The following is a 71,053-nucleotide window of genomic DNA, read 5'->3' as shown; positions in this document are numbered from 1 at the left end:
CAGAAACATTCATTTGTTGCTGACTAATTATTTAAAAAATTAAAATCCCAGATTTTCTAAGAGATATACCATTTTGCAAGTTCTCCTTGAAAAGTTGTGCCTAAGCAATATCAAGTGCAAACTAAATCTACACGGAGGTAAAATTTCCTCAAAACCCACATGAAAAATCCAGGTGTGTTGGGGCATGCTTGTAATCCCAGTGCTGGGAAGGCAGAGACAGGCAGATCCCTGTTTGCTCTGGCACCAGCCTGGCCTCACCAGAGAGTTCAGTCCAGTGAGGTGTTATGTTTCAAAAATGGTATTTTTCAAATGTGTTGATAGCACCTGAGGGACACCTAAGATTGACCCCTCTGGGCTTCACACATGCATGCTTGTGCGTGCGTACACACGCGCGCGCGCATGCACACACACAGAAACTACACAAGATACCGGTAGGCCCCACCCACCCACATGCCACGGCAGAGGCCTGCAGCCTCGAGGCCGGACAGGCACTCACACCAGTCCTCTAGCTCCTCTCTTCCCCACCTCAGGATGTCTGGACAGATGGGGGAAGGTGGTACACACATCTTCTCCTAGACATTTGCTTGGGGTGATAAATATCTCCCATTTTTATTGCGAATGAGATCTTTCTTTTCCATTATTTTTTCCTAAGTGGTTACTGTTGGACATAGGAAAGGTATTGATTTTTGCACATTTATTTTGTAGCTGGCTGCCTTACTGAACTCCCGTTATTTCTAATAGTTTCTCAGTTTGAATTTCCCAAAGGGAGGGGGAGATTTAAGCAATGTGACAAGCTTGACAGAGCTACACAAAACCAGCCTCACTATTGTCTGTGTTCTACGAGAGGATGGGAAGTTGTTGTATGCATGTGAAACCTGTTTCCATCCACACCAGCATCTCAGCAGCCGGCTGGACTGCTCACTGCACCCCAGATGACTGTTCACTGCACCCCCTAGGACATGGCTGCTCACTGCACCCCAGATGACTGCTCACTGCACCCCAGGACATGGCTGCTCACTGCACCCCAGGACATGGCTTCTCATTGCACTCCAGGAGATAGTGTCTTGTTGCACCCAGGAGATAGCTTCTCACTACACCCCCTCAGGACATGGCTTCTCACTGTGCCTCTGGGAGATGGTTTCTCACTGTGCCCCTGGGAAATAACTGCTCACCACACCCCCAAGAGATGGTTTCTTCCAATGCAGCAAAGACAGTTCTAGAAACCAGACTCAAAGGAGTCCTCTGCAGGGAACCGATAGTCTCAATGCCCAGCCTTGTTGGACGCCAGGATGCCTACCTAGGAGAGGCCAGCAACACCTGACTCTCCCTGCTGCCCCATCCGGGCATCTTGGTGGCCTACTCTCCAAGTACCCCCCAGCCTGAGCATCTACGTCTGCTGCTGTAGGGATGGAAGAAAATACAGAGGTACCGCACACTCTACATCTACGTCTGCTGCTGTAGGGATGGAAGAAAATACAGAGGTACCGCACACTCTCAGCTACTCAGTGACGCTCCCTTTGCGGTCGTTATTGCAGAGGTTCACGGCTGGTCAAAGAGGAAGCAGAAAGAAAGTGAGCCAGGGGATGGGGAGGAGAACTGGAGTTTGTCTTCTGGCCATGATACGGCCATGGTACACATGAACTCATGGCAGCAATGGTTACCTGCACACGAACACGCCAACTGAAATGCTGGCATGGACAAAGGAGGAACTCATGAGGACCCGCCCCTCGCTGAGGGGTTGGTGGGGGCTGACAGCATCCCAGGGAGGGAGAATCATTCTTAGAGAGGCTGACCAATGGCAGACTCCCCATGGAGTAGATGGTCCAGCATCCCACACATACAGGCAGCACTAACTGTACACAGTGAGGAAGAAGAGGAGGGGGAATGAAATTGAGAGGGAGCTAGCAGGGGAAAGTGGGGGTGTGCATGATCATATTGATTTATGCAGATATGAAATTATCAGAGAACAACCACCACAAAACACAAAGCGTCTAGTGCCCTTCTCAGATGACCTCCGAGAGCAGAATATTCTCGCACGTGGGCCTGATTCTGTCAGCCTTGAGCGTAGGCAGCGTCAGATGTACACTTTGCTACTGGCTCAGACTTTAACATTCAGGGCTCTGCCCATACACCTCTGTGACAGTTCCTAGTGTCAACTCGACAGGATGGAGGATCACCTCAGAGGATGCCTGTGGCTGTCAGGCTAGTCAAGGTAGTGAGACCCACTCCAGATACCCACACCACATTCTGTAGACCAGATGATGTCCTGCGCTGAATACAGAGAAGAAGTGAGCTGGGTCCCAGTGTGCATCTCTCTGCTCCCTGGCATGGATGTTACAGTCACCTCTCTCCTGCCACCGTGGCAAGCTGTGTCCCCTCCTCCAGCAAGCTGCTTCTTGCCGGGTATTCTGTCACAACAACTAGACAAAGAGATGATTCTTCTCACCCCGTGTGCAGGTACAATGCCACCTCCTGGCCTCTGCCCTCTGCATCTGCTTCTCTTTCAGGGGGACAGCCCTTGGGCTCCTGCAGCAGCCCCCACACCTGTGGAGGCTGGAGATGTGTCCCCTCATGACCACCCTTAGCCAGATGTGGTGCATGAGCCTTTCAGCTGCAGCTGACACTGCAGCGTCTATGAAGGGTCAGGGCAAAGCTATCGCCTGCAGATCTGTGGCCAGGCTCTCATCATGGCCTGCCCAACATCCATGTCAACGCTCTAGGGAGCAGCTCTCAGCCCCACATCTACACCAAGGTCTCTTGGGGGCTGGGGAGATAGTTCAGCAAGCATATGAATGCAATCCCCAGAAAACATATTTAAAAAAAAAAAAAAGTTACTGGGAAGGCAAAACAGGCAAGTCCTGGTCTCCATGGCTTGGCAGGCTAACCTAATGGTAAACCCTGAGTCCTGGGCTCCATGGCTTGGCAGGCTAACCTAATGGTAAACCCTGAGTCCCAGTGAGAGACCCAGTCTTAAATAAACAAGGTGAACCATCTTGAGGAAAGATACTTGGGTTTCTCCTCTGATCATATGCATGGGGGGAGGGAGGGAAGGAAGGAGGAAAGGAGGGGGATTCTCCTTCCAGCATTTGCCTGAGACCCAGAGAGAGCACCTGCCCTCCTACTGCCCTCCATCATTGTTTCCTCATCTAAGGGAACAACTAGAAAGTCCTCTGAAAAGAGGAGGGTGTGGATGATATTATGGACTGGACTATGTCCACCAAATTCCACATGCTGGTGTCTTCAACTGAGACAGGATCTACAGGGGGGTAATTAAAACTAAGGTGCTGTGGGACAAGGGTCTGTACCCTGTCACTTGTATCTTAAATAAACTCTGATTGGCCAGTAGCCAGGCAGGAACTATAGGTGGGGTGACGAGAATTCTGAAAATTCTGGGAATTCTGGGACCTGGTGGGACAGAAACCTTGGTCAACACTAAGTGAAGTCAGAAGGATAGGGCCCTGGCTGAGGGTATTAATGCCCTATAGGGAAAGACACTGAAAACTTATATTCCTCTTTCCTCATCCACAAGACACAGGAAAATGGTGGCCAAACTATAAATTGAGAGACGGGGCTTCAGGATAAGGCCAACCTGACCAGGTCTGTGCTCACAGGTTTTAGCTTCCCTTGAGCACCGGATCACACTGGATCGTACTGGATCGCACCGGACCTCACACAGTCTTACACCTGCTCACAGGCCAGGATCTTGGAACATCCTCCTCTACATTTCTCAAAGCCGGTCATCAGGATCGTGTTCCAGAAAACAGAGTATCTGCGGCTCTGGGGAACTCTCAGTCTACAGCAGACAAGACATGAATGAAGCCATAGACTGGAGCTTGGCAGCGTGGCCAAGAGCCAGGGAGGACATGCTGTGAGCTCTGCTGGCCTTGTGCACACTGTGTCACAACTACTCATTCTGTCAAGGTGACAACAGGTGACGACAGGATGAGTGTGGCTGGGGTCCAACACAACTGTGTTTGAAAAACAAGTGTGATCAGAGTGGGGGTGTGGAAAACAAGTGTGGATTTGGGGTGTGTGTGCTCAGTTGACATAGAGCTCACCTATTGTGAGTAAAACCCTAGGTTTGATTCCCAGCACCACATATGACCGCATGCCAGTGCACACCTGTAATCCCAGCACCACATATGACCGCATGATGGTGCAAACCTGTAATCCCAGCACCACATATGACCACAATTCAGTGCACACTTATAATCCCAGCACTACATATTACCACATGCCAGTGCACACCTGTAATCCCAGAACCACATAAGGCCACATGCTGGTACACACCTGTAATCACAATAGTACATATGACAGCATGCTGCACACCTATAATCCCAGGACCACATATGATCACACATCAGTGCAGGCATACCTATAATCCCAGGACCACATATTATCACATGCCAGCACAGACCTGTAATCCCAATGCCACATATGACAACATGCTGCACACCTGTAATCCCAGCACTCAGGAGGCAAAGGCAGGAAGATCAGGAGTTCATGATCCTTCTCAGCTCTATAGTAAGTTCAAGGCCAGCCTGACCTACTTAAGACTATGCCTCAAAACAAAGAGGGGCAGCAAGATGGCTCAGCAGGTAAAGGAGTCAGTTGCCAAGGCAGATGACCTGACTTTGACATTCAGAACCTACAGGGTGGTTCCAACCACTGTAAATTGACCTCTGACCTCTACAGGTAGGCTGTGGCGTGCGTATATCCATCTTTAAATAAAAATAAATGAATGTAATTTCTTTTTCCCTTTAAAAAACCTCCAGCAGCCAGGAGTCTCCTGAGCCTGGCTACAGATCCTCCACACTAGAAAGGAGTTCAGCAAAGCTCAGATCACTTGCGATCACCAAGGCAAAAACAAACGCACAGGAAGGAAGGGACTTGCCCGGTGTCTGGTGGGACCTGAAATTAGACCACACTCTGCTCCCAGCTTTTATTCCACTGTTCAGAACTGAAGCCCAAATTGGGGGGGGGGGGGGGATGCTGGATCCCAAAGGCTGCTATGGAAAAGAGAGTGACATGCTATCCCAGGATGGGAAGGGAAGGACAAAAGCCAGGGGAGAAGTCATGTGTTGAGACAGTCACCCAAGGCCCAGACTCTGAGGACTGACACCCCCCCACACACAAGTTCTAAGGACCTGGGTGCTTTCAGGCAAAGCAGTGAGACCTCAGCTGCCCAAGATGAAGTGAGAGGCCCAGAGAGAAGCAACTGGCATCCGGGGAGCTCCAGGGTATCAGGTGAGCAGCCCCTTCCGCCATCAGCTCTGCCTCACCTGCACAGGTGGGACCCTGCGAGTCCTCACAGGCCTGTGCCTTAGGCAGGGAACTTCCAGTCTATTTGGGGTCACCAGCTGCTCAAAGCAGTGGTTTCCCACCCACAGGCAGGGTAGAGCTTCCAGCCTGACTTCAGGAGAGGAGAAAGGAGACTTGTTGGGACCCATGCGCGCGCGCACACACACACACACACACATCCTGGATCAGCATGTCACTTCTCCCAGAAGCTTTGGCCAGGTGCAGCTGTTACAGGTGGTGACCCTCCTGAGGGTCTCCCTCCTCACAGCCCCAGGGTTCCCTCAGAGGCCTAGGCCCACCCAGCAATACAATCTTCTAAATCACAGCTTCACCTTTCAAAGAAAGATATTTAAAGATGCGGGAAGATGAGGGGCCAGGGGCCACTTGGGCTTTGGCAGATGGCTGATTTTTTTCTGGGGGTGGGATGGGAAGGGAGTGGGGAGGAGAGTGTTGGGCAGGGGCTCCCCCTGTTTCACCACCTAAGGCACACCAGCAACTGAAAACTGGTTTGCGGTTTTGGATTTTTCTAATTTCAGATCAACGAGATTGTGGGTTTGCAGTCATCTCAAATCAAATCAAATCTAAACATTGGAGTTACTGTAGACTCGTGGGGTGAAGGCGTGGGGGGAGGGGAGCCTCGAGTCACGTGACTTCTCTGCGGCAGAAACTTTAATGAGAAACACAGCACATTCCCAGAACCTTCTTTCTAGTCTGGGCTCCCGCAGAGATAAAAGGTCACGAGAAGAGAAGGACGCGGGTGCGGGCAGCAGCCTGTGGAGCTGGGAGCAGGCGCTGCTGGACTGGAAAGTAGGCCCAATTTCATCTGAGCCCCTATCTGGCCTGATAGTCTAAACTGATTGTTTTCTTTGAATGCCCCTCCCTAAAGGAACTGCAAACATCCCGCTAAAGAACAAATCGACCCAGGCCTCATGCACTGTGGCACAAAAGGGAACTTGGCAGTTCCAGACTGGAAGGAAAACCCAGCAGTCTGGCTGGAGAGAGGCCTGGCTGGGGCTAAGCAGCCCATTGCTTCCCCTGCAGGCCGAGAGCCACAGGGCAACCGAGGGGAAAGGAAGGCAAGCCCCGGGCCGGCAGCAGGTCCTCTGCAGATGGCTGGAGCCTTCCGGTCTGCGTCTCTGAAGACGCACGGCCTCGGCCTCGGCCTCGTACAATCACTAACTCTGCGCCCCCGGGGACCTCAGTCGCTCTCACAGAAGAGAAGTCACGTCCTCTTCCACACGTCCGTGTCTCTTCCGTGGGCCTGTGTCCAGACTAGGGCCAGTCCCCAGCAGAAGCCGGGCCTGCCGCCCAGGCTGAGCACGCACCTGGACTAAGGAGACCAACCCCTCCCCACACACAGTACTTCCATCCACACATTCCCCCCGCCCCCGAAATAGGGTTTCTTTGTAGTTTTGAAGCCTGTCCCGGAACTCACTTGGTAGACCAGGCTGGTCTCGAGTTCACGGTTCCACCTGTCTCTGCCTTCCAAGTACTGGGATTAAAGGCATGCGCCACCACCACCCGGCTCATCCACACATCTTAAACCGCCAAGCCAGAGTTCAAAAAGATTCGCAGAGCTGAGACCGTCTGGACTACCTCTGGCCCCCAGCCGCCTGGGGGCCCACATCCCTCCCCCTGCCTCAGCTGTTCATGTCTGCACCCAAGGACAGACTGCAGACACTGTGGCCTTCTGGCGCCAGGGTACACAAGTCACTATCCGTCACGGTGGCCCAATGACCTCTAGAAGGGCTGGGTCTGGCAAAATCCTTCCAAGTAGAGGACAGTGAACTCCATGTGAAGGACCTACCCTCCAGATCCCTGGCAGCCAGGCCGGCTCTGTGCTCCCAATCCTGCTTCCGGAGAGCTGCCAATGACCTAAGGCTAGTCATGAGCTTAAAAATTTCTTCCTGTGCTGATCCCTTGTAAGCAGCCCACTTGGCTCCCCCCCAGCCGCCTCTCATCGGGACTCCTAGTTCCGTGAACTGGGAGTGGCCTGGTGGCCTGCTCCCTCCCACCTCAGGGCCTTTGCACATGTTCCTCATGGGTCACGTGTGCTTCCTCTGTGGCTGTCCAGGTCACAAGTAAGTCCCTTCACATAGCTCTCCTCACGTCCTCCATGCCTACCCCTTCATTCCCCCAGCACCCACCTCTCCTAGTATTCACCGCTGGCCACCTTCCTGTCCTCGGTGCTCCTGGGAAGCATTTGGCAAGTATTTGGCCGGCTCCGGCGATGAAGTAATTCCCAGTGGTCAGGGGCTGTATTTGAGACCCCACTCGTGTGACTGACCCAGAAGTTTCCTTCAGGAGGCTCACCTTCCCCAGGGCGCCTAGAGACAGAAGGCTATTTTAGTACAAGGTTAATTTGCCATAATGACCTGTGGCCCATCCAAGGGGGTGTCACCTGGCCTTGCAAGCATGCAAGGCGCTGGGCTCCACTAGTTTTCCTGGGTGAAGCCAAATGCTCCTGTTACTTGCCTGTGCCGGCATCTGAGCACCATCTAGTGGCAGCTGTTGGTCATGGCATCCACGGGCACAGTTCCTTCCACAGCCTTTTTAGGATAAAATGGGCACTTTGGGGGAAAAAAGTGCCTCATCTGTGCCCCCCGACCCTTTGCCATCTGATGTAAAGACCCTTCCCTGAGCATGTCCCTTGACTGCACCTATACAGCCTTCAGGCACCAATCTTGCTAACCGTAAACCTGGCCAGGTTGGTCTGGGGTGTCTCTCCTGTCTCCCTTTAAAGCCAGAGGACTCTATGATGAGCCAAAGACAAAGTGGAAAGAAAGTGAGCATAGGTATGCCAGGCTTTGAGCTCTAATTCGAGCTTTGCCCGAGAATGAGGTGGACTTGGGCAAGTCATGGGGCACCCTACCTATCCTGTCTGGAGGATGACAGCCTCCATCCCCGATGCCGCATCGGGGTGTAGTGAATTTGCTAAGCAAACACATGACGCTTCTGATCAAGAAACCAGGAGAGCTGCAACACGCTCAGAGACCAGCGGAGAGCTGAGAGCAATAACACACTCAGAGGCTCTCCAAGGTCCAGGGAGAGCTGAGAAAGCAGCAACGTGATCAGAGGCCAGGGGAGAGCGGAGAGCTGCCATGCGGTCAGAGGCACGTGCTGCTCTTCCTTGCCTTGGCATAAGCTGAGTGTTCACCACCCTGCTGTGCCTTGCTCCCCACCTCCTGAACTGCCCCTCGTTGGGGCAGAAGCCTCCCTCAATCTGCCATCAGGTTGAAGAGGGAGCCCCTGCCCCCGTCCCCGAAGCTTGTCTGTACACTCTAGCCTCTCATGTCCAGCCCAGGGTCCCCTATGCAGTGGGCAGCCAAGCCCACTCCGTATTGACTGAAACGCAAACTGAGGAAATTGCCCTCCTATGTTTTCTCCCACAGCCTGACCTGCTTCAGCTCTGCCGCCCTCCCCTCCGGTGAGGCAGAAACAGACTGCGCATCTCTGGGTTGCGCTGTGTGGCCTGCTACTGCCGCACCTGACTCTCAGGCACACTGGCAGCTGACACTCCCTTCCTGGCAGCTCAGAGACAGAGCAGGCTTTGGCAGCTGGAGTTGAAAGCACGGAAGGAAGAGGGGGATGCTGGGAAACTCAGGAGCAACAACTGCCTTAGCAGTCCAGCTGCCAGAACCTGCCCTGTGCTCTCCTAGAGGGACAGCTGCACCAGCCAACTCTGCCACATGGGAACCAGACCGGAGCTGCCCGGAGAAGCTGCGAACACAAATGACTACACAAGAATTTTAATCATTGACTAACAACCTTCCAAAATTGTGAACAGGGCGGACAAGATGGCTCAGCAGGTCAAGGCACTGCCAAGCCTGATGACCTGAGTTCAACGCCTGGAACCACATACTGGAAGGAAATAACTCACTTCCAAAAGCTGTCCGCTGGCCTCCACACATGCAATACAACACACACACACACACACAATAAGTAGACAAATAAAAATTGTGAGCCACACAGAACACCTCTACACACATCCATGTCTGATTTCCCTCTGACTGGCATCTTTAGAATCAATACAAGACACAAAGTCTCTAGTCTTGGGCTGGGGAGGCTGTTGGAGCTGAAGAAAAGGCTGCGGGAAAGGCTGAGGAAAGTGGGCGGTCCCCCTCTGCCTCCCTATCCTCACCCCCAGCAGAACTGCGTTTGAATGAATTGGGGTGGGTCCTGAGGGTTATAACTGGCTCTCACTTTGGGTTTTGGTTGATTACTTAGGAAAATGTGCTGAGACTATTTCATTTTCTGATCTTGTACCACTTTAATGAGAATTTATTACCAGCAGCTTTCTGGACCGGAAAGGAAGAAATTGAAAATACACATCTGTGTATAAGTAAACAGACGTGTGGAAGGGATGCATTTTTTTTAGATGAGATGCCTGAGTTATGCTTATGAAAAAATGAATAAGGGGGCCTTCAGCCTTGCACATGAAAAGCCCCAGCGGGGACAGTGTCGTGGCAATGTGGTGTTAAGGCTGTGTCTGGGATGACCATGGGACGGTACCGAAAGCCTTAGGACCAGAGTCAAAAGACCTGGGGCCAAGAGATGACTCAGCAGATAAAACAGTAGATGGGTGGGTCTGAACATCTAAGTTCCATCCTGAGGACCCACATTAAAAAATAAAGAATCAGGCCAGGTGTGGTAGTGTATAGCTCTAATCCAGCACTCCTCCTGTGGTGGGATAGAGGCCGAGCAGGAAAATTGCCAGAGCTCACGGGATAGCTGGCTTATAGGAAACAAGTCAGCAGCAGAAACAGTACCAGTAACTCCTGCTCCAGGGTTCAGAGGCCCTGCAGGTCCCTGCACACATGCACACGCGCGCCCGCACACACATACATGTGCACACTCACACACATGCACACGCACACACGTGCACACACATGCACTCATGCACACACATGCATGTATGCACACACACATACAACCTCAACCCAAAGGTATGACTTAAGTCCAAATGCATGAAGGTGTATCCAACCTTTCAACATCACCACATGAGTCTGTCATCTACAAAGTTCACGCTATGTGCAAGGAACACACCATCCAGTTCGAAGAAAAATTCCATTTTAAATAAGTTTACTATTTCGTGTTGGGCTGAATCCATGGCTGTTCTAGTCACTTAACCTTCTGAGATAGTCCCTGCCTCACCCCTTGGAGTCACTGACCAGTGACAGTGAGCAGAGGGGAGGAAGACACTCACGGGGAGGCTTCCAGGGTGATGCAGGCTGCCCTGAGCTAGTCTCTGCCTTCCCCCTATGACCAAGGCCAGAGATTCACGCGGAACTCAGCAAGCACACAGCACACAGTTCTGGCCAACTCACAACACACATGCAGATGAACAAGAAATAAACACCTGTTATCCTAAGCCATGAAAATATGGACTGTTGTTAAAACAGCATTGCCCAAGCCACCATGACGACCAACAGCCTGTGACTCCAATGCCAGATCTGACACCCTCTGCTGGCCTGCCTAGGCACTGCCACACCCATGAATAAAAAGCACACACAGGCGTGTAATTTAATAAATAAAATTTAAAAGGATGAAATCTATGCACACCTATTTTATACCCCAGCACTCCCTGTGGCTGTGTGTAGCTGTGAAGGCACCAAATTGCCCCCTACCCACCCTATCCTCTACCCCCTTTTGTATTCACACTATGTTGGCATGTTGATCATTCTGTAACTTTCCCTCAAGACAAAAATCCTGTCTTTTCATCTACATTTCTCAAATAACAAGGGTAACAAGGACACACAATTAAACCAACAAACAAGACGTAATTCTCTTGGAAACAAAACAAGAATCTGAACAGGTTGTACAACTGGTTCAAACAGGTTTATCCCTCATTAGTCATCAAGTGAATGCAAATTAAAGACCATGGTGGGATACAGTTCCAGCAGTCAGAAGGGAAAGTCAGAAACACTGGGGACAGTGTAGCCAGCCGCCTTCTGATCGGATCTGAGGCGGCCCCACAGGAAGGGATTCAGGTCTGCTATTGCAGCCTGGTCAGCAACCAGTGGCTCTGGTGGTCACAAACTACGCAGGGGAACTAACTGTGGTTGTTTTTACTAAACAGAGTATCAGATTATCTTCTAATAACTAAACAATGTATCAGATTATCTTCTAAGTGTTTTTCTACCCCGATCAGTGTTTCCCTCAACCTTGGCTGGAGAAGTTTCTGCTTGCAGTGGTTGTCAATTAATGCAGAGACTCCAACTGTGCTGAGGGTAGCCGCTCCTGAGAGCTACCGAAGTGGTGCTCTAGGCAACCCCCTGAAGAGGAAGCAGAGAGAACGAAGGAGCCGTCAGATGTGGGGGTGCACCGTTGAGGCGGAGGTAAACCTGTCTCAGATCAGTCTGGTCTACACAGCAGTTTCTGGGCCAGCAAGACCACACAGTAAGGCCCTGTCTCAAAATAAAATAACATTGAAATTGAATAAGACAAAATCAAATGAAATGTGAGAGCCGGAGGATTGGGAAGAAGGGCTGGCCTCTGGAGGATTGGGAAGGAGGGCTGGCCTCTGGAGGATTGGGAAGGAGGGCTGGCCTCTGGAGGATTGGGAAGGAGGGCTGGCCTCTGGAGGATTGGGAAGGGGGGCTGGCCTCTGGAGGATTGGGAAGGGGGGCTGGCCTCTGAACTTGAACTCGTTCCAGCTGTGTTTACCTGCAGAGGAGTGAGCCAACAAAATTAGTCAACATTCCATTGGGCAGCACCGATTAGTCTCAGTAGGTTGGGGTTGGGTGAGACAGAGAGAGAGAGTCAGAAAGACAGAGAAGATGGGAGAGAGAAGGTAGGAGGAGAATACATTGGGGTGCCCGGGGGGAGTGGAGAAATGGAGAGGAAACTTGGAGTGTATAGATCAAGATACATTGTTTACAAGTATAAAATTATCAAAGAATAAGTAAAAGATATTCTATTTTTAAAAAAGATTAAGAACGCAGGCTGGTGGAGTAGGGCGACCCTCGCACCCCCAGAGGGAGTGTGAACGTCTCCAGTCCCTGAGCCGCGTGGTAAAGGTATCCTCACCATGCCATCCCACCATTCCTCCTTAGATCTTCATCCAAGAGGAATGGAATCCTGTGCCCTGTATCCACACGGGACCACCGTGCCCCATCCTGTGCCCCATCACCACACTGCACAGCTGAGCTAAGCACCTGTCCTTTTACAGGTCCCTTAGGGCAGGGCCTGTGTGCAGCCCAGCTGGAGCCTCTGCTTTGGAATGCCTCAGAAGACCGCTGTGGTGGCCAGCCTAGAATCACCCGAGGAGAGCATCCGTAGGGACCGTCTCCAGGAGGTTGGTCTGTGAGCATGCCTGTGGGGGACCTGTGACTGAGTTAAGTGACATGCAAAGACCAGCTCTCTATGGGTGACACAATTCCCTAGGCAGGAGATCCTGGACTGTGAGAGCGGAAACCTGAGCTGAGCACAAGCCAGCGAGCACGTGACTGTGTGCGCATTCCTTTCTCTCTGCTCTCAGGTGTGGGTGATTTGTGATTAGCTGGATTGGAGTGCCTGCCTTGACTTCCCCACAACGATGGACTGTAACCTGGAATTGTACACAGAAATCAAACCTCTTCTCCGCCGAGGTGAGAGACTCTCTGAAGATTCCAAACTCACATGATGTTGCTGGGATCCAGTTTCTCTCTAGCTGTCGACTGAAGGCCGCCCATTCCACGCCATGTGGGCCTCTCTGGAGGGTGGCTTGTTTCATCCACGTCTGTAAGAGTCTGTGATGTTTGCTAAAGACACAGGAGATGCAATCAGGATAGCAAACTTGCTCTGTACAACACATGCATGCCGTACCCACGGAGGCCAGAAGAGGGTGTTGAGTCCCCTGGAACTAGAGTTACACATGGTTCCTGAGCTGTGCGGGTGTTGGGAATCAAACCCTGGTCTTCTGCGAGGGCAGTCACTCAGACATCTCTCCAGCCCCCGTAGAGGACTTGATTGTTTGGGGTTTGGGTTGGTTCCTTTGCTCTGCGAGGGCAGTCACTCAGACATATCTCCAGCCCCCGTAGAGGACTTAATTGTTTGGGGTTTGGGTTGGTTCCTTTGCTCTGCTTGGGGATATTAGTGCAGGCATCAGACAGAATTCTGATTGCAGTCTTCACTTCTGTTGAGACAGAACAATAATGCAGGGGGGACATCAGGGGAGCAGAACATTTGGGGTGACGCTGTGCAATGAGATTCACAGTACTTTCTGAACACTATTCAAAGGTGATGGCCCAGGAGGAGGACTCTGCCCAAAGACGGCTTTGAAACCGTGAGGTGTGGGCCAGAGAGATGGCTCAGCAGAAAACGGGGCTTGCCTCTAAGCCCGACAGCCTGAGTTCAATCCCCTGGGCCCCACAAGCTGCCCCCTACCTCCACATGTGCAGCAGAATATGTACAGGTGCACATGCATGGATAAATAAACACGTAAATGTGATTAGAAAGTAGGAGGCTCTCCTGATTATTATCCTTATTAAACAGTGTGGGAAGCATCTCAAGTTAGTATCATCTTTTGTGCACGCCCCCCAGCAGGCACATCATTCAGACCGCCCTACAGAATTACCCAGAGCTCCTCTTCCTGCCACAGAAAAGGAAAGCATTCGGTGGAGGCTGGAGAGAGGCAAACCTCCGAAGGGCTCAGGCTCTTCAGCCCAGCTACAAAGTTGCAGATGCAAAGGAGAGACCAGAACAAAAGCTGTCACAGAGTCAAAGAGCCAGAGCTGGAGAACAGCGTGCAGGCTGCAGAAATGGAGGCTGGTGCTGAGAATACAGACAACGCACACGCATGCACTAGCTCACGCGCGCACACACACACACACACACATGCATACACACACGTGGGGGGGGGCTATTTCTGTTTCCCTATCTATACATACTGGTAAATTGTTTGTGTGTATGTGTATATGGTGTGTGTGCATGTGTACACATGGGCGTGTAAAGGCCAGAGGTCAACTTGGGTGTCTTTATCACTCTCCACCTTAATTTCTTTTTCTTAATGTACATTCGTGTTTAGCCTGATTGAGGGTGTCAGGTACCCTGGACATGGAGTTATGGACAGCTTTGAGCTGTCATGAGGATGCTGGGAATTGAACCCGGGTCCTCTGAAAGAACAACAGTGCTCTTAGCGGCTGAGTCATCTCTCCAGCCCCTCCACCTTACTTTTCAAAAACACGTTTTTATTATTTTTAATTCTCTCTCTCTCTCTCTGTGTGTGTGTGTGTGTGTGTGTGCGTAGAGGGGTGTGTGTGCACGCGTGCGTGTGAGTGCAGGCGCCCATGTGAGTCGGAGGCTTTGGATCCTCTCAGGTTGGAGTTAGAGACAGTTATAAGCTATCTAATGGGGGCTGGAGAGACGGCTCAGTGGCTAAGAGCATGGGCTGATCTTCCAGAGGTCCTGAGTTCAAATTCCAGCAAACTACATTGGTGATGCACAGCCATCTGTCATGAGATCTGGTGCCCTCTTCTGGCCTGAAGGCATACATGCAGGCAGAACACTGTTATACATAATCTTATTTATTTCTCAAAGAAGCCACCCAATGTGGGTGCTAGATCCCAGCCTGGGTCTTCTCAAGAGCAGCACTGCTCTTAAGCACCGAGCCATCTCTCCAGTCCCCCCACCACCCCAGCTTCATTTTGGATAGGCTTTTCTATTGACCCTGGAGGTTAGACATTCAGCTGGCTAGTAAGTTTTCAGAGGTCAGGCCTGCCTGTCTCTGCCCTTCCTCTGCCCAACACTGGTTCAGAGACCTCAGTCCCCAGATCAAATTGCCGGAAGGGATGTGAGCCACTGGTTTTCCATCCACAGTTCAGATGCTGTCCTCTTCCACTCCACATGCATTTATCAATCCCTGGCTGAGCGCTGTGCGGTTCAGTTCTTCATGGTTCCAGTACCTCTGCGTCTCAGCTGCTCTCCTCCCTCCCAACTCCCGGCACCCTGAGTCCCGGTGGCCAGTGGCCATGATTCACATCTGGCCTCAGTCTTCTACCTCCCCCACACTAAGCTTCAGATTTCAGAACAGTCCACAGTGGTCCCTCCCGGATGTCAGACTTGAGAACAATCTACAGGGATCCTTCTGGGTGTCAGACTTGAGAACAATCTACAGGGGTCCTCCTGGGTGTCAGACTTCGGAACAGTCCACAGTAGTCCTCCTGGCTGTAGTGATGTAGGCTCTGGAGATGCCAGTAGGTTTTGTGTGCTGTTTTCATCTGGAGTTGGTAGATTTCTGGTTTTGTCTCAATTTTGGTTTGTTGGTACTATGTAGCTTAGAACAGCCTGGAGCGCAGGTTTAGCTCCAAATTATGATCCCCCTGCCTCAACCTCCAGAATGATGATATTATAAACGTGTTTTAGGTTTCACTGCCTGGGGGACCAGCAGCACAAGGCTCAAAGGGAAATCCATGGAGTCGGCATATTGTGACCTTTTTATCTCAAGGGGTTCAGGGAAAAACCACACACTCTCTTGTTTTCCTTCTTTATTTTTCTGTATTCTCCATTCTGTGTTCCACATTCTCTTTTCTTATCTCTATCCGGAAATATCCCTTCTGTCTCTAGATGTTTTCCTTCTAACTCTATCTTTATTCTTTATTATTCTCTCATTCTTGATGTTTTTCTTCTAATCCTGTCTCTATTTTTCCTCTACAGCTTATATACCCCAGCAAAATCTTTCAGGTGATATAGAAATTATAGTGTGTAAGCCAGACCCAAAAAAGAGGAACAGGGGATGTACTCACTCATATTTGGTTTCTAACCATAAATAAAGGACATTGAGCCTATAATTCGTGATCCTAGAGAAGATAAATAAGAAGGTGAACCCAAAGAAAAACATATAAGCATCCTTCTGGATATTAACCTTCATCAGGAGATGAAAGGAGACAGAGACAGAGACCCACATTGGAGCACCGGACTGAAATCTCAAGGTCCAAATCAGGAGCAGAAGGAGAAAGAGCACGAGCAAGGAACTCAGGACCGCGAGGGGTGCACCCACACGCTGAGACAATGGGGATGATCTATCGGGAACTCACCAAGGCCAGCTGGCCCAGGTCTGAAAGCATGAGATAAAACCGGACTCGCAGAACATAACGGACAATGAGGACTGATGAGAACTCAAGAACAATGGCAATGGGTTTTTGATCCTACTGCACGTACTGGCTTTGTGGGAGCCTAGGCAGTTCGGATGCTCACCTTACTAGACCTGGATGGAGGTGGGTGGTCCTTGGACTTCGCACAGGGCAGGGAACCCTGACTGCTCTTTTGACTGGAGAGGGAGGGGGACTTGGTCGGGGGAGGGGGAGGGAAATGGGAGGCGGTGGCGGTGAGGAGGCAGAAATCTTTAATAAATAAATTAATTAATTAAAAATAAAAAATTAAAAAAATTAAAAGATTTTTAAAAAAAGAAATTATAGTGTGATTCCATTCTTTTTCAAGTGAGTAATTACAATAACTACAAGTAAAAAAAAACAGCATATTTTCCATCTCCCTTACATGGTTAAACAGTGCATGTATTACAGGTGTAAAATAAATTATCCCAAGAACCCATGTACATTCATCCCAAGCAACTTGTCACAGATTAACAAAGTATAAGTGAGCAAGGTGTTCTTTTACTGGCAGACCGTGTTTTGCAGTTGCAAAAGAACCAATCACTTTATTATTTATCTCAAAAGGTAATCTGATAATAAATCTTAAAGGAATCACAAACCTAAACTTTTATAGATGAAAACAATCAGTCAGCTCTACTTTAAATCTTTAGGGTGCATACCCACTCATCAAGAGTTTTTATACCAGGAGTCTGAGGATAGAAATGGGTATGAGGGATTGATCATCAGCTTTGGTCATCAACCAATCCTAGCAAAAAAAAGTACATCAGCTAATGAAAATGGGGCTGCTCTCTTCTTGTTCCCTGACCTTAAAGAGTTCCACACTCAACTATGTGCCTTCCTAAAACTTTAGATTGTCTTCTCAGGTTTTTCACTTCAAAGCTGTTTGATAAAAACATCTTTGTCTAACTTTGTTATTTTCAAAACTTTGTTTCAGTTGTGATGCACTCCGAAACCTGTGAACACAGCTCCCAGCACTAAGGTTAAAGGAACTGAAGTTAGCAAGGCTCCTGGAGTGATCCAGTTTTCTTTAACCCTTTGTAGTGATATTTTGTTTGTGTTTTTAACAAATAGAGCTTTCCTGAAGATAAGAGTGCAGAGCTAAGCCATGAGAGGCCAAGCAGTGGTGGCACACATGTTTATTTATTCATTCATTTATTCATTCATTCATTCATTCATTCATTTATTTATTTATTTTTGGTTTTTCGAGACAGGGTTTCTCTGTGGCTTTGGAGCCTGTACTGGAACTTGCTCTGTAGACCAGGCTGGTCTCGAACTAACAGAGATCCGCCTGCCTCTGCCTCCCGAGTGCTGGGATTAAAGGCGTGCGCCACCATCGCCCGGCTGGCACACATGTTTAATCCCAGGACTCAGGAGACTGAGGCTGATGGATCTCTGTGAGTTCAAGGCCACCCTGGGCTACAAGAGATTGGCAGTCTAAAGGAGAAACAGAGCTCACACAGAGGTGATCCCAGCACTTGCAATCACACGCCTTTAATCCCAGCACTAGGGAGATGGAAGCAGGAGTGATATAGCTGGGCGGACCAAGGAATATAAGGTGAGAAGAGGCAGGAGCTCAGTGCAATCTGAGACAGCAGTCTGAAGCGGTCAGGTCTGAGCAAGCAGTCTGGAGATGCAGTCTGAGGATTTGTAGAGATAGGATCACCCCTTCAGTCTGGGGATTCGGTAGAGGTAAAAAGAACTCTCTAGTGGCTGGCTGCTCTGCTTCTCTGATCTCTCAGCTTTCACCTCCTAATAACTGACTCTGGGTTCTTATTATTAAGAACAATTAGAATTCACGCTACAACCATTAACCTAAGCCACAGTCTACACTGCTCCTCGATAGAAACTCCTGTGTTCTAGCTGTGTGATTCTTCCTTGTTTTATTTTTAATCCTCTGCAGCCTCTGCTTTATCAGAGGCAGGGCAACATTTTATCCTATATATTAATTTTCCCACTGCACTAACCTCTATCATTCATAACCCCTTACTATATTTAAAGTCCTCAATCACAAAGTCCTATTTAAACTAACACTGTTATTGTATAAAATCATTGCTTCAGTTAAACAGCACAGTTTAGGAGGAAATCATCTTCACAATAATCCACAGGTAAAAATGCCCAGTAGAAAGGGATATTTCCAAGATACAGTTATACTGCATTAAGGGCAATGGGGATCTCCCCACACCCGTTCACACCACTGCAGAGATACCAGAGAAAGACGGTGGTAGCAAACTTGTGAAGGCAGAGCAGAAGCAAGAGACATTCTGGGGTCTGGGGTCTCGGGGGGGGGGGGGGCTTGCCTATCTGAAATGTGCCCATCAGAGTTTTATTCCCTGCAGCCAATTGCCGTCTGCTGCTCCTCTGGCACCAACATTAATGTAGGCCCTATTGAGACTCCTTTTCTTATGGTTACCTACTTATTTATTTAGGACAGGGTCTCACTGTATAGCTAGCCCTGGCTGACCTGGAACTCACTCTGTGGACCAGGCTAGCCTTGAACTCACAGACATCTACCGACTTATGCCTCCCAAGTGCTGAGATTAAAGGTGTGCACAACACCATGTCTGGCCTACAGACATATTAATAAATAAAATTATATGCTTTCTGAGAATTGCATCAAAATAACATCCAGGATTACTACACAGCAATAAGAACATACATGACTCCATGCAGGATTACTACACAGCAGTAAGAACATACATGACTCCATGCAGGATTACTACACAGCAGTAAGAACATACATGACTCCATGCAGGATTACTACACAGCAGTAAGAACATACATGACTCCATGGAAGGTTATTATCTACACAGATGACTTAAAGAAACAGGACTGGGGATGTGGCTCAGTCAGGTCAGAGCTCACATAGAAGTCATGAAGCCCTGGGTTCAACCCTTAGCAACACAGAAACACAAATCCAGCACCTGAGGTGGAGGCAGGAGGGTCAGGAGTTCAAGGTCACCTTCTGCTAAGCAATGAGTTTGAGGGTAGCCTGAACTATGTGAGACCTCGTGTCAAAACAAAATAAAACCAAAAAGCTGATTGATATTTGTAAGTAGCTAGACGCAGGCCTGTCATGCCGGCACCCGAGAGACTGAGACAGGAAGGTCGCCCCAAGTTTGAGATCAACTCAGGCTACATGGGAAGATCCCTCCTCAAACAAGCAGAGAAACAAAAGCTACGCGCTAACTGGGTGGTGGTACATGCCTGTAATCTCAGTATTGGATGATGGAGGCAGGAGGATCAGGAGTTCAAGGTCACATATCAAGTTCAAGGGCAGCCTAAACCACAGGAGACCCTGTCCCAAGGCTAAGAGCAAACAAATCAGCCTTTTGAGATACAAGTCAGCAGACTGTCCACCTCACAGGGCAGGCCGCCAGAGCCCACGAATGGCCCTCCCTGGGTCTTGTTGCAAGGGGCTGTGTGTGAACTGCCCGCACTGGTGGAAATGATGCCTGTCTCATCTTCACACAACTTCTGTTAAAACTCTTCAGACGCTCCCTATGCAGGGACTGGCGGGGTGGCTCAGAGGTTAGGAACAATCGCTATTCCCAGACGGCCGCTCATGACACCTGTCACTCCAGCTCCAGGGGATCCAACACCCTCTTCTGGTCTCCAATGGGCATGCATGCACTTGGGCATACATGCACTCGAGTGTGTGTGCACATACACACATGCACATGCACACACACTGGTAAAATTTTAAATTTTTAAATGAGCTTTAAGCGACACCCAGAGAAAGGGAGGGTTTTCTGATCTTGGGAAGAGAGGAGGGCTGAAGAATGACCCCAGCCAAGGTCACTGGAGTCTCAGCAGGACCTGGTGCTTGAGAACTTGCCAGGCTCCAGACTTTTCTTGGACGTTGTCTGTAGCTCAGCTTATAAACACCAGGCAGTGTTCGCCTGGTGCTTTGTCAATCAGTCCACTAGATAAACAGTGTGAGGTTGGCTGGCTCTCTGCCACTATCTGCTTGTCAAGAATAACTTAGTAGAACTATAAAACTGATTCAGCTTCAATCTCATGCTTCAACTTGTGCACAGATAGACATGAATCATCTTTATCCACACGCCAGGGTGGGGTTCCAGGGGGAGAAGAGGCTATAACCAGACCGTCTCCCATAAAATCACTTACTGGCACCAGCAAGCTGGCTTGGCATAGAAAAGCACTGGCCACGCAAACTGGATGAGTGGAATCCGGTCCCCAGCACCCACGTGAAAATTCAGAAGAGCGCGTGCGTCTGTAATGCCAACATTCCTACCACAAAAAGCAAGGCGAGAGAACCATGCATCTCATGCAAACAGCCCAGGGGTGGAAACACCGTGACAGACCCTACCTCAAAGGAGTGAGAAGGGAAATGGCTCCCTAATGCTGTCCTTTTGACTTCCATATATGCACCATGGCATGTGTGTGCCATAGTCACACACACACACACACACACGCACACATGCATTCACACACGCGCATGGAGACACCTTGTGGAAGCTGGGGTCCTCTTTCCCCCACATGGATCCCAGGGTAAACCTTAGTTCCTCAGACTTGACAGCAGGCTCCTTTACCACTGAGCCACCTCTCTGGCCCCGCGGTCACTACCTTACTTGTGCTACGTGTCTGAAAAGTTCCATTCTGGGGACATTGTCCATCCAGTTCCTCAGGGAAGCCCGTACCCCAGGGACTTTGGCAAAAACAGTCAGTGGCAAAGCTCAACCCCACTGCCCTGGGCACAACACCAGCAGAGGCAAGGAGGAGGTCAGCCGAAGATTTACAGAAAGACAAATAACAAACAACAGAAAGGCTGACTGCTTCTGCCGGCCAGTAAGGCTGCGTGCAGACTGCACATGCCCGGAGAAGGTCAGCTGCGCTCCAAGAAGGACCTGGGAGAGCTGCAGGCTCCAAAGGAGGGCGACAGAAGCAGAAGACAGACTTGGAAACTACAAGTCATCAGGCCCATGTCCCTTACCAAGACGGCTTTCTAGGAGCCCACAGGCACATCTCCCCAAATGGGTCCCTGGAGCAGCAGGCACCCTAAACCGGATTTAACCGAATTGAGTCAGGAAACTACTTTTTTTTTCTTTTTACAAGCACACCAGACTCCTAAAGTTTACATATGAACATAAAGGTTTCTGCACCGCATAAAGAAGGAGTGGGCGGGCCCACCAATGTCCAGGAAGGTCACTGCCATGAAAGATGACAAACTTGGAGCCATTCTGTTTCCAGTCCCCTTCCTTGGGCCCTGTCCACGGCAGTACAGGTTTCTCTAAAGACCAACACCAAGAAAAACTTAAATGCACTTCATTAATATTCCACGCAAGCATTAGGGTTCCTTCCAGGGGGCTCTGTATCGTCGCCTGCACTCCTCCAGTTCTCCCCCAAACTCCTGCTCCCTGGAGGCTACATCTGGTGGAGGCTAGTACTTTCAAAACAAAACCAGGGCGGGGGGGGGGGCGCGGGGGAGCTCCGTTGGTAAAGCGCTTGCCTTACATGAGGACCAACGCGAGTTTTATTCCCAGAGCCCAGCAAAATAAAAAAGCGAGGCAAGCCCTGGTGTGGCGGCCTATGAGCCAGACACGGCAGCCTGTGCTTGAATCCCAGAGCTGAAGAGGCAGAGACAGGAACCTGGGCATGAGAGCCGTCCAGTCAAGCAGAATGGCGAGTACCAGGCCAGGGAGACCTCGACTCAAAGGTGGGCAAGGGCAGCTGAGGCTGGTAGTCCTCTGGTGTCCACACGCATGTGCAACATGTCCACACACACCCACACAGGTGCCCATATACATACGAACACACACAAACACACATAATCTTTATAAAATGATTTTTCTCCAAGAAAAGTTCACACAACAGATACAATAAAAATTAAGACATTTCTGCATATTTGTTTATGAAAACAAAAGCGGAAGAGAAACGGCTAGACATGAGGAGCAAAACCAAAGGAAAACTGTACGTGTAAAGACAGGACTGCACACACTGGCGTCACAGGTATTAGTGCACTGCTGTCTGCACTGCAGGGGCTCCTCTGACTACCAGGGGCACCAGCACCCCCACAGTCTGTGGTTCCGACTCCCCTCCTAATCACGGCAGCACTAAGAGTCCACATTAAGGGGCTGGAGAGATGGCTCAGCAATAAAGGCACTTGCTGTTCTTACTGGGTCCCCAAGCTCAGGGGTCAGCACACACATCAGGCTGTTTACAACTACCTGTAACGGGACTTGAACCCCACTTCTGACCTCTGAGAGCACCTACACACATGTGGTACCTGTACGCACACACACAGGCATGCACACACATTAAAAACAAAACTGAGAAAACTTGAAAAAAAGAATCTGCATTGAATTCTAAAATGCATTATTAGAAGCTCACTCTAATTCTCTACTCCCGGGTGTTATATTTCTCCCAGCCTGCCTCTTCCTGTTTAATTATTTTCTGTGTATGTGTGTGCATGGCTGTAGGGGTGCCCTTGTGCCAGGGTACCCATGTGGAGGTTAGAGGACAATTTGGGAGTCAGTTCTCTCCTTCTACTGTGTGGATCTCAAGGAAAAGAACTCAGGTTGTTTGGCTTGGTTGCAAGAGCCATCTCACTGGCCCCCAAGTGGCTTCTAATTACAGCAGGCCAGTGCAGGGGCTTCCCAATCTGACCGGCCAGTTCTCCAAGCCCAACAGACTTATGGTGTGGACACAGCCCTTGTTGTGAGTCTGCAGGGGCCCAGTGTTCTGTTCTCTGCCCACACACAGTCTTTAAGTGAATTCACTGAGTTTATGTGGCACCAGCTGCTGGTGGAAGAGCCAACTGAAGTGCTAAGACAAAGCCGGAGTGGGCCAAGAAGGAACTACCACACCGGGAAGCCTTCACTGCGGACGGCAGGCCCTGGAAGACAGGCACCATCTGTGCAGACTGGGAGGGTACTCCAAATGTGGGCAGCATCGTGAGCTAAGGGCTGGAAGCAGGAACCACTACCGTGCGAGCAAAGGCGAGCAGAGGCAAAAGCTGCAGGAGCACAAGAACCAGAGCTAAGGCTGGAGGTAGGTCCTGGGGACTCACCGAGTCGCCTTGGTCTCCACAAAACTCCTGCGCCTCTTGAAAGCCTTCCCACACGCCTTGCACTCATACGGTTTCTCCCCCGTCTGCTCTCTCTCCAGTGCTGGAGGGATGCCACTTGAGAGAGAAGGCCTCGCCACACTGTGGACACTGATAAGGTTTCTCCCCCATGTGGATCCGCTGTGACCTGCAGTTAAAGGCAATGTGGCACATCTGACACTGGAAGGGCCTCTCCCCACGCAGCCTGTGATGCTGGAAGAAGGATGAGCTCCTCCTGAAGGCCCTGCCGCACTCCCGGCAGACACAGAGCTTCTCTCCCCTGTGGACCATCTGGGGCTGGGTTAAGACACTTCCCACACCGCTTGCACTCATGGGCCCTTCTCCAAGGTGACTCTTCTCGTGGACGATACACTCGCAGCTGAACTTGAACATTTGAAGGGCTTTGCCCCCGTGTGACGCCTCTGGTGACGAAGCAGTGTGGAGTTGAATCTGAAGATTTTCCCAGTCTTTACATTCACAGAACTTCACGCCTCCTCGAACGATCAGGTTTGGACTGAAGCTGAATATCTGCCCACCATCACAGTGCTGGTTCTGTGCCCCTCTCCCCTGGGCACGCTGCAGGCTGCTCTCTCTCCAGAGGCTTCCTGCTGCAAAGACGGCTCTTCGCCCTTGGTCCAGGATTCGGCATCTAACCAATTCAAGCATAAAAACAGCAGTCCTTAGCTAGTGCCCAGGAAGAGAGCAGGGAGCAGTTCAAGGGCTGCCAGAATGGCGGTCCTGCTTATGACGGTGGTGGCGCAAGCCTTTAATCTCAGCGCTCAGGCAGAGGCAAGCGATTTCTATGAGTTCAAGGCCAGCCTAAACAGAATGCGTTCCAGGACCGGCTCTACAACTACTGAGAAACCCTGTCTCAAAACAAAAACAAAAACAAAACAAAAAAACAGGGGCTGGAGAGATGGCTCAGAGGTTAAGAGCATTGCCTGCTCTTCCAAAGGTCCTGAGTTCAATTCCCAGCAACCACATGGTGGCTCACAATCATCTGTAATGAGGTCTGGTGCTTTCTTCTGGCCTGCAGGTATACACACAGACAGAATATTGTATACATAATAAATAAATAAATATTAAAAAAACAAACAACAAAAAGGAACAGCAGTTCTTAGCTGGTGTCCAAGAGGAAAACAGGTATAGTAGTAAATAATGTCTCCCGCAGGGTGGTTTCGAGAGACACCTTTGAAACGGCTACAAAATCTGACAAAAGAGAACGAGAGGGGCTGAGAGATGGCTCAATGGTTAAACGCACCTGCAGTTCCTCCAAAGGACCTAAGTTCAGTTCCCAGCACCCACGTCAGATAGCTCATAACTGCCTATAACTACAGCTCTGGGGATCTGGACTCGCCATCACCCCAACATATGGATGTACTTAAAACACACACACTAAAATGAAAATAAATTTTTAAAAATTAAGAGGGGGGGATGAGAGGCAAGGTGGGTAACCCTACACAATGGAGAAAACACTAGAAGCAACCAGGATGGGATGACCAGGACGAGATGACCAGGACAGGATGGTCAGGATGGGATGACCCAGGACGGGATGACCAGGATGGGATGACCAGGACAGGATGGTCAGGACGGGATGACCCAGGACGGGATTGCCCAGGATGTACCCCACAGAAGGAGAGTGAGCTATGGCAGGCAAAATGGGAAGGAAAGCAGGCAACAATGGTAGGGGAGGGAGGGTGACAGGGATAAGAGGGGTAGCACAGAAACCACCTGCACAGACAGAGAGCTGGATGGAGACCAAGGCCCAGAAGAGCAGAATAAAATAAGGGCCTGGGAAAAGCAGAGGAAGAGGCAGGTCATCGTTCCAGGAGGCCTGGGGTGCAGAACTACAACTCCCAGCACCAATGGAACAAGCACTCTCCCACTATGAAAGAAAATGTCCCAAATTCTATGTGATGCCAAATAATCTTGTCTTCAATATCCTACATACTGCCTTAGGAGAAAAGCAATTTCTTTTGGCAAGGCAGCCCATCAGAAGTTGACCAGACAGCAGTGAGCCTCTGTGGAGTCCCTGATAAAGAAGCCAAGGAGCTCAAAAATCTCAGCATAAACTCCAGTCTTCCAGCAGGGAAATCTAGGCTGGGAGCGATCTAGGAGGGATGGCAAATGAGCAGGCTGTGTGGCTGGATACAGTGAGAAGAAATCCCCAGCTTGTCCTCTGCTGTCCCTTCTGTGGGAGGACATTCCCAGCCCTTCCTCTATGTCCTGTCTCTGACAAAGACAACATAGTTCTAAAGAGGACAGCAAGGGAAAGTTTTAAGACAAAGCCACTCTCTCCACTGACAGCTTGAATGTGAAACCCTTACCTGTGACAAAAATCAGTTTGGCTCACCAAGTGGCACCTTCCTTAACACTGCTGGAATCCACATCTTTGCCATGCTTGAGGAAGGCACAAGGACCTGCAAGTGGGGGGTGAAAACAAAACTGACTTGGGGCTCCCAGGCTGCCTGTGGACTCTGCACCCGGGAAGGACTACGGGAACGGCACACAGCTGGGGCTACTCCTCCACGCTCAGGGCAGACCTGGAGCCGCCAGGCACTTCCCTCCCTGGAGCAAGAGACACTTTTCTATAGAGCATCTAGGACTTACCAAGACTGCAGATGCTCAGATACTCTGAGGCCCAGGGCGCTTCTCCTCTCTCCTGCTGGGAGACGAGAATGGGTTTGAGGTAGACATTCAACTACAGAAGAAAAGGAAGAAAGACGAGTGGGGTCAGACTGCCAAGGGGTTCCTGAGACTCTGTCAGCCCATGTCCCTTCAGGCTTGGTCCAGATGACAGAGCAGCACAGAGCGGTCTAACCTGGGCTCTATAATACAGTATGACTTGTCTCAGGAAGGAACAAGGACCTGGGCCTGGGCCTCAAGAGAGAAAGCTCGCTCAGGAAGGATGCTGGTTCTGCTTCCCCGGGAGAGCCCTTCCACAATGGGGGACAGCAATTTTCTACCCCAGGTGAAAGGCTAGACAGGGAACTCCTTGGGGTGCCAAGAAGGCTGCCAGCTCTCAGGTAACTGAGCCACACCCTCTCCTGGAGTAAGAGGATGTCCAGGTAGAAAATCAAGGTTACCAGGGATGCCCATTGCCCTAACTTCCTCACCAGGCTGGGATCTAAGTCCTTACTAAGGTGCTCCTGAGAGTTCCTAGAATCCCCGAGGAGGCACCTGGGCTCTGACAAGGTCGTAACCAGAGAAGCCACATGGGCATAGTTCTCCAGCATCACATCCCTGTACAAGGTCCTTGCACCGGCTGCCCCACTGACTCTGTGTTAAGTGCACGGCCACATCCTCAAAGGTCACGGGCTCCTGGAACAGTGAACTCCTGGTCAAGCTCGAGTGAGGGCAAGAGGGGCCCTGAGGTCTCATGGAAGAGCAGCCAGCACCACAGCCAGGGGCCAATGCACCAATGTTCCCACTTTTTTTCTTTCTCTTTCTTAAGATTTATTTATATATTATGAATACAGTGTTCTGTGCCTGCATGTACACCTACAGGCCAGAAGAGGGCACCAGATCTCATTACAGATGGCTGTGAAACACCATGCGGTTGCTGGGAACTGAACTTAAGACCTCTGGAGGAGCAGCCAGTGCTCAGAACCTTTGGAAGAGCAGACAGGGCTCTTAACTGCTGAGTCATCTCTCCAGCCTGAGGTTCATCCCCTAAGTCCTAAAAATAGGAGGTCTGTGGCCAGGTGCGTAGTACCAGGCATGTGTTCCCTCCTGTTCGGCAACCCTTAAAGCCAATCAGAAGGCAGCTGGCTACACCCGTCCCCAATAGCACCATGCTTCTATTGCCTCCATGGGCCATCTTGCCATGCTGGTCATTGCTGTAGCTCAGTGTCCACAGCTGGATGAGACTGTTGAAGACAACACCCCACCTGGTCATTGCTGTAGCTCAGTGTCCACAGCCAGGTAAGATTGTTGATGATGACACCCCCAGGCCAAGCACCCTGCATATCCCTCCTGGCCCCATAAAAACCAGCAGGAAGGAAGCGAACTGGTCAGCAGCACCGTGAGCTGTTTGTGTCCTGTGACCAAAGGTGCTGCCTGTTCTTCTATGGGATTTATTACAGTTGGCTATTGCTTACCCTGATTCTACCCATCTACAGTGTAGGCAGTCAGCCTCATTTGCTCCTCCCCTAGTTCCTCAGACTCCCCAGCACCCACCATGGTAGAGGACCTCAAGAAAGTTAGTGTTTTGCAAATGCACTTTCCTATCTTGCAAGAAAACTGGCTCTCTTAAAAAAAAAAAAAAGTATGTGTGTTCTGCTTCCTTGGAACAGCTCTGGGACTGGTCTGACCCCAGTGGGGTCACACAACTAAATTTGAGTCCCATACACAGCAACAGCAAACGTTTCCTAAATTTAGTGACCAAAAAAATTAACACTAAATCACACACGTAACAGGTCCAAGCTTCTCCCACCCGTGTTGCAATGCATGAAACTCGTGGCAGCCTCAGCTGTGAGAACGATGTGTGCACTCTTCATGACAAAGATCCAAAGAGTAGCCTCAACATTCCAAGTGTGGAGAGCACCCACCGGTCACAGCAAACCTCACTCCCGCCAGGTGCATCCTCCTGAGCCCCTCCCCTCCCCCAGAGAGCTCAGAGGGTAAGGGTACTTGCTGCCAAGCCTGACTACCTGGATTCGATACCGTGAACCCACATGGTAGAAGAGTCGACTCGTGGAGGTTGGCATCTGACCTCCACATACCTTCTGTGGCACACACACTTATATATACACACACACGTAAGTGTGGGGGAAAACGTTAAAAGAAAATGCATACACACGAAACATTGATCTCTTGAGGACACATCCACAGTGGATGAAAATTTTGTTTTTTTATGGATGAATAGGTGATTGGGGTCGGCCATACACCTGCGGCACCCCCACCGACCAGAAGAGGGCATCGGCTCTCCTGGAAGCAGCTGGAGTTACAGTGACTGTGAAATGCCCAGCAGGGGCGTCGGGAACCAAACTTTGTTCCTCTGGAAGAGCGGCAAGTATGTTTAAACATCTCCATTATACCAAGGTGTAACCCAGGCTGGCTCCCAACTCCTGCTCTTCCTGCTTCCGCCTCTTCAGCACATCCTACTGGCGACGCACGCCACAGTAGCTCAGTGAAGAACTTCCAACTCCAGCCGGTGACTCGGTCTGAGCTTCCACACTCAGGGATGTACAGGCGTGGGCATCCTTTCTTCCACTAGTATCTGCAACGCGAGCCTTACACTCCCAATACGCATTTCCTCCATCACATAGTCACACGGGCCACAGCCTGGCCTTCCGGATAACTGACAGCTAGTCTGAGAAAGGAAGCTAACTCACCTGAGGCCAAGCGGTTTGGTGTCCCTGGCCTCAAGCACTACCTTCTGGCTTTGGCAAAGCGGGACCTTAGAAGCCAAGAGGGCAGCGTGAGTGCTAGGAACCCTTCCGTTTCACTGAAGCCTGTGATGCTCGGGCTCCACACTTGCCACCGTGACGCCCCCACCCAAGAGCCTTCCTGTCTCCCTGCCTCCCACACAGGTGCTATCGGGTCTCCACTCGGCAGGGTTTGCAGTGCGGTCTGACAGCGCTGGGCGACCCGGGAAGGAAGGAGCGCTGCAATGACGCCCCGCGCCTCAGGGCTGCCGCTGGCGGGAGCGCCCCCGTGGCGGGGGGAATTCACAGAGGATCCGCTCGTGGCAGGCTGGGAACGGAGGAGATCGGGCCGTGAGTGGGCACCGACAGCTGTAAACCAACTCGCAGGAACCCTCTACCCCAGAGCCCGCCACATTGCCGACCCGAAAGCGCGGGCCACGCAGGCCGCTCTAGGCCGCCCGGAGGCCTCGTCTCGGTGGTACCGGGCCCGAACCCCACCCCACGTTCTGGTGTAGACGGGGTTGTTGGGCCTCGGAGCGCATGCGCGCCAGCGAGTAGGCTGGGCAAACGGGGTCCGACGCGTGTGCACGAGGAAGGTCTCAGGTAGGAGTCGCGACATCTGGGCGCATGCGCACTAGAACAAGTGGCACACAGCGTCGGAACCCTGGCACATAAATTACACAAATTCGCTTGAACTATTTCTCTGGCACCAATTTTAAATAGCAACATTAATTGAAGAAAGAAAAAAAAAGGCCACACCTCTACAAATAATGATTGGACCATCAGTGCAATTTCTTCTGCTGATGCGTTTGGAAGGGGCATCTAAGTCCAGAAGGCTCAATTCAGCTCCAGCCAATCTGTGGCCCTCTTGTGGACTGCCTGGCACCGCTCTCACACACATTCCCACACAAACACATAACTTTTTAAAAAGTATTTTAATGATGAGGTTGGAGAATGGCTCAGCAGTCAATAGCACTTGCTGTTCTTGCAAAGGCCTGGTGTTCAATTCCAGCATACACAATGGTGCCTAACAATCACCCATAAATCCTGTTCCAGGGAACCCAAATGCCCTTTTCTGGCTTCCACAGGCACCAGGCATGCACACACACAGGCAAAACATTTATATGCATAAAAATAAACTTTTCTTTAAAATGATAAAGCAGTAAGAATTATAAGGCAGAAAACTAGAGCTTATTTCTCACTGGGCATGGTGGCACACACCTTAACGCCAGCACTTCAAAGTCTTCTCGAGCAAACTTATGTTCACGGAGAAGTAGGTGTGGTGGTCGAGAGCCTATGTTGAAGGACAAGCAGGAAGTCTGCTGGAACTCAAGCTGGAAGCCATTCTGAAAGTTAGCAAGTTCACTGCAGTCCCAATAGTAATCAATCCAATTTTCATGCCAACTAATCACCACACCTGTGATAACCCCGTTTTTGAACCCAGGGATGGCTGGAGATCCCAGTTTGCACAGAGCTTCACAGAAGTACTCTTTTCTGCCTGAAATGCTCCGGGGAGGGGCTATTTAATCAGTCAGTTTTCTACTCAATTCTGTGAGGTGACCTCAGTCAAATATGATGGCTGAGACTGGATGATCATTGTACTAACTTCAATTAATTTCACTTCCATCCATGTTTTAATTCCTTTCTCACCATAATCTCTTTAACCTGAGACACATACAACCAAGTATGACTCAATGAACGGAGCTGGTCTTTTCTCTAGGCTATCAACCACCCTGAGCAGCTAACTCAATGTGTACTCCGTAGTGCCTGGCCGAATGAGTACCTTCAGTCTCTTTCCCTTCTAGACAATCGTGCTGGCTACACTGAAGCAGCAGCTTCTATGACATGGCCTATCTCAGTTGCTCTTGTTCTGTTCCATCCCTTTCCAGGGCCCTGTGCCAACATCACTTCCTTTTGGGTGCTAAGTCTCACTGTGTAGCCCTAGCTGGCCTCTCAGAGGTCTCCCTGCCTCTGCCTAGTTTATGCCTTTTCTTCCCTTTGGCTTTTTAAGTAGCGTTTCTGCTGGTGGTGATGCACACCTTTATTCGCAGTGCTACAGAGGAAGGTGGATCTATTGAGGCCAGCCTGGTCTACAGGATGAGTCCCAGGACAGGCAGGGATACACAGAGAAACACTGTCTCAAAAACAAACCAAACAACAAAGTGAAGATGGTTCCACTTTGTAGCCCCAGCTGTCCTGGTACTCACTCTGTATCCTAGGCTGGTCTCAAACTCAAATCTGCCTACCTCTGCCTCTCGAATGCTGGGAATTAAAGGCATGCACCAACATCAGATGCATGCCCTTTTCTTAAAGGACACTTAAGACTGTTCCAGCCGGGCGATGGTGGCGCACGCCTTTAATCCCAGCACTCGGGAGGCAGAGGCAGGCGGATCTCTGTGAGTTCGAGACCAGCCTGGTCTACAGAGCTAGTTCCAGGACAGGCTGCAAAGCCACAGAGAAACCCTGTCTCGAAACGCCCCCCCCCCCCAAAAAAACCTGTTCCAAATCACACCATTACTAGGAGCAGCCTGAATTCTACTCTCAATCTGCCCTCAGGGAAAGAGCCAGAGCCCTTAAAAGATGCTTACAAAGGCAGAACTGTCCCCTCAGCCCAAGTAATTTATTTCCAACTGTATTCCAGTACTCCACCGTGCCTAAGTGAGCAAACCAAAAGTCCCCGTCTGCTGGAAATAATCCTGCAAATGATCTACCTAGCTATGCAGGCTCATTTGACAGTCCAAACCCCACCACACCCCAGGAAGGCACTGCTACCACTCAACTGTGGCTCAGCCCACTGTCTTTACAGAACCTCACTAGACTCACCAAGGTGATGGGATGTGACCTGTTTATGGGAAATACACGTATCTGTACAAGGGACAGGCACTGTTCTGTCAAGGTACCTGTGCATACAGGTTCGGTGACGACAGCTGTGTGTCCTTAAGGGCAGGGTAGAGTAAGAAACTATCTTTTCTATTACCCACTCAGAGACAAGCTGAGTACACACGAGATTTGCCAATGTGTCAAAAAACCTTTATTCCTTTGTACAGCCTCACGCTTTCTTGCCAGCTGCTTTTGAAGAAGGCGCTTTCTGGGCTGGGGTCTTCTGACCCTTCTGACCTTTAGCGGGAGGTGCTGCCTTCTGGCCTGAAGCCTTCTGGCCTGCAGCCTTCTTGGCGGGTCCTGTTGCCTTCTTGGGTGGAACTTTACCCTTAGCAGCAGCCGCTGCTGCAGCTGCAGCTGCAATGGCAGCCTTAGCAACAGGTGCCTTTTTGGGAGAGGCTTTCAGGATAGCTGCTCTCTGTAGTTTCTTGACTTCAGTCTTGATGATTCTGTTCCTCTGAAAACACAAGACAGCATTCAAGGCAGGCATGCACACAACTCTCGTTGTCTAAAAATCAAACTGCTTCTTCCATGCAACTAAACTTTAGTAAGGACACTATTTTACAATCCTTATTGCGCATACATGATGGATGGACAATTCTGTGGGATCAGTTCTCTCCTTCCATCAGTAAGTTCTAAGACTCAAGGTCAGGTCATTAGGCCACCACCTAACCCTGAGTACTTTCACACACTGAGCTGTCTGACTGGCCCCAACCTAACAATTTAAGGCGCACAAAGCACCATCGACTGGCCACTATACCCTTATACCCTGTACATAACACAACACGTACACCTGAAAACTCACCATTTTCTTTGCCTTCATGACTTTGAAACGATCAAAATCTGTCATCTTGGCTTTCTGTTAAAAGAAAACAGAATGATCTCTCTTGTCATCCATCTACACACCGCGGCCCCAGAACACAAGGCTTTATGTCATTACCCTTTCCCTGGCATCAACCCGTCACCCATCTCCACACCGCGGCCCAGAACACAAGGATTTATGTCATTACCCTTTCCCTGGCATCAATCTTCTTGGCCCATCTTGTAGCTGCCCATTTCGTATTGATATCCGCCTTCTCCCAAGCTTTTCGCACATACTTCTGTCGGGCACTATGAAGAGCAAGACCAAGTTATTAGCTTTGCAGTTACACAGCCAAGGACAGCACCTCCCTCCCATCATACCCAGCTTTGCCTAGCTTCACAACACATAGACATGGCAAACAATGCCCAAAAAAGATTAATTTCAAAGATTGGGGAGGCGGGAAATCACCTCTGAAAACTTGCTACTTACATACTACATCTGCATCAAACCACATTTTTTTGTAACTAACCACGGGTTTAATTTTGTACACTAACTTGGCCAAGTTTCTCGTCCACCACAAACTTCATTACTGCTGTGACCCCTCAGGGACTCTCCTGCTGCACCCACTCCAGTATAAGGGAACTGTAACTACCTGTCTCCCAAACCACACCAGCTGATCTACTCTGCGGTGGCACATTTCAGAGGATGCTTCAGGACACCAACCACTGCTGACCTGACAACCACACAGCAAGGCAGGACAGTGGTGGCAGAACCCTTTAATCCTAGCACCCAGGAGGCAGAGTCAGGTGGATCTTAGTGAGTTCAAGGCCAGCCTGGTCTACAAAGCAAGTTTGAGGACAGCCAGAGCTGTTACACAAAGAAACCCTGTCTCAAAGAAAAACAAGCCAACCAGTTCTGTCGCCTCCATGTCTTATAAGCGGGAAACATGCGTTCGTAGGTTAACTACTTTGTAGACAGCACACACAAGTCCATCAAATCACGAGGAAGATTTCTGCACTTTAAAGCAGGGCATGGTAGCACACAGAGCTCCATCACCAAGGGAGGCCAAGGCAGGAAGAGTGTGAGTTTGGGCTACATAGCATGAAACCATGTTAACACCAGAAGCACACAAGCTAAAAAACAAACACAGGCCAACTTGGCTACTGCTCGGGTGGTGCTCCCCTGACATGAAGCCACAGGTACAATTCTGTTCCGCCAAAAGCAGTAGCAACACAGCAAAGCGACTCAGGGAGCAAGAGTAGACTTTCTCATTGAATTTATTGTATGAAAATGAAATAAAGAGGAAAGGGGAAGAGACAAAAATACGGGTAACTTCCATGACAAAAATGACTGGGCAATTTTAAGGAATTAAGGGTCTGTTTGCTAACTGTCAATTCCACTTTCTAGGTTGGCTCTGAACCTCTGGTACTGTCTGTACATTCTCAAGGGGAAATAGACCGTCCCACAAAACTCGAAGGCGACTTAGAACCAGGCCTTACCTGTGTGGGAACTTGAGGATGAAGTCAGTGAGCTGCATGCATTTGAAAGGCATGGCCTGTCTCCTCACCCGAGTGCAGGGTCCATCCACCAGAGCCTAGAATACAGAACCAGGATCTCAGACGGCTACCTAAGTCAAGATGGCTGAACACGCTAACTCCTCTTGTCCCTTTCAGGACTAAAGGGATACCACTATTCTAATAGTGGCCAACATGCTTTCTGTGAGCTCAGTGGCCCACAGGTGGTGGCAATCTCCTAGTTCTACCTCCACCTCCCAGAGGTAGCCGGGGTAGACCTAACCTCAGAGCTGGGAACCAACTCCAGAGCCTTGAGCAGAGCAAAGGCTCTACCAACAGCTGTTTCTCTAGCCCCTTCTCAACTCCTTTTATATTTACCTCATTTAGACTGACCTGCATTTTGGTCGTGACTAAAGCATCTGCCTAGTTTACTTCGTGAGATAATCCAGGATGAACTCTGTGCTTCGGACCCCGTGCCCAGTGGTCTCTCAAAGGTAAAGAACCCCACCCGAGGACCATCCACGGTGTTGCCAAACCTACTGCCACGTTAAATAAAAGTCCGTAAAACACTCCTTACACACGTACCCGGTTCTGATCAATAACATCGACAATCGCGACCAGCTTTCCAGCATGAGGCCCAAATGAGACGTAGGCCACCCGGCCAACCTCCACGAAGCGCCGGAACACCTAAAAATGGGAGAGAAGAGACAGGGATTGGCTTTAACTTTTCCGAGTCCGCTGCTTACCGGCAATATGGGGCTCAGGAGCCGCCCAGAGGCCGGAACTGCACTTAGTAACCGGCATTTTTTTCGGCTAAAAGGTCCTGTAACCACTTTCCCTCTATAAAGTCTCCTGGATTTGCCCTTACCCATCCTCGAAACTCTCTGGCCTCCTACGCTCCCTCTGATGTTCGGGAGATGAGCGCACGGATCAAGCCTGACCGACTCCCCGCTGCAGCGCCGCCTTCCCCGACCCTCGCGCCCGGCAACTCCCCGCCACTGCGCACGCGTGGCCCAGGCGCCCGGCAGGGCCTTCCACGCGACCGCGAGTCGCGCTCCCCGGGGGCTGTATTCCACGTCCCGCCGCCTCCCAGTGCGCGGCCTGGGTCACGCAGAGCCACCCCACGCCGCGGCTCGCCCGCCCGGGGCGGAGGGCGAGAGTCACGACGACCGCGCTCGGAGCCCTGAGCACACACACTCACCATGTCGGCGGCGTTCAGCGAGAAGGAAGAGGGCCCGCCCGGCTGTGCGCATGTGTCGGCGGAAGCTCCGCCCCGACGTCCTGCGTGACCACCGATTGGTCGAGGGGACGGACGGACTGACGTGCGTCTGCGCATGCTCTGTGGCTGAAAGCATGGCGGCGGCGTCTTGGTTCCGGTTACTGCTTCTCGGACACGTGCTGTGAAGTTGGCGTTTCAATTTCTCCTTTCTCGTTTATTTGGTTTTGGTTTGGTTAGGTTTGAGACAAATTTGTCAGTATTGACTCTAGGCAGGTCTCTCGCTCGCAGCAACGCTCCTGCCGTAGTCCCCCGAATGCTGGCATGGCAGGACGGTCACCCCTGAGCACTTTAGGGACAGGAGGGCCACAAGGCCTGTGCGTTCTATTCAAACTGCCGCCCCACTTCACTTTGCTTCTGTATCTGCAGATTTGATGATCAGCCGAATTGGTGGCGCGCGCCCTTAATCCCCGCACTCGGGAGGCGCAGGCAGAAACAATTCTAAATTCCAAGCCTGCTTGCTCTTCAAACCGAGTTCTGTGCCAGCCGGGGATACATAGAGTGACCCTATTTTAAAAAGCAAATTTAAGGGACATTGGAAAGAAAAGAGGGACGTGGTTGGGTCCAGAATCCCAGGTGTCGCCATACCCATAGATTAGTCACGTTTCCTTTACAGATCTTAGATTGAATCATTTGAGAAGAAATCTCCCCCTCCACCCTTTCATGTTGCTTCTTTTACATTTATTTTTGCTTGTGTGAGGGCGCGAGTGCCCCGGGCGTGTGTGGAGGTCAGTACTCGTGGGAGTAAGTTTTCTCCCTCCACAGCGTAGGTCCCTGGGACTGAACTCAGGTCGTTAGACCTGGCAGCAAGCCCCTTTACCCACTGAGTCATGTCACTGACCCGAATTATATAGTTTTCAAAGACATGAACAAGAGTGGCCATACCAGTACTTTTTCGGATTTTTGTTGTTTGTTAAGACAGGGTTTCTCTAAGTAACCCTGCTGCCCCGGAACTAGGTAGACCAGGCTGACCTTCAACTCAGATCCAGCTGCCTCCGTCTTCCAGGTGCAGGGATTAAAGGCGTGGGCCACCATGCCCAACCTTTTTTTTTTTTCTAATAATAGCACAAACTGGGAGCTGGAGAGACCCATAAACAAGAGAATGGATAACTTTTGGTAGCCTGTAGCAGCAAAATCTCTGAGATTTTGGAACAGTATGGTTGAAAGTAACATAGAACCCTAAGTGAAGTAAACAGATAAGAAGGATAGTTACTATATTGTTTTATTTTACATAAGAGTCACAGCTGGCAAAGCCCTGAGTGTCTAAAGTATGAATCGTGGCTCTGAGAGGTCTGAGAGGTGTCTTAGCGCTAGGTCAGGAGTTCAAATCTCCTAACACCCACATAACTATTCTATGGGTATGGTGACCAGCCTCTAAGCCCAGCCCACAGGAGGCTGAAGCAGTCAGATCCCAGGGGCTCACTGGCCAAAGGACCTGACCTGCTTGGTGAGCTCCATGTCCCACAGCAGACCTTGTCTTAAACAATAAGACAGGGGCTAGAGAGATGGCTCAGAGGTTAAGAGCATTGCCTGCTCTACCAAAGGTCCTGAGTTCAATTCCCAGCAACCACATGGTGCCTCACAACCATCTGTAATGGGGTCTGGTGCCCTCTTCTGGTCTGCAAGCATACACACAGACAGAATATTGTATACATAATAAATAAATATTAAAAAAAAAAAAACAATAAGACAGAAGGGAATGAAGGCAGATACCGGGAGCCACCCACTGGCTTTTGCAGCGACGCACACACAACTGAACATGCATGGACGTGCACACGCGTGGGAACAAGCAAGAAAAACCAGCAAACTAGTGTCAATCTTGTTTTTCCATGGTGCAGGCCACAGTTGCTGGAGGTGGCAGGCTTTTGAGGCTTGCCATCCCTTCACCCACCAGTACGGTGCAGGAGTTACTTTGTGCGGCCGTGCCCTTTTTTTCTCCAAGTGTGTATTAACTTTAAAATTTTTTTTTGAAAAGAAAAATCCTTTTTTTTTCTTTATGAGAGTTCCCTGGCCCTACCGCAACCAGAGAATTGAAGGCAGTTTGGGGGAGGGCTGAGATGGCTTGAAATCCAGTGGTATAGTGAGCACGCTTTGGGAAACACTGGGGAAGTCCCTCAGTTTACAGGACTTTTCCATGGATACGAAGTTTGAATTATGTCACCCCATTCCCATCCCTTCACTGTTCTCCTTTGCCTTGAGGATGGACAGCATAACTAAGGTCCCCCCATCATCTCACCCGGACACCCTCCGATGTTCTAATACCTTCTGCTTCCTCCTGGAAAGAACAGAGCATGTCCCTGAGGGGATGTCTCAAGACCTTTACCAAGAAGCATCAGGCTGTTTCAGATTCCTTACAAGCTCCATTTCATTGTTGAACTAACCTTCTCCAAGCAAGTCTTGTCCTTGGTCTAGGCAGCAGTTCTCAACCTGCGGGTCGTGACCTCTTTGGGATCCAAAGACTCTTTCACAGGGGTCGTCTTAAGACCATCGAAAAACACAGATATTTACATTACGATTCATAACAGTAGCAAAATTACAGTTATGAAGTAGCAATAAATTTTATGGCTGGGGGGTCACCACAGCATGAGGAACTGTATTAAAGGGCCAAAGCATTAGGATGACCCTAGCTTGTGTCAAGTAGACAAAAACAAAACAGCACACTGGGTGCCTTCCTCAGTCACTCTTCACTGTTTTTTTGAGGCAGGGTCTCTCACTGAACCCAGAGTTTGCCAGTTCCGCTGGGCTGGCCACTGAGCCCCGGAAATGCCCTTGTCTCCACCTGCCGGCCCAGCATGACCGCTCAGCCCATCAGCCCTAACTTCTCATGTGTGTGAAGGGGAACCAAGTTCAGGCCTTTATGGTCATTGAGCCCCTTATCTAGTTTGTACTAATGTGGGGGGGAAGGGGTCCCCTTGGAGGCCAGAGAAGGTATCCAGTAGTCCCCTAAGGCGACAGAGGTACAAGAAGTAGCTGTGAGCTGGGCACTGAACTCTAATTCTCTCCAAGAGCACAAGAAAGTTCTTAACTTCAGAGTCTTCTCTGTAGCCTCAGATGAACCCCACTTCAGTTTCTTAATTGCTACATGTGTGAGCATTCTGCATGCCAGCTTCCAAGTACCAAGCACAAACACACTCGGTACCCGCAGAGGCCAGAAGAGGGCATCACATCCCCTGGAACTGGAGTTTAATAGCCGGTTATGAGTTGCTTTGTAGGTAGGTCCTCCGCAAGAGCAGCAAGTACTAGAAACCACTGAGCCATCTCAGCCCCTCTCAATAAATCCATCAGCCCAAGACGTCTGCCTTTGCTGGAGAGCAAAGAGCGAAGTGGTGCCGTGTGAGAAACTCCAAGAAAACGCTTTCCATCGGGGCAGGTCCGGACTGGAAATCCTTGCTACCCTGCAACTCCCTGCACAAGCCCCTCTCCACCCTGGCCCTGTCATATCATACCCAGAGGGCAGCGGAGAGGGCGGGATCAGAGAGGCAAGCTGGAGGACTGGCAGGACTTGATTGGGCTGGCTCCAATCAGAGTGTTTCTCAAAGTTTGTTTGTGTTCTGTTATTTGCTCACAGTGGGTGTTCTGGCCCTGTCTTCCAGTGTAGACAGCATGTGGTACCTGTGTTCTGTTAGTAGAACTAGGTCCTGGGAAGCTCCACTGCCCCTCTCTGTTGATGTTGGCTAGATTAGCCTCTAGTCCCCTTCCCTCTGTGAAACTTCAAAGCTCTCTGTACGCAGGGTGTGGTGGTGCACACTTGTGATCCCATCTACTTGGGAGACTAAGGCGGAAGCAGCAAGGCTGGGCTGTACTAATGTGCACAGATCTGAGTTGGAGATCAGGTGTGAATGTGTGCAAAACAGTACCTCAGTGTGAGCAGCAGTAGTGACAGAGAGCCAGTGGTGTGTGTGTGTGTGTATGCATGCGTGTGCATGTGTGTGTCTGGGTGGTAGACATTTGGGGGTATAGCATAGGGTCTGGATATCTGTAGGAGGAGCACAGATGTAGGGGCCATGAGAGTTAGAATAGCTGGGACAGTGTATGAGTGTGGGATGGGTGTGGCTTTATGAGTGTGTAAACACAAGCAGGGTTGAGTGGAACACAGCTGAGTGAGGGCTTACACACTTACAGGTGTGAGAAACAAAGACACATTATAGGACACATGACTTGGGCAGGAGAGACACTTAGAGCTGGCTTTCTTACCTGTACAACTAAGAACTTGTTATCTGACCATGATCCTGAGCCCTCAAGAGCTTTTACAGTAAGCACAGAGAATGTTCTGGTTTTATTAGACACATTTTTTTAATATTTATTTATTATGTATACAATATTCTGTCTGTGTGTATGTCTGCAGGCCAGAAGAGGGCATCAGACCTCATTACAGATGGTTGTGAGCCACCATGTGGTTGCTGGGAATTGAACTCAGGACCTTTGGAAGAGCAGGCAATGCTCTTAACCACTGAGCCATCTCTCCAGGCCCCCACATCTTTGTTTTTAAAGTCATAAACTGGGAGGCTTCTAGGAGTCAGAGATTAGCAAGTAAAATCAAAATATTTGACATTCATTTTTAAGATTTGTTTTTCTTTTATTTAAAAAGATTTTTATTTGCTAACTTTATGTATGTGGCATTTCATTTGCATGTCTGGCTGTGTACCACATGCATTCAGTGCTGGAGGAAGCTAGAAGAGGGAATCAGGCCCCTGGTACTAGAGACACAGACAGTTGTGAGCTGCCATATTGGTGTGGGGAACTGAACCCAGGTCCACTAGGAGGGCAGCCAGTACTCTCCCCAATGAGCCACCTGTAGGAGAGCGGCCGGTACTCACACCAATGAACCATCTCTAGGAGAGCGGCCAGTACTCACACCAATGAGCCATCTCTCCAGCGCCTGTTTTTATTTCTGCTTTATGCATCTTTGTGAGTTGTGCAAGACCCTGTCTCAAACCTGAAACAAGGGCTGGGGAGATGGCCCAGTCAGTCAGTAAAAGACATGCAAACCAAAAGATCCATGTTCAATACCCAGAACTTGTTACTCAATAAAAATAAACTCTGGAATCCCAGCATGGAGGAGGCAGAGCAGAGCTACGTAATAGGAATTGTCTTCTTTTTAAAAATACCACCCTATCTCCTTAGGAGAAAGGGCTGCGTATTTAAATTAACAGATACGCTGTTGAGAGGAGGGGCAGGGCTGCGTCCCCGGCACCCGGCCGCCCGCATGGCTAGCTTATGCCTCGAAATAATTACACGGAAACTGTATTCTTTTAATTACTGCCTGGCCCATTAGTTCTAGCCTCTTATTGGCTAATTCTTACGTATTGATCTAACCCATTTCTAATATTCTGTGTGGCACCACGAGCTGGCTTAACAGGAAAGATCTTAACCTGCATCTGTCTGGAGTGGAAGAATCATGGCGACTGCCTGACTCGGCTTCTTTCTCCCAGCATTCTGTTCTGTTTACTCCACCCACCTAAGGGTTGGCCTATCAAATAGGCCTAGGCAGTTTCTTTATTAATTAACCAATGAAAGCAACAGATTAGAAAGAAATCACTCCCACATCAATACACATTGCAAAATAAAAAGTTTATTCCATATGGTGCCCACAACCAGCCATGCGAAATAGCATTGATGTGTAGCTTGTAGTTACCGGGCTTGCTGAAGCCCTTTCTCTTCCCACTTTGGAGGGAAATACTCCCAAGACTGCCTTTTCTTTCCCCCTATCAAGTGTGGCAGCTACTTGGGGAGAACTGTAATTGGGGTAAGTAGTTGGTCAGAAATTCCAGACTGGGATGTCTTATACCCGTGAGAGCGGCGGGAAAACCGCATGCCATGAGAACAGCAGAAAGGCAGTCCCGGGCAGTGGACTGGGTGAGAGCACAGCAGTAAGTTAAGACCACACACAAGGATGATGGCACACACCGAGTAGCAGCCCCATGACCAGAGCCCCAAGGGGGATCTCCACGATGAGAACAGCTACCGTTCTAGTGGCTTCTTTGTGTCTTTGTGCTTCAGGTTCTGCATACATGACAAGGCAGGCGTCCTTGGGGCTGCAGTCTTCTTAGGCTAAGGCTATGGCTCAGTTGGTAGAATACTTGCCTAGCATGCATGAAGCCCAGGGGTTCTAACCCCAGCGCCTCATAAACTGGGTGTAGTGATTCATAGCCATAATTGCAGTGCTCAGGAGTAGATCAGAAGTTCAAGGTCATCCTTGGCTACTTAGTGAGCTGGAGGCTAGCATGAGCTACGTGAAATTCTGTACTATCATCTTCCCCACTCAGTGCTACATCCTACCAGCCAGGGAGCTTAATGCTTATGGGATTGCTGAAAGAAGTGTCAGTGACTTGAGACACGGTTGGATTCTCAACTAAAAGACTTACAAAGGACCTATAGGATGGCATGGGTGAGACGTCCCAGTCAGAGCCTTCATGGGCGCCTTGCTAGGAAGAATAGTGAGGGAGAGAAAATGGAAGCCGGGCCCTGTGGTCAGTTCTTCCATGTTAAATTATTATGTTCCTGACTTTCTCTGGAGTGATGGAGCGAAGTCCCTGACCGTGACTGCCAGTGTCTCCTTGATTCCCAGTGGATCAGCAATCAGGTGGGAAGGAGTTGCAGGGGCAACTCTCACGGGCTAACTGAGGGACCCCCAGGAGGTGCTCTGACGGTAGCCAGCAGCTGAGAGGCATGTGACCTTGGCATGTAACCATGGAGCAGGTCCTGGTGGCAGCCACTTTGCTCACACTGTCTGATGTCATTCTGGCGGGTCACAGGCAGTCTCAGCCTTGGAAGGCTCAGTCTGAATCCACTGCTTGTTCGAAGGCGTTCTCAGAGTGTCCCTTTGTCCTGAACGCTAAACACAGATACAGAAGAAACGCCAGGCACAGCAAGGCGATGGCAGTGAAGAAGGCCAAAATGCCCATAAAGACGGGGGGCTGAATCGGCAGACGGATCAGGGTACTTCCAGCTGGGATCTGGTTGGTCAGACTGAGCATGTAGCCTAGGGACCAGGAGATGCTGCTGTTCCCCACCTGCGGAGGAGAGCGGAGGGCTCAGTTCCCAGGCAGAGTTGCAGGCTGGTCCCAGCCCACACAAGGTCATTGTAAACAGAGACTGTTCCTTCATTCCTACCCAGCCACCCAGACCCAAATAATCACACAAAAACTATCTTAATTACAACACTGTTTGGCCAATACCTCAGGCATATTCCTAGCTAGCTCTTACATCTTAATTTAACCCATTTCTATTAATCTGTGTATCACCATGAGGCTGTGGCCTACAAGTAAGGTTCTGGCGTCTTTTTCTTTCAGCAGCTACATGGTGTCTCTCCGACTCGGCCTTCTTTCTCCCTGCATTCAGTTAGTTCCCCCCCCCCCCCCGCCCAGCTCTATTCTGCCCTTCCATAGGCCAAAGTAGCTTCTTTATTAACCAATGGTAATAAAACATATTCACAGCATACAGAGGGGAATGCCACTTCAGGACACCCTGAAGAGAAAGTCAAAGGGTTTGCTATGTTCTGATACTGCACCATAACCACAAAGAATCTGGTTCCCCCTTCAGTATGATGATCAGAAAACTGAGTTCCCTACAAGCCCAGCTAAGCAGAGGCACTGTCCCAGCAGCGAAAGCATTCCTGTTGTGAAGGGTGACTGGCCTATTTGTGCTTAAGGAAAGGGTTAGAAGGTGTGCGCCACCACCACCCGGCCGGGTTAGAAGGTCTTGACCCAACCCAAGATTGGGTCCTAGAAACAGTGTGCAGCCCAAATGGGAATCCCACTGTGTTCATGTCTTCTGATAGGCACCCCTTCCCTCCTCTCCCCTTCCCTTCCCTCCTCTCCCCTTCCCTCCTCTCCCCTTCTCCTCCCTCCTCTCCCCTTCCCTTCCTTCCTCTCCCCTTCCCTTTTCCTGTCCTTATTCTAAAACGGTCTCATTATGTAATTCCACCTGTCCTGGCACTCACTCTGTAGACCAGACTGGCCTCACACTCACAGAGAGCAATCTGTCTTTGCCTCTAGAGTACTGGGATTTAAGGCATGTGCCACCACCTTGCACCTGCTTTTTAACTATCATATTTCAAGGCTGTCTTTTTAGACATCTCCATATTTTGAATTTGCAATCTATAGTGAATCAAATTTATCATCTGTACTCTTCATCCTAAATGATACTCTTCTTCAAAATTGTTGACCCAGCTACTAAATGACAGTGCTGGCTTCTTCCATGGCAGTGTTTGCTTGTTATTTATTCATATCACACTTTTGCTTAGTGTCCTGTGCGTGCGTGCATGCGTGTGTGTGAGTGCATGCGTGCGTGTGTGTCTTCGTGGGGGTGCATGCACGTCACAGCATGCATGTAGAAATCACATGACAACTTTCAGGGGTAGGTTCTCCCCTTCCACAGTGTGGGTCTGAGAATGGGACTCCGTCAGGCCCAGAGGCAGGCGCTTTTACCCACTGAGCCATTTCACTGGCCCTTGGCTTGATATTTAGAAAACTTTTTATTAAACTTTCAATTTGTATATTACTCGTTTTAACTTTTCATTTGTATATTAGCATGGGACAGGATCTTCCTCTTCCTCTTCTTCTTCTTCTGACAAAGTCTCAAGTAGTTCAGGCTGGCCTTGAACTCCTTCCTGCTTCACCTCTGCTTTTCAAGTGCCAGGATCACAGCTCACAAGGTCACAGGCTCACAAGGTCACAAGTTCATGGGATCACAGTGTTACTGGGATCAGAGTGTTACTTTTCTTCCTAAAAATTGCTCATTCTTGCTTTTTTCTATATCTTTGTAGTATCTCCTTCCTATTTGTCTACTGTCTTTAAATTGTATTCAGTGCTTGTGTAGAAAATCTTCTTGTCTGTGTACACCCTTTTTGTCTTGTTTTGTTTTTGTTTTTTGAGACAGGGTTTCTCTGTGTAGCCCTGGCCGTTCTGGAACTCACTTTGTAGGCTAGTCTGGCCTCAAACTCACAGGGAGCCTGCCTCTGCCTCCCAAGTACTGGAATTAAAGGCGTGTGCCACCACCACCTGATTGCTTACATTCTTATTATCTATCTCTCTCTCTCTCTCTCTCTCTCTCTCACACACACACACACACACACACACACACACACCAGCACTCAGGAGGAAGAGACAGACTGATTTCTGGGAGTTCAAAGTCTGCCTAGCCTACATGAGTTCCAAGCAAGCCAAGATGACATAGGGAGTTCCTAGCTCAAAAACTAAACTGTAAATAGATAACCACCTGGCCAGGAGCAAATTCTTTACCATTAAAGAAAAGTAAAATTTAAAAATTTTACAGTGTGTGTCTGTGTGTCTGTCTGTGTGTATGTATGTATGTGTGTTTGTGTGTGTGTCTATGTGTATGTATGTATGTGTCTGTATGTATATGTGTGTCTATGTGAGTCTCTGTGTGTATGTATGTGTGTGTCTGTATGTGTATGTATGTGTGTCTGTGTATCTCTGTGTGTGTGCGTGTGCATGTGTGTGTGTGTGTGTGTGAACATAATACATGCGGCAGCACCTATGTGGAGGTCAGAGGACAACAAGCAGGAGCTGTCTTCTTCTCCAGTGTGTGTTTTGGGAACTGAATCAGGTCACTGGGAAGGGCCCTCCCCAGCTGAGCCATCTGGCCAGTCCCATGAAGGAAATTTAAACCCAGAGCATCTCCTCGGTGCAGAGATATTCTCCATTCCTGCAATGTGCTTGGCAGATGCCCGCACTTCCTAGGAGAGGGCTTGGCACATCCCCACACCTCCAGACAGCCTCATTGTTTTGTTTTGGTTTTTTTTTTTTAGATGACTCAATTTTACTTACATGAAAATAGACAGCCCCAAGCTTAATTCGGGATATTGATTGGATTAATCCAATTTTACCAAAGCTGGAACTGAACAGCATGGCTCCAGACATCCTGTAGGCTTTGCTCCAGCCATTTCTGAACTGAGAACATCCTATCAGAACCGGGAACACAGCAGTGGCCAAACAGATTCACAGGCAAGTCCTGCCCGAAGCAGCTGTCCCTCCACTTCCTAAACATCTTAGCTCTAGGCAATATCTATCTATCTCTCTAGCTATCATCTGTCTGTCCGTGTGTCTAATTATCTGTCCATCTCTTTCCGGTATCTATCTTCCATCTATCTATCATTATTTAATCTATTGCCTACCACCCACCCATCCAGCACATCAATCTACCATCAATATATCATCTATCTAATCTACCTATCATCTATATAATCACCTATCATCTGCTATTACCATCTATCTATTACTGAGACAAGAAGGCCCTGCCCATCCCTCAGTTTAGTCTGTAATCACAGTGACCTCAGGTTCCCTTAAAGAGAAAATTTTCATTTAATGAGAAGGAGCTAATGTGAACCCCTCACACTCTCAACACCGTATCTTACATTGTCATTTGTATAACATGGAGAGTACTTAATTATTATGTTATAAAACAAATTATAAGCCAGGAGTGGTGGTGTACATCCTTAATCCTAGTACTTACATAGTGAGCTCCGGGCCAGCCTGGGCTACATAGTGAGCTCCAGGCCAGCCTGGGCTACATAGTGAGCTCCGGGCCAGCCTGGGCTACATAGTGAGCTCCGGGCCAGCCTGGGTTACATAGTGAGCTCCAGGCCAGCCTGGGCTACATAGTGAGCTCCTGGCCAGCCTGTGCTACATAGTGAGACCATGTCTCCAAGAAGAAAAGAAGAAAAAAAAAAAAGAAAAACATGAATTCAACTTGCAGTTCTTTTTCTTATATGTCCCAGTCTCTCACCAGAATGTCCCTCAGTACTCACTCCACTCCACTCTGAGCTGAAGGCTGGCATCTCTCATGCCCAGACACCCCCCTCCTTGGGCACCCATCCATTGGCCCTCAATTCTAATCTCAGCAGCAGCAATCTTCTGAGAACAACGGCTTTAAATTCTGTCACCTCTTTTCCTGGGGTGTTCACAGGCGATCAGCAAGACTTGGTCATCCTTTAACCTTTGACCTCTCTTCTACATCCACGCATATAAACCTTTCTATGGCAAGGAAAACAAGAAACCAGTATGTGCTTTGACTTACTTCCTTCTCAAAACGTATCTGAGGCCAAGTCTCCTCCGTGAATTTGTATCCGTTCACGAGCAGGTGGTAGATATAGTGGGCTGAGAAACAGTAGGACCGGGCATACACCTCATCAAATCTGGGAAGCAGGGACGGGAGCTGAAAAGGAGGTAAAGGCATCTGAGAGGGGGGCAGGCAGGGGAACCTCCAAACGTGCACTTGGGAGCACCTGAGGGTGACAGCAGTGTCTCAGAACCCATCCCTCAGAATGTCAAGATGAAAATGACAGGTAACATACATACACACACACATACACACACATACACGCACACACATACACACATACACACACATACACACACATACACACACATACACACACATACATACACACACATACACACACACACATACATACACACACATACACACATACACACACACACACACACACACAATTGCATAAGACCCGAAGTATCTGCCCAGCGTTGCTTATAATCCAGGTCATGGAGATTGCCCACACCAAGGCTGCTTCGACCTGCCCTGCTTTTTCCTCTTTCATTTATTTATTTTCAGGTAGGGTCTCATATAGCATGTGCTAACCCTGAACACACAATGGACGCACACACATGTATACACACATATGGACACACATGCTTTCCTATATCACACATACATTCATACGTGCATTTCAGAACATGGTCCAAGAATGGAGCCGCGTGAAGGGAATTCTGGGAGCTTGTAAGAAGACTCCAAGAGCCAGGCGGTGGTGGCGCACGCCTTTAATCCCAGCACTCGGGAGGCAGAGGCAGGCGGATCTCTGTGAGTTCGAGACCAGCCTGGTCTACAAGAACTGGTTCCAGGAGAGGCTCCAAAACCACAGAGAAACCCTGTCTCGAAAAAAACCAAAAAAAAAAAAAAAAAAAAAGAAGACTCCAAGAAAACAAGACAAGAGTCTTGTGACCTCAGTTTCTCCAGAACGCAGAACTGTTCTTGGAAAGTGTTTCTGTGCCCCTCCCAGGTGTAGGAGTGAGATCACTTCAGGTTACTCGTTACAAACGTCTGTTGCTGTTTATCTGCCTCTTTGGGAAAACATGCTTTGCCATGTGTGGCTTGTCCTTGTGATTGCACACTTCACTCAGGTGACTCTTCTTAACCCTCGGAGCATAAACTGTCTGATGCTCTGAATAAAGTTGGCTACTGCGTGGGACTTTCGTCCACCTGATTTATCAGCTCCATTCTCTCAGGTCCAACCACCTCTAGGGGGTAATCACATGCATGTACACAAAGATACACATACGTAAATATATGCACTCATACATGTTTACACACACACACATACATGTTCGGCTCTATTGTCTATCCAACGCTCACTCACCCTCTCTTTTTGAATACTGACCTCGATCCAGGCGTGTCTGCAGAAGTCCCAGCTGCTGCTGTTGAAGGACATAAGGGAGAAGCTTCCGGAGAGGTTTAGTGCGCTGGCTGTGTAATAGAACCCTGCAAACGCCTGTGAGCAGGACAGAGGCAGTGAGTTTGCCAAGTATCTGGGGGGTGGAGAATAAAGACAGCAGGACAGAGAAAGGAAAGGGATGGGGGAGGGGCACTCCCCTGGGGGTGCAGAGCCCCCCCTCCCCCGCCATCTGGCCCTTGGTCTCACCACAAATGGCCCTTGAACCTTGGGCTGATAAATGCCATCAAAGGAACAAGCATCTTGCTCCTGGCAAGCTTTGAAGTCAAACACAGATGCCACCTTCTCCCTGCACAGCCATGGGTCTCCAGTTCCCGTGAAGGTGACAATATCATAGGGGCTGTAGTTGTCCGGCCTCTGCTTCTCAGTGCACAGGCTGCCGAACACGTGGCCCAAGTCAAACGAGGCGCTGTAACCCCGCGGGTAGCAGGGGTTGCTGATGTTGGTTTCAGTGGGAGAGCTCTGGAGGCAAGACAGGAAGGTGTGAGATGAGACAGTTTCTTTCTGGAAGATTCTCCGTGCCACTACCCTGCAATGCCCAAAGAGAGGCTGAGAGCCACCACTTCACAGTGTGCACTGCTGTCCGGGAGAGCAGGAGTCCTAAGAACCCTGTCCAAGGGCATTTTCAGATTATTTGGTATATACATGTATATAACAGGCACACGAATCAAGCATTGACTGATAATAAAAACCATAAAGATTGATTTAATGAAAACAATTTGGGAGGGTAGGGAGATAGATGGCTCAGTCAGTAAAGTGCTTGCTGCTCAAGGAAGAGGACCTGGGATGTGTGTGTGTGTGTGTGTGTGTGTGTGTGTGTGTGTGCGTGTGTGTATGCACTTACAGGTACACTTGTGCACCACCTGTGGAGGCCAGAGGTCAATGTTAGGTGTTGTTCCTCCAGTGTCCACTTGTTTTTTATTTGTTTTAGTTAAATTATTTATTATTATTATTATTATTATTGAGAAAGGGTCTCACTGTGTAGCCCTGGTTTGCTTGGAATCACTATGTAGACCAGGCTGGCCTCAAATTCATAGAGATTCACTTGCCTCTGCCTCATGAATGTTCAGATCAAAAGCATGTGCCACTCCACCTAACCTTTGTAAGCATTTATTTTATTTGTGCATGTGTTTGTGTGCTCACAAAGCACAAGTGAGCATTTGGGTGCTCACAGAAGCCAGAAGAGAGTGTCAGGTCCCTGGAACTGGAGTTGTAGGTCGCCGTGAGCCGCCACGTGGGTGCTAGGAACTAAACTCCTGCCTTCTGAAAGAGCAGCACATGCTCTTAACTGTGGAGCCATCTCTCACTCCACACCTTGTTTTTGGAACAGGTTCCCTCACTGGCCTGGAGCTGACCCAGTAGGATGGACTGGCGGGGCAGCGAACCCCAGGGATCTGCCCGCCTCTGCCTCTGGAGCATCCACAGTAGAGCACACAGCACCATGTCTGGCCTTTTCTCATGATGTAGCCTTGGCTGACCTGGAGCTCACAGTGTAGACTGGGCCAGCCTCAAACTCACAGAGATCCTCCTGCCTCTACTTCATCAGCCTGGGATTAAAGGTGTGCACCCAGCCATGCCAGGGAATCAAACTCCTGTCCTTAAGTTTGCCCAGCAGGCATTTTCCCAACTGAGCTACAGCTGCAGTCAGGAGCCTCCCTAGTTTTTCTCACTCCTATTTGCTGTAGGCAGTGAACACAACTGAGGGGGGAGGGGGGAAACAGGAAGAGCGGAGGGAGAAAGAGATCCCGGATCACGTGAGACTACGATGCTATTTCTATCCACTTTGCAGACTGGAGTGAGCGTGGACACTCAGGGCAGGCCCCCTCCCCTGGCTCAGACCCTCAGCACCTGCAGAAGCATCGCCAGGAACTTCTTCTCTGCTTCATTGCGGCCGTAACACTGGAAACTGTGTGTGTAGAGCGTGTACGTGTAGCCGTACAAGGACACCTGCACCGTGTCGCTGCCGTTCGGCTCCATCTCCTCTCCTGACACAAAGGATATCTGGGTGGAGGCGCCGCCCAAATCCAGGGCTCCCGTGGTGTCTACTCCGTGTGGGTGAACCCACATGTGCCACAGGTTCTTCTGCATAGTGGGGAAAAAGAAATGAGAAGAAAGGCCAAAGACACCATCTCCACTCGCCGGGGCTCTCCACCCAAGTTCCAAGTCCTACTGATAGGCAGGGACAGAGCTCAGGGCTGGTTCCCTCTTAGGTTAGGGATTATAAGATGAATTGGTAACACAAATGCGTGCAGCTCACGAGCTGTGTGTGACACACACAGGCAGGGAGGCAACAAAGCAGAAAGGGTCTACTTGTTTGCTGCCCTGCTAGGAGCTCCCTGCTCCCCTGTTACTGAGTCTAAGGCCTCTGACGCCAGGAGGGGCTACATGGGTGGAGTTTCATGTAAGAGTTCCCAAATATTAATCGTGCCAATTAATTTGAAAATTCAAAATATGTTTGTGGGGAGTCAGAGGTCTAGTCTAGGATGTGGTCTGCATGTCCTCTGCAGGGAGGGAACTGTGAGGAGACCAGGGTCGGTCTCCCTGGGGACGCTGGACAAAGATTGAGGATGCTAATTTCCAGGCAGTCACGAGCCTCTTGGAAGGGTCATCCTCACGCTGCCCTCCTAAACCATCCCAGGGTTAAATTTAAATCCCTCCCAAATTTCTTATGAAAGAACAAAGCGATGCGATTCTCGCCTGGTCCAAGCATTTGGTCCAGTACGTACATGTCCTTCCTTAGCTGCTGTCCCCAGGGCTCCCCAGTGCACTGCATGGAAGGAATGCCCCCTGAGCAAGGACCCCCACCTCAGCTGTCACCCCCAGGGATGGGATACACTGTGAGGTTAGAAACCATGCACTTCTTCCACACACCTCTAGGAAGTTTCCCATTATATAGTTGGCTGTAATCCATCCATACACCCCTTCCTCTTGCCCAGAAATGATTTGAGCACCCCTAAAATCAAAAGGCTGGGACTCGAAGTAGCTTTGGATGCTCTCAAGGACTTCGTGAGCTGCTGTCTCGTTCTGCAACCTACGCAAGGCACAGAACACAAGAGACTGAGCGCCGTCGAGGCAAGGTGGGCTTACACCCTCCTCCCAGCTGCCGGCAGATCTCCCAGGGTGGCTGGGAAGGGGGGATGCATGTCTTTACCTGTCAGACTGCCAGGTGGAAGCCCCGTTTGTCATCCCCTCCCCTGCCCCTCTGGTCCTTCCACCAGGAGGGGAGTAATCAGAAAGACTTCTTATTGGTTTTGCTCTAGCTAGCAGAAAGAACATAGCAGTGACCTTTTTGGGGGGGTAGCATAGAAAGGAGCCTCATTTGGCTAAAAACAGAAAGTTTAGGACATAAGGGGAAGGGAGAGGGCCCAATTATTTGGATTCCTTGAGTTTCACACGAGGTCCCTGAACAGAAAAACACTAGATGTGACCCTCAGAGCAGGTTACCCAGGCACCACGTCACCAGAGCTCCTTTCTGCCATGTTACTCTGTAGAGCAGTGGTTCTCAACCTGTGGGTCGCGACCCCACTGGGGGCCAAACGACCCCTTCACAGGAGCCACACATCAGACATCCTGCATAGCAGATGTTTACGTCATGGTTCATAGCGGCAGCAAAATCAGAGTTATGAAGCAGCAACGAAAATAATTTTACAGTCGGAGGTCACCGCAACATGAGGAACTATATTAAAGGCCGCAGCATGAGAAAGGTTGCGAGTCACTGCTCTAGAGAAAGCTCACGTGGAGACAATTCTCCCTTTGTTTGTGGGGAAAGGAAGCTGGGGTGCTTGCTTGCTCAGTGAGGGAAGGAGGAAAAGGCCCTGGTTGCGGAGGCAATGGTAAGGATAAAGAAACGTCCAGAAAGGTCTGATCCAGCAGCAGATGCTCTGGGTTTCTTTACATGACAGTGTTCAAGTACCCGGTGCCCGGGCTTGCCTGGTCCTTTCTCCTGCTGGGTTCACAAACAGGGCACCATACTTCCAAGCCTGAGAAGCCCAGGCCCTGGACAAACTATATTTCCATTGTTGTTCTGGAATTATTTTAAAAATTCTGTTTTGAGGCCAAAGCAACACTCGAGTAAAGAAATGGAGAGGGCAGGAGAGGCCCCTCCCTGGCAGAGCGCTTGCCCAGCAAGACTGGAGACAGACCTCACTTGCCTAGCAAGGTCCTTGGGTTCAATGAACCACACAGGAAGACAAAACAAAAAAAAAGAATAAAAAAGAGAAGTCATTAGACTTGGCATGGTGGATCACACCTATAATCTGTAGAGGCAGAACAATGACTGTAAGTTCATGGACAGCCTGGGCTACATAGCAAGTTGCAAGCTAACCTGGTCAACAGAGTGAAACCCCATCTCAACAAAACAAAGACACAAAAGATACCTCCCTGGGATCAATGTCCTGTTCTACAGATTCAGCAGGAACAGAGTGGAGGGAACGAGATGTTCGTTCCATAAAAATTCCAAAGACTTTGACCTGGGTGAGGGGTAGACATTGCATTGTCTTGCAAAGTTCTGGAACATTCTGCACAGAGGCAGAGCCGACGTGGCTGAACTTACCACAGAATTTAACTGACTGTTTACCCATGCCCCAAACTATTCTCCAAGGAAGTACAGGATCCCCAGTGACCAGATGTCACGTCAGTCTGACCTTTTCTAGATGTCTTGGTGAAATCACCACAGAGAAGGAACCCATTTTAGACGCATTTCTTACTCACTGTGAAAACAGTGGCTAAAGGTTTCCCAGCGACCAATGCCTAAATTTACAGCAGAATTGGGCTTTTTTTCTCCGGGGCTTGCTCCCAGAAGCAGAGTAACATGAACTCTTTGTGTGGCGTTGGTCCTTACCTCAGCAAGCGCATCCCAGCCGTGGCTCCCAGGTAAATGCGGGTGGACCCGTGGAGGGACTCTGGCACCTGCTCCTTGACCTTTAGCATACAGTCATCAAAGGCCTTGGGGGCCTCCTGGGGATTATTCTCATAGCTGGAGATTCCAGAGCCTGAGGAGCAAGCGGTCAGAACCCACTAGCCTTCCTTAGAACAAACAACAGTAAAAGACTTCTAAATAAAATGTCGGGGGGACGGGAGGGAGGGGAACACAGTTTGGCCTTAAAGCACTTGCAAGGTTCTGTCCTCCAGAACCCAAGTAAAGAGCTGGGAGTGGTGTGTGCTTGTGATCCCAGCTTTGGGGGGGGGTGGGGCAGAGATAGTAGGGTCCCTGGGGCTCCCTGGCCAGCTTCCTAGCTTACAGAGACAGAGACAGAGAGAGAAAGAGAGAGAGAAACCCCAAGGTGGGGTGGGTGGTACTAGAGACCAACAGTCGAGGAAGTCCCCTGGCTGCCATAGGCATGTATACACACATGCACACCTATACACCCTCACACACTAGCTGTCCATGGGTGGAAGGAGTTCTTGACAGTCTGGATGCCATCTGTGACTCGGGGCCAAGATGGAGTCATGGAAACCTCAGAGCACCAGGGGATGAACCGTGTCTCCTTTGATCAGTGTTCCCTCAGGAATCCATACACACTCTGAGGGATCAGAAACCACAAACTCCAGCTGAAATTACATAGTGGAAGCTTGGCAAGTGTCACACCCTGGAGGACACGTGGCTTCTCCAGCACTAATTTGGGTTTCTGTTTTCTCAGAATGGTGGCCAGCCTCGGGGGTTGGTGAACCCAAGCACATTCCAGCAGTCTAGACCCTTGGAATGTTCTTGGTGGGTATCAATCCCTGCCTCAGTTGGTGGTCTCCATTTAAGGGTCCAAGTCTGCTATGGGGAAGCCACCCTGCATGACCTGGTTGCCAGCATACTTGTGTGTGTGTGTTGTCTGTGTGTGTGTCTGTGTGTTTGCACTACTGTGTGTGTTCCTCTCCTCCAGCACTGCCCACCCTTCAAGCATGTACCACCTAGCTTTCTCACATCCTCCCACGCAAACTGGGAGCTGAAAAATCTGCACAAGAAAAGGTTGAACCTTGGCTCACTGCTCTCGCACGCTGTGCGGAGGCAGGCCCTTCCTTTCTCATACACAAGTTTTCACGGTTCCCACCATCACCCAGGAGAGCACTGAAGGGGAAATCTCAGACCATTCACTGCCCCAACATCCCCGCCAGGCGGAGGGCTGAGGTGAAAGGTTCCAGACCAAGCTGGCTCCACAGATGGGCAGCAACAGGGCAATTCCCGCTCTCCTGACCCCAGCCCAGGCCTCCCGTCCCCTTTACCTTTCACACTGCATTTGAAGGTCTGGCTGACCACTCCTGTGTTATTCTCCTTCTCTGCTGGCCACTGATAGACGTAGATGGTGGTTCTGGAAGAGCCAGCATCCAGCACAATCCCGTACTGAAGGGTAAAGGAAAAGAGCTGGGCCCTTCATGTCATTGTGGATCACTGAGAACCTTGAATGGGCATTCTAATTTATTCTTGGAGAATTGCACACGTGCATAAAATTATTTCGGTCGTTATCAACTCCCAATTCCCTCTCCAACTCTTTCCCCATCATCCCCTCACCCCAATGTTGTCTTTTCATAGCCCCGAGTCTAGGGTCATCCTTGTGTGGAAGTATAGGGCCATCACTGCAACACAAGCATCCTGCCTAAGAAAGCAGCCCCTCTCTTCCCAGCAGCTGTCACCTTCCCAAAGCTCCTCAGCTAGCAGTAGAGTCCCTTGAGCCTCCCCTTCAGCTATGCTAAAATGTTGACTAGCCTAACCTTGAACATGCCAAAGCCTGACCTTGTACACGCTATGAGCTGGCAGCTGCAGCCACCGTGAGCTCACAGGTGCAGTGGCTCTGAGGTGCCCAGCAGACACCATCTCGCAGTATGCCTTCTCGGCCTCTGGCTCTTACAGTCTTTCCACCCCGCTTTCTGCAATGCTTCCCGAGCTATGTCGGGAGAGGATTTGATACAGATGTCTCTCATTTAGGACCGAGAACTCTGTGGTTACTCATCCTCTGCACTCTGATCTGCTCTGGACCTCTGTATTAATAGCTGTCTACCACAAAAAGAAGTTTCCCAGACAAGGATCGAGAGCTGTGCTGACCTATGACCATAGATGTATTTAGAAGGCAGCTTGATATTGTGTCCGGTTAGCCAAACAGCAGAAGGGGTCACCCGGCTCTCTTAATGCACACGTTTCCTTTCAGTAGGGAAAGATCAAGAAGAGAGAACTCTTTGTCCCAAAACCAGCTGTAGCTCCCTGGACTCTGGTGAAGGATGAGATGGGGTGAGTCCGGGTCTCTAAGAAGAGACACAGCAAACTCCCCAGGTAATTCTAATGCATAGATGACTTTAAGAACCGAATGTGAAGGAGCTGGTGAGCAGTGAGAACCCGGATCCCCACTTCGTCCAGACCCCAGGGATAACGCTGGGATCTCAGCAAATGCCCAGGTTTACTGAGGAGATAAAGAACCGAAAGAAATCATGGAAAGACACCATAGGGTCCCACAAGGAAGAGCGACGCTAGGATTCCCATCAGCCCTCCGACGAAGAAGTGTCCATGATTAAGGGCGAAAGAGCAATGCAATATTGTCAGCTGCTCCCCCTGTGGTAACACGGATGTGACAAGTGCGCAGGCAGGGGTCGCCGGGCAGAGCTAGGGTTGTCCAGCATTCCTGGGCTGGTCGGCTCAGCTCGGGGTAGGCACCAGGGAGCCATACCTGCAAGGCCAGCCCAGCTCAACCCTGAGCCAAACTGGAGTATCAAAGCATGCATGTTAGGCGTGGAATTAGGGATGCTAACCCAAGGCCAGAGACACCTGGGGACACCCCGGGGCTTCAGGAGGCTTCAGGTGGCAACCTTCCGAATTCCTCTGCTTTCAATCTATCTTTGCTTGATCTATGGGAGAAGACGAAGCCCGGTCCCAGACAGGATGTTCTAAACGGGTTCCCCAGTCTCACAATGCCGGGAGACAGTTCACCTCCCTGGGTCATCTTAGGTGACTTACTGCAGAGGTAAACAGGAGGCCATATGTCCAGTGCTAAGTGGCTGCTTGTTTTTAATAGGCCATGATTGCTGAGTATGGTAGTGTTGTCCATAATCTAATGAACTGGGGAAGTTGAGGCAGGAGGGTCAGGAGTTCAATGTCATCCTGGGCTACCCAACAGGCATAAGGCCAACCTGGGCTACACGAGACCCATCTCTGAAGAATAAACACATAAAAAATAAAATGATTACTCTTGGTCATGTGTGGTAATCTCAGTATCTGGACGCTTCACACCCTAGGCTAGCCTGGTCACAGAGTGAGACGTCTACAAAAGGGGGTCATGAGACAGAAGGAAGGTGGGAAAAGTTCTTTCTGGACAAACCCAATAACCTGAGTCTGTTCCCTGGGAGACAAGTTAAGTCAGAAGGCGAGAACTAATCCACAAAGCTGTGTTCTGATTCCACATGTGTGCCAGGACATACATGTGCACCCACCCATCTCTCTATGCGCACGCGCGCGTGCACGTGCGCACACACACACACTTACATACTCCACATGTACACCAGGACATACATGTGCACCTATCCATCTCTTTCTCTATGTGCACACACTTACATACTCCACATGTGCGCCAGTACATACATGTGCACCCACCCATCTCTCTATGTGCACACACTTACATACTCCACATGTGCACCAGGACATACATGTGCACCTATCCATCTCTTTCTCTATGTGCACACACTTACATACTCCACATGTGTGCCAGGGCATACATGTGCACCCACCCATCTCTCTCTCTCTACACACACACACACACATACACACACACACACACTCCACGATTGTGTGCCAGGACATACATGTGCACCCACCCATCTCTCTCTCTACACACACACACACACACACACACACACACACACACTCACTCCACGATTGTGTGCCAGGACGTACATGTGCATGTGCATCCACCCATCTCTCTCTCTCTCTCTCTCTCTCTCTCTCTCTCTCTCTCTCTCTCTCTCACACACACACACACACACACACACACACACAGAGAGGCCAAGGGCTCCTCTGATTTAATTATTGTCTTAACCTCATGTCATTCATCACGTCTGATGGCCTGCAGATGTATGTATCTATTTATTTAGATCCAAGATCCTACTTTGTAGCCCAGCCTGGCCTTAAACTCTTGACCCTCTTTGCCTCATCGTCCTATCTGTTACGATTGCATGGGGGTGCCACCACACCAGGCTATGATTGTATATTTTTATTTTTTTATGTGCATATTTGCCTACATGGATATATGTGTACCACATGCATGCCTAGTGCCCATGGAGACCAGAAAAGGGTGTCAGGTTCCCTAAAAGTAGAGTTACAGATAGTGTGAACCACCATGTGGATGCTGGGAACTGAACTCTAACCACTGAGCCATCTCTCCAGCCCCAGTTATATCTCTAAATCAGCATGGGATTATATTGCATGTATGTACCCAGGATTTATGTGTTTAATGGTCTTTCCTTAACAATTCTTCATGGAATCCTCTCTCCAGCAAACCACTTTGAATAGCTCCACCACGTCTTTTGTGAATTATAGAATAATCAGCTTGAGCACTTCTCTGGGTCGAGGCCTACAGGAGCATTCCCGTTCTCTCTCCTAAGCGACTGCTCAGCTCCTGGGTCACAGCTTCTCTATTCTACAGAACTAGAAAACCAGTTGCGTTGGCTCTCAGACAGCTCCTTAATCTCAGCCCTTCAGTTTGATGAAACTGATAGGGATTCTGACAGGACATTCCCATGGCAAACAAGGCTGGCATTGTTCAGATCTGTCCCAGGCAGAGACTCCAAGTGAGATTAAAGTGCAGGTAGAAACTGAAGCCAGGCACGGAAGAGACCAGGGCCTCTGGAGGATCAGCCTGCTTTCTCCCCTCCCCCATTACAGATCACCACCAGTCACTGGCCCTCCATACCTGGTGCCAACACACACACACACACACACACACAGAGAGAGAGAGAGAGAGAGAGAGAGAGAGAGAGAGAGAGGAGTGGGGAGAGAGTGAGAAAATCTGCCTTTCCCCAAGTTCTCGTTCAAACCTTTGCAAAGGAAGTACACATTCTCAGAGTGTAATGGCTCAGGATGAACCTAGGATGAAACTGGAAAGAGCGTTCAATCTTTATAACTCCAGCTGGTACCGGGCTTCTGACAGTGCCTGGACTCTCCAGCACCTGCTGGTGGGTGGACAGGATCCAACTAACTCCACTTCCAACACTGGCCCACCTCTACTGGCATATGTGGTGTGTCTGTGCAAATGCGTATATAGGTGTGTGCCCATGTTGAGCATATGTGGTATCTGTGCAAATGTATATATAGGTGTGTGCCCATGTTGAGCATAGGTGGTGTCTGTGCAAATGCGTTTATAGGTGTGTGCCCATGTTGAGCGTAGGTGGTGTCTATGCAAATGCGTTTATAGGTGTGTGCCCATGTTGAGCGTAGGTGGTGTCTGTGCAAATGTATATATAGGTGTGTGCCCATGTTGAGCGTATGTGGTGTCTGTGCAAATGCGTATATACGTGTGTGCCCATGTTGAGCATATGTGGTGTCTGTGCAAATGTATATATAGGTGTGTGCCCATGTTGAGCATAGGTGGTGTCTGTGCAAATGTGTATATAGGTGTGTGCCCATGTTGAGCATATGTGGAGGCCAGAGGTTGACACCAGGTGTCGTATTCTATGATTCTTCACCCTATCTTTTTAAAGATCTATTTACTTTTATTTTATATGTATGTGTGTTTTGTCCACATGTCTGTGTACCATGTGCATGCCTGGTACCCACCAGGAGTTCAAAAGAAGGCATCAGATTCTCTGAGACTGGAGTCACAGATGGCTGTGAACTGCCATGTGGGTGCTGGGAATTGAACCGAACCCCTTGGAAGAACAGTCAGTGCTCTGAACCACTGAGCCCTCTCTCCAGTGGCTCCACTGTGTTTTTTGGGATAAGGTTTCTCACTGTACCTGGCACTCACCAACAGCCAAGTGCTAGAATTGGGGCATGGGCCACTGGCCCTCTCCACCTTAGTGCAAGAATTGGGGTGTATGCCACTGGCCCTCTCCCCTCAATGCTATAACTGGGGCGTGGATCACTGGCTCTCTCCCCCTCGGTGCCAGAATTAGGGCATGGGCCACTACACCCAGTCTTCACTCCTGTGTAGCAAGCACCTTACCCACTGAGCCATCTCCCCAGATGTCCTGCATTTGCAAAGTGAAAACAATATTTTAACCTGTGTTGAGAGACTTTTGCTTAAACCAGTGGACCCACTGTGGCTTCACTGGTGATAAGGGGATGGGAGGGCAAGGCTTTCTCAACTCAACTAGGAGGTGATAGGTTATTCAAGGTCATCGTGCTGTCAAAAAAGAAGTGTGGCTTGAACATGGCTCTGACGACACATTTAGTGTGTTCCTCAGGGTGTGGTAGTGCACACCCCCAGCCCCGGCACTCACATGTCCAGTGTGTTCCTCAAGGCATGGCAGTGTACACCCTGAATGCCATCACTCAGGAGGTAGAGGCAGGCTGATCATTGTGAGCTCGAGGGCAGCCCGGTCTACATAGTGAGCTCCAGTCAGGACTACACAGAGAGACCCCATCTCAAATAAACAAACAAACAAACAAAGGGACAGTCTTCTTCTTGTTCTACCTTTTCTTCTTTGGTTTTGTTTTTGAGTTTTGTTTGTTTGTTTGTTTGTTTGTTTGTTTCAAGACTGAGTTTCTCTGTGGCGCCCTTACCATCCTGGGACTGCTCTGTAGACCAGACTAGGCTGGTCTCAAACTCAGAGATCCATCTGCCTTTGCCTCCTAGATACCAGGATTAAAGGCGTGCACCACCACTGCCTGGCTGGAGCAGTCTCTCATTCTTTCACACTGAAGCCCGCGGTCACAGCACTGTGTGATCTTCTGCCAAAAGAAAAAGTGCAGCTGATGGGTCCCGGGTCACAGGGTTCATTTTAGAGTTGTTATTAGCGCTCTCAGAGGAGGGGGCAGCAACAGATGCCTGAGCAGACGCGCCCTGGGAACTAACTTTACCTGGTGCTTTAGTAAGCTCTATGGCCTTCATAAGGCTAGTATAACCATCACCTTATTCGACACGAGAACAGACCTGGGATTAAGCTGCACTCTCGGACCTGTCTGTACTCAGAGTCTCCAGGTTTGCGTGGAGTCCCAGGAAGTCAGGCTTGATGAGCTGACTGTGGAATAACAGGCATGAAGTGCTGTGATCAATATACCGCCTTTGTTTGGACAAAAGACCCCTTAGACCACACCCCAGGGGCAAAACTTGCTCGAGGCAAGGTAGACCAACATGTATAAAGAATCCACTATGACAGCAGGTGGGGAATGGCTTTCACCCAGCCTGACTCAGTGACTGTACTTCAGCGAACATCAGTAGAGCATGGGCGTGGGAACAAGAGGCCCGTGATCTTCTACCCAGCACGTGGAACTAACGTGGCCTGAGCGGCTCAGAGGGAAAGCCTATCCCTGAATCCTTAGGACTATTCAGTACCCCCTTCAATGGTGACAGCTACTGGCTACAAAGGGGGTACGGCACTGGGATACTGGGAACCCTCAAACGTGGATGGTCAGGTTGGGGAGGGTGAGGAAACCCTCAAAGGGAAGATTCTGGAGTTCGTGGTAATAAAGCAGGTGGGGGCTTGAGATGAAAAATGAAAGTGGTGACATCACAGTTCCTCCAAGCTTGTGAAGCAGGTTGAACCAGTAATGCAAGGAACCCAGAACCTTTCTGACCCTAGATTGAGTTTTTCTTTACTGGTTCTGCTCTTAAACTCGCAGCAGCCAAGGTCAGGCAAGTCAAGGCTGGATTTAAGAGCAGGTATCAGACCCTTTCACGGGGGCAACAAACGCTGCCGGCACAGGGGAAGCCGGTGCTTCATAACCCACAGCCGGCTGCACAGAAGCAAGACGGGGCTTGTGGCACGAAAACACCAACACTACCAAAGCTAAAGGCCCCCACCATCATCCAACGGCGCCACTCTGCCCTTCCCTGGCACACCAGGGAACACCGAAGTGCAGAGGTCTCGCAGACCTGAGCAAAGCTGCACATGGGACTCCCTCCGCCAGCTGTCAGTCATCTGCCCAGCTTCCGCCCAGAGCATCTGCCTCCTCTCACATTTCACCCACCCACTCAAGAAACCGGACCATCCAAACCAGGCAACTTCCTGTGCCCTGTAGCTGTGGCCAGGGCCGGCAGCTATTTCAAACTGATTGAAAATTCTCTCCTCACCCCCCCACCCCGCCCCACCAGCAGCATGCAGCCCAGGCTGGCTTCATCTTGTGAGTGCTGGGATTAGAGGGACATGCAATTTTGCCAGCTGTTTGGCAATGGTGATGACACACTACCATAACAATATAAAGTATAGTGTGATAATAACAAGCCAGCGACAGTCATTTGTTAATGCCATCATGCACCACGCCGTCCTTACTCAGCTGGCAGCACAGTGGGTTTGTTGGCACCAGCATCACCCAAATGCATGTGTAATGAATACTGTACCATGATGTCTATTTTAGTCAGGGTTTCTATTGCTGCGAAGAGATACCAGGACCACAGCAACTCTTATAGAGGAAAGACATTCAAATGGGGTAGCTTACATTTTCAGGTTTCATTATCATGGTGGCATGCACACAGACATGGTGCTGGAGAAGCAGCCAAGGGTCCTTCACCTCAGCTTGCAGGCAACAGGAAGTGATCTGTCTCAATGGGAGTGGTTTGAGTATATATATGAGACCTCAAAGCCCACCTTCACAGAGACACACTTCCTCCAACCAGACCACACCTACTCTAACAAGGCCACACCTCCTAATAGTGTCACTCCTTTTGGGGACCATTTTTTCTCAAACCGCCACACTATCACAATGGTGCCCTGTCACTAGCTGACAGGAAGTTTGGGCCCTAATTCCTACAAGCAGCTACTCTCAGACCAGTGGTAAGATCTAGCCTCTGAGACCCTGACTTAAGGATCCGGTCACCAGAGCATAGGCTCGGGACAAGCATGTCCTGTGCGGAGACTCAAACACAAAGCACAGTTAGAGCAGGTCCATCTGCAGGGTGGGAGCCAGGAGTGTGGCTCTAATCACAGCGTTCCAAGGTGGTCCCAGTCTTCCCTCCCATCCCCCAGCTCTACAAGGCTTCCTGCATCCATGAGTCTCAACCCTCCTTGCTTCCCGTGCTCCTGTTTGGGTTGGATTCACTGCTGTCTTGTCAACTTGACTCAAGCTGAAGCCTTCTGGGAAGAGCAAACCTCAGCTGAGGAACTGCCTCCAACAGACTAGTCTATGGGCATGTCTACTGAGCATTTTCTTTTATTTGTGGTTGTTTCCTTGAATGTTCGAGGGTTCAGCCCACTGCGGGAGGTGCTATCCTTAGCAGACTGTCCTGGGGTACAAGAAAGCAAACTGAGCAAGTCAGTAGGTAGCACTACTTCCCCAGGGCTGGCTTCTGCTTCGACTCCTGCCTCCAGGTTCCCGCACTGGGCTCCTGCCCCAATTGTCCTTCAGGACGGGCTGTAAGCTGGAAGATCACCCCTCCCCGAGCAGCTCTTGGTTAAGTTTCTGTATCGTAGCGATAAAAAGCAAACTAGGGCAGCTCCCATGGCTCTCACCGAGACTCTGCTCCTGGAGTCTCACTCAGAACTCAGGGGAGCAGGAGGAGGGAGGCCTTGGGAAGCAAGGGCTGATGGTTTCTGGTCTTGCCACTCACTAGACAATCATCTGTCTCTTGGTGTGCAAAACAGGGGTCACCAGTGGTGGCACCGCCATCCCCACAGTTGGCACAAGGGTTAAGAAAGACAAATTGCCATGTGTGTGTGTGTGTGTGTGCTCACTAGACCAAGCAGCAGCACAATTAGTGCAAAGGCAAGCTATGAGCTTAGCTGCAGTCCTGAGTTTTCATAGTTTGTAGAAAAAGGCAGAGCCCAAACCATGGAAGAACAGCTTCTCTGGCCTCAGCTGATGGCTTGGCCAGGGTCACTTGTTTTTCTCTCATCACTGGACAACTGCGTAGGTTAGACAGTTTCTTTTCCTTCACATTCTCCATAAGGACCGAGCTTTCTTTTAAACATTTTGTTTTATTTTTAGTTGTATGTGTATCTGTGTGTGGGAATGTGTATGTAAGCACAGGTGCCTTGCAGAGCGGAAGAGGGCATCAGATCTCCGGAAGTTACGGAGGTAGAGGTGGCTCCACGTGGGCTCTGGGACTGAGCTCGGGTCTTCTGCAAGAGCAGCAGGTCCTCTTACCACTGAGATTTTGTTGTTGCTTTGTTTTTGTTTGTTTGTTTGTTTGTTTGTTTTTTAGACAGGGTTTCTCTGTGTAACAGCTCTAGTTGTCCTGGAACTCACTCTGTAGACCAGGCTGGTCTCGAACTCACAGAGATCCTCCTGCCTCTGCCTCCTGAGTGCTGGGATTAAAAGCGTGTGCTATTATCACCTGGCGAACGTGGAGATTCTCAAGTAAAATATTCCACAACCCTTAATTCCAGTACTAGGGAGGTAGAGGCAAGTGGATCTCTGTGAGTTCAAGGTCAACATGGTCTACAGAGTGAGTTCCAGGACAGCCAGGGCTAGGCAGAGACCCTGTCTCAACAAAGAAACAAACAAACACAACAAAAAGCCACCACAATGAAAAGATCTTATTGCAACCATCCCAAAGACCAGGCAAAGCCGCTCATGGAGTCTCTGATGATAATATTACTTCCTCATTTTCTGAAGCCATTTACTCCAAACACAGCCTTTGAGCGAGCAGTTGCTGGTGCCAGGGAGATGGAGAAAAGCCACGAAGTCCAGCGTAACCGCTACACAAGAGTCAAATAACGCAGCGGAGCGGCTTGGCTCCCTGATGGAGCTCCTCCGGCTGAAGAGACTTCATACATTTCTAATGAGCCCCAAACCTAACAGCAGCATGCAGCAGGGCCTCTAAGTGGCCTTCAGAGCCTAAAATATTCCTGTTTGGGGTATTACGTAAAATGTTTGTTGACTGATTCCCAAAACGACTGAAGGGCTCCCTGAGTCATCATTTCAAGGCCCACCCGCCTACCTTACCATCTCTCCTCAAGAGAGGCCAGCAATCAAGCACAAAGCCATCCGGGGATGAACTCGGAGAGGTCCCTGGACTTACATACAAAGTCCCGATGGGACTGGAGTGGTCACACATGTCTTAGACCTAAGAGAAGTGGTACGAATATGGCTCAAAGATATTTCTCAGCCCTCTTAAAACCAGGAGTCCATATTGTTAACATTCAAGCGTCCATACTGGCTGCCCTTGAGGTCCGGCCAGAATACTTCCTCAGCTGCAGTCACTAAGAGCACCGCCTCTGTATATTTGCCAGACGGCCTTGCCCACCTCCTGTCTCTTCCTTTCTCTCTCGACGATCCTCTGCCTGTCTCTGTCTCTGTCTGTCTCTTCTCTTCTGTCACTCCTGTCCCCAGAGGCCGGGCTCCCCTCCCTTCCCCCCCTTTCCCATTCACTTTCCTCCAATAAAACCCCTTCCACCTGAGCTCTGTCGCATGGCGTCTTCCTCTCGCGTGCTGCTTTTTCTAAATTATCACACCTGTCTCCTGCTGTTCACTCATGATCAGACTGCATGCTGTCCAGGAACCCATCGACAGATAGAAGCCAGCACTGTACACCTGCAATTCTTGGGTACACATTCTATCGTTGTATCTATGGTAGAAGTCAAAGCAAGGCCACCCAGTCCCTGGAAAAGGTCCCACTCCTCAGTCTGCAGCACAAGCCCAGTACTCCCCCACCCCACCTCCTCCCTGGGTCTCACACTGCCTTCTCCAGCTGGAGGCTGGAAAGAAAGCTTTCCCTTTAAGAGTGGTTTTAGGATAGCTGACAGCTCTGGCCCATTCTGGCTTACCTTCAGCCCAGGAGGGAGGACCTGAGGGTGGCGGATCTGGATGAGCGTGAGTGTCACAAGCACCACGATGCTCACAAGCAAGACCACCAAGGTGACGATGGCTGGAGTCCGGGAGAGGGCCCTGAAGCCTGCAGGGGGAAACCAAGTATCGCGAACTGAGTTCCCAAAACTGTTCTCTGACCTACACACTCACTACACACACACACACGCACACGCACACGTAAATAAATATGTAAATGCAAAGTGAAAATTTTAAATGCAGATTGAAAATCTGGGTTTTCAATTGGGTGGTGGCAGTGCACACCTTTAATCCCAGCACTCAGGAAGCAGACATATGCAGAACTCTGTGAGTTCAACGTAAGCCTGGTCTACAGCCAGGGCTACACAGAGAAACCCTATCTTGAAAAACAAAAACAAACAAACAAAACGAAGAAAAAACAAAAAAAGAAAGAAAAAAATCTGGGTTTTTCTATGATCTTTTGCTTAATCTCAGTGTAAGAAATTAGAATTGTAGATCTTAGCAAATGGAAATGATTTTATTTCTCCAAAGCTGGGAAGTGAACAGGGAGCACACACGGGAAGAATGATTGCCTGAAGGTTTGGAGAAGGGGAAATGTGGGCACTTCCTGCAGTGATGGACTTGCTCTCCATAGTAGCAGGATTATGGGATGTGTGGGAGCCTGTATTTGTGAAAACTCACCAAGCCCTTCATAACCCTTGGGGGCAAACTTGAAAATCAATCGAACTAGCGTCTTCTCTACAACTGGCCTTTCGAATTCTATAATTTCTTAGTAATTGCATACACACCAGGTCTGAAGGCACCCAGTACTCGGTAGGCAGAGGTAGAAGGATCTCTGAGTTCAAGGCCAGCTTGGTCTACATAGAAAGTTCCAGGAAAGCCGGGGCTCCACAGTGAGATACTGTCTCAAACAAACATGAAAGAATTGCATACACAGTCCTAAAACATATGCGTTCAGAAGGTGAGACTACCCAATTCGGGAGTGTAACGTAAGAACTAACAATTTCTATATCAATTATATGTAGTTTAAAAAAATAACAGCTAGTTAATTAAAATGTTGAAGTTGTCTGGGCTTGATACTACATGCCTATAATCATAGAGGGCCCAGAGGTAGGAGGACCAGAAGTTCAAGTCCAGTCTTAGCTATGGGCTGCATGAGAACCTTCATTTTAGAAAAACAAATAAACAAACCAAACCTTGACTAAATAATAGTCTTTGTTGCTGGGCAGCAGTGGTGTACACCTTTAATCCCAGCACTCAGGAGGCAGAGGCAGGCAAATTTCTGAGTTCGAGGTGAGGACAGCCTGGTCTACAAAGCGAGTTCCAGGAACAACAACAAAAAGTCTTGGTAAACTACTGAGGCATAAATACTAATAGTACCCAATGGCTAAAATATAATTATAGACGATGAGAAAGTATCAGTATTTCTCTTGAAATTGGCTGCTTAAGTGCAAATTAATTAAAATAAATAAATAATTCCTCAGTCATGTTTCAGCGTTCGGTCCCTCAGGTGGTCCTGTGGTGGCTGTACAGGATGAGGATGCTGCAGTTCATCTCCATCACCCCATCCCCCAATAGCCATGGGTGTAATCTGCCCTATTCCAGAACTTTCTCTCTTGGGTCACTGTAGACTGCGCTTTACTTCCTCTTTATTTCTAGATTTTTCCTGGAAGAAAACAAAGGCTGTATGCACCACCTTAACCAAATTAGTCGCAGCCCCATATCCAATTGCACTGCCTTATTTGCTGCTTGGAGAGTGGGGGGGGTGCGGATGTGTGGCTCAGAAGAGCCAACTCTTGCCTGTCAATATGGACAAGCAGCAGACACTTCCTGATGTCAAAGGTGGCCACCTAGCACCTCCCTCCCCTCCTTTGTCGGGAGTGTAACTGGTATGGCATTCATGGAAGACAATTTGTCAGTGTTTACCAAAGCGTAAAGAGGCTCAAGGTACCACCACCACCATGCTGCACTTCTGGAAACCCACCTGACCCCACTTAACCCACGAATGTGAGGGGACTTATGGATGGGTTACTCTTTGTGGAGACACCCATCAGAGATCTGGAGGAAAGCCTAGCCCTGTGGCGCCAAACCTCCTAGCATCCAAAGGGTCCTCACCAGCCAGCCAGGAGCCAGTAATCCACAGAGATGAACTCACTCCTACTTTCAAACCTCATCAGTGTCAGTAACAGAGGTTTGAGGGATTTTTCTCCCAACAAGACCTAGTAGAGTTAATCTGCCAAGTTTAATCTTCCTTAGGAAAGAATGTAACCAATTAGCCCATGTGTGGAATGTTACAGTGTGTGTGTTAAAATTCCAATGTATCCAATGCAATATAAACCGGCTTCTTTAGTGCAACTTTAGTATATCTTTAGTTTATCTTTCCAAAATAGTTCGTATAAATTGGTCTTTACGTCCTCACGCCAAGAATCAGCAGTTTAGGGCACAGCTAAGGAACCTCGTCAAGAAGAGGTTGTGAGAAATGCAAGTCTCCTGACCACAACCATGGGCTGGCCTCGGAATCCTTTGGACTTCAGCACTTTCCAATTGAAAAGCTATGATTACCCTCAGCAAACACTTACCCAGCAAAAAGAAAGAAAAAAAAAAGCTTATTACAAAGGGAACAGACTAGGCTAGGTCTCATTCATGAAGAAACACAGCCTAGAGCTGTGCAGCAGTTAGGGCTGGGCAAACATTGTTTAATTGCAGGTGCCTACCTGAGCCCGGAGAGGAGGTGAGAGCCTGCCCAACACACACCTCCCAGCTTCACGTGGATAACTGGGGGGCAACGCTGGGCAGGCTTGGGAGTGTGTGGGAGGAAGAGGGAGGGAGAGAGGGAGGGAGGGAGGGAGGGAGGGAGGGAGAGAGAGAGAGAGAGAGAGATTCCTGCTCAGCCTATCATAACACTGACCCCCCAAAGAATGGAGGGTGTAGCAGGCACTGTGCGAGAACAGATCCAACTCTATCGGAATTCAGCCCCAAGTCAACAACACATAGCACAAACCTTACACATAGCTAGGTAAGGAAACCACAAGAGCCAAAATAATGGATTATACAAACAGGAAAACCATTTAAGCCAATCATTTGTGTTAGCCTTGTTTCGTGTGGCTTTGTGGAGAGAATTACTTTTATCTGGAGAATGTCAAGGGTGAAACCCAGCTGAGCCACGGCGTCTAGGAACAATGACAAACAGCCATTTACAGGAGGCATGGATGGAGAGGGGCGAACCCAAGCTGCGATTCTCCCGGGATCTGACAAAACCAGGCTCATCATCCAGTGAGCGACACTTACCTGCTTGCTCACAAGGCTGACGGGTCACTACGGTAAACATCTTCTCTCCCGGCTGAGGGGGAAAGAATATAGAATGAGAGTGTGGCCAGCCCCTGACTTCGTAAGTTCAAAAACAAACTTGCACGTATTAATATCGGCTCTAAATCGAAGCCTTTTTGGGAACTCAAACCCAGAGCTTCAGAGACCAATGGGAGTTGGACCATCAAGCCCAGCGTCCTCTCCCCAAATGTAAAGCTGGAAGAACGGATAGGTTAAAACTTTACGGAGCAATTTTGAAAATAAAACCACAAAGGAATGCGTGTGCTTTTTCCTTTTTCTCTCTTGTAGGTCGCTCCACCTGTGAGCATCTCAGGGTCACAACAAACGATCCTCTTAGGAACATTCACAAGGCTCGTGCTGGGCTGTACTTCAAAGCGCACCAGCAAAGCCGGTTCGCAGTAGTGTGTGCTGGTTGGTGACTGCCAGCATGCAGTCACCCCTTAAAGACCTGCGGTGTGTCTCCAGCTCCCTGACCGGAACACCTGCAGACAGCTGTCAGCCCTGGGAATCAGAATAGGGACCCGGAAGCCGGCCGATCCCTTACATTCGCAGGTCTTGGGGTGCTTCGTGACGCGATGTCCCCCTCCCTGCCAAACCACAGTGCCCAGCTCTCCAGGGTTTAGGCTCCTGCCTGTGACCCTCTGCGGGAGGCGACGCCTAGTCCTTCCCTTCCAGCTCCTAGCCTCCCGCAGCCCGCTCCATCCCACCCCTGCGCGCGGCTCCAGACCTTACCTGCGCGCTGCGCTCGCTGCGGGTCGCTGAACGGCGGCGCCTCCAGGGTGCGGGAGGCGCGGGAGTCCGGGAGGCGGGGCGAGGCGGCGTGGGTGGCGCAGTCTGCGGGGACCGCCTCTGCGCTGAGGCCAGGACCTCTTCACCTTCCCCCGGCTCCTCCCTCTCACTTCACCCCAGCTTATCCTGGAAGAGGAGGGAGGGGGTCAGCGCCACGTGGGGGACAGTCGATCCTTGCCGGGCCCCGTATTAGTTACTTCCCTCGTTGCTATGACAAAGTACCTGACGAAAGGAACTTGAAGAAAAGGTGACTCACAGCTGTAGGGTACCATCCTTTACGGGGCGGGGCGGGGAAGGCGCGCTGCCAGGAGCTTGAGCAGCTGGTCACCCTGTCCCTGCAGTCAGATACCAGAGAGAGATCAGGACCCCAGCCTAAGACCTTGGTGTCGCCCTCATTCAGGGTGGGTCTTCCCACATCAGTTAGCCCAGTCTAGGTAACAGTCTCAGACATGCTCAGTTTTGTCTCCCAAGTTATGTTAAATGCTGTTAAACTGACAGTATTAATTATCACATGGTCCCACCAGGACCCAGCCAGATGGCTCTCCACATCTTTCTTTATCGTCTAACTCCCTGAACAGTCCCTGAGCCAAGGCAGAGGAGGAAATGACGTGACCTTGCCCCCCACAACAGATCCCGAGTGGGAGTCAAGTACCCTTTGCCTGCCAGTCCTCAACTGTCAATACAAATAGTCTTTTAGAAGAGATGCATTTATTACACTTAGTTGTGCGTGTACCTGCTTGAGTTTATGTGTACCATGAGTGTGCGGGTACCCTCTGGAACTGGAGTCACAGGCAGTTGTGCGTTACCATGTGGGTGCTGGGAATTGAATGCGGGTCTTCTGGAAGAGTAACCAGTGCTCTTAATGGATGAGCTATCTCCGCAGTCCCCTGTTTTGTATGTTGTTTTGAGACAAGATTTACCTATGTTGCGGATGCTGGACGCTGGCCTTCTGCTTGTTCCTGCCTCAGCCTTGTGGTGCTGGGGTCACCCTTGGGCTGCCATGCTTGTTACACGGTAACTCTGCTTTCCTAGTTTCCCTATCACACCTTTCTGGAGGGGAAAAACAGGATCAAGTGCCAAGGAGGACAGGACAAGCCACTCAGAAAGCATACATGATTTTTTGCAGCCCCCTCCAGTCTCGCTGCATATGAGGGGTGGAGTATATCAGAGCACCCAGAAGGGTGAGTGGGCAGGTGGGTTCCTGGGTAGCTTGGGTGCACATTGGGGAGCCCAGAACAATGCAGACACCCCCTTACATGGTAGCTAATATGTGGTGCTGATACCCAAGGACTTCCTTAGAGACGAAGGAGACACTCTTCTCCATCCTGAGTGTCACTGAGCCAACAGTCGGGACAATAACAGCCTGGAAGAAGCCACATAGAAGAGATGGTAAAGTGGGCAGCCAAGGACTGCAGCGGCCAGAAGGGCCTCCAGCAGAAAGTCTGAGAGGGAGGCTATCCCATTGTTCTTTCTGTCGGTGTGATAAAACACAAAGCCAGCTTAAGGGAGGAAGGGTTTCTATGGTTATACTTCCAGGTCACAGGCCATCAGTGAGGGAGGTCAGGGCGGGAACTCAAGTAGAATCTTGAAGGAACGCTGCTGGCTGGCTGTCTCGCAGGCTCATGATTATTTACATACATATATTCTTATATAATCCAGGACAGCCTGCCCAGGGAATGGTACTACCCACAGCGGGCTGTGCCCTCCTACATTGAGACAATCCCCAATAAACACATCCATACATCAATTCGACCTCAATTGAGGCTTTCTTCTCAAATGACTCTAGGTTATGTCAAAGTGACAACAACAACTAGCTGGGACAGAGGTCTGGGAACACCTCTCCTTACAGCTCAGTATTTCTGGGAGGAAGAGCTGAGGACAAGGTCCTCAGCCTCCCTGCCCTCTGCTAAAGATCTACCAGTTTGCTCCTGTGAAAGTGGGCTGAAGTCCCTGTGAGAGAAGAGGGCCTTAAGACAAGAATTCCTTGCTTTCAGACCTCCCAGCCCAGAGAGGAGAGCCCAGGCCACAGCCCCGCGGAGAGTGTGACTGTGTTCACAGGAGGCAGTGCTGGACGGAGATGGGTCCCTGCTGTGAGATGGGTACATGCTCTGCAGTGGGGTGGGGTGCTGGCTACATTATGAGACTTATTTTCCTTGAACACTAAGGGTCACTGGAACACGACACCTGTGGTAGAACCCCAAGTCCCTAAGAATCCAGGGGGACAGTGGTCCACTGCTCCCAGCTGGCACTGCCCCCAGACCTGAGCCCAGAGAGCTCTGCTCCAAGGTATGCATCTA

General features: G+C 49.9%; 2 protein-coding genes across 3 annotated transcripts; both read right to left on the bottom strand.

Moving 5' to 3' along the window:
* Positions 1-31,823: 31,823 nt before the first annotated feature.
* Positions 31,824-35,282, bottom strand: Rpl14 (ribosomal protein L14). The gene is made up of 6 exons (XM_057768144.1): positions 35,224-35,282; positions 34,608-34,709; positions 34,008-34,102; positions 32,717-32,816; positions 32,512-32,565; positions 31,824-32,163 (listed from the first exon to the last, which is right to left on the bottom strand). Exons 1-6 carry the CDS (start codon positions 35,224-35,226, stop codon positions 31,876-31,878), a joined length of 642 nt encoding a protein of 213 aa, XP_057624127.1. The 5' UTR covers positions 35,227-35,282; the 3' UTR covers positions 31,824-31,875.
* Positions 35,283-40,850: 5,568 nt separating this feature from the next.
* Positions 40,851-68,826, bottom strand: Entpd3 (ectonucleoside triphosphate diphosphohydrolase 3). 2 transcript variants are annotated; one of them, XM_057767675.1, is made up of 11 exons: positions 68,700-68,826; positions 67,929-67,980; positions 64,622-64,749; positions 54,002-54,119; positions 52,629-52,779; positions 50,660-50,819; positions 49,637-49,870; positions 47,978-48,250; positions 47,717-47,827; positions 46,339-46,476; positions 40,851-42,311 (listed from the first exon to the last, which is right to left on the bottom strand). In XM_057767675.1, exons 2-11 carry the CDS (start codon positions 67,966-67,968, stop codon positions 42,075-42,077), a joined length of 1,590 nt encoding a protein of 529 aa, XP_057623658.1. In that variant the 5' UTR covers positions 67,969-67,980; positions 68,700-68,826; the 3' UTR covers positions 40,851-42,074. The 2 variants fall into 2 exon arrangements, with proteins under 2 accessions (XP_057623658.1, XP_057623659.1); XM_057767676.1 differs by lacking the exon at positions 68,700-68,826 and adding an exon at positions 68,512-68,627.
* Positions 68,827-71,053: the final 2,227 nt, after the last annotated feature.

This window comes from Chionomys nivalis, chromosome 4 (assembly GCF_950005125.1).
Source record: "Chionomys nivalis chromosome 4, mChiNiv1.1, whole genome shotgun sequence".
Taxonomy (NCBI): Eukaryota; Metazoa; Chordata; class Mammalia; order Rodentia; family Cricetidae; genus Chionomys; species Chionomys nivalis.
The sequence above is the reverse complement of the archived record's forward strand: the minus strand, read 5'-3'. Positions and strand labels throughout refer to the sequence as shown.

Bases quoted from the DNA above. Each gene is read 5' to 3' on its own strand.
- Rpl14 (XM_057768144.1), bottom strand. The intron at 32,817-34,007 runs GTAAGGCCTGGT...TGCTCTTCATAG, and splicing joins ATCCTCAAGTTCCCACACAG to TGCCCGACAGAAGTATGTGC. The intron at 32,164-32,511 runs GTGAGTTTTCAG...TTGTGTTTTCAG, and splicing joins TCATGAAGGCAAAGAAAATG to AGGAACAGAATCATCAAGAC.
- Entpd3 (XM_057767675.1), bottom strand. From the start codon at position 67,968: ATGTTTACCGTAGTGACCCGTCAGCCTTGTGAGCAAGCAG. The intron at 47,828-47,977 runs GTGAGACCAAGG...TCCTGCTCACAG, and splicing joins AGGTTCAAGGGCCATTTGTG to GCGTTTGCAGGGTTCTATTA. The intron at 42,312-46,338 runs GTAAGTCAAAGC...TCTCCTCCGCAG, and splicing joins AGATACGTTTTGAGAAGGAA to GTGGGGAACAGCAGCATCTC.